The following is a 70,377-nucleotide window of genomic DNA, read 5'->3' on the forward strand; positions in this document are numbered from 1 at the left end:
AGCAGCTAGGAGTCGTCAGGGCTGCCGGGGAAGAGGCCTTCCACTGTGGGCCTCTCCAGAGGCGCTGTGGGAAGCACCCTCTCTGCCCCTGTAATTCCAGCCATCTGTCCACCATGCAACCAGTCTCCAGAGCCCAACTCTCCAGAAAGCCTTTGGGGCCTAATCAAACCCAGGCCTCTCCTTGGCTTCCTCTTCCACTTGTGTTCGATGAGGAGCCTGAGCCTTCTGTCTTCTAGGCTCTGGTCTGCCTTAACCCTTGCTCTCCCAGCTTCTCTCCCTCCTCAGGATCTTCCCTAGGGTCTCATGGAGAAGGCAGTTCTGAAGCCAAATGTGATTTCTTGGAAGTATTACTCACTTGGGGTTGGGGTCTATGTTCTGCTCCTGGGGCGGCCACTCATTTGCCTGTGGCTTTGGAAAGCCATATAACCTAGCAGGGCCTCTGTTTCCCTGTCTTTGACAAAGAACATTTATATTGCAATAAAGAGCTTACAATGTTTTCGCCCACAGAGTCTCATTGGATCTTCCCAAAGGAGCCAGCTGTACTTTTTCTCATGACTGTCCTAGGGGGAAGTTCCAGAGTTTGGCTGTGACCTGGGACCATGGAGGGACCTGCAGTTAGCATACCAGGTTGAGGAGAGGCAGCCCAGGGTGTTCCCAGGAGCTTACTTTATTTGTTGGTGCTGGTACTAGGTCTTGAACTCAGAGCCTCGTGCTTACGCTTAGCTTTTTCACTCGATCCTAATGCTCTACCACTTGAGCCATATCTCCCCTCCTCCCTCCTCCTCCTCCTCCTCCTCCTCCTCCTCCTCCTCCTCCTCCTCCTCCTCCTCCTTCTTCTTCTTCTTCTTCTTCTTCTTCTTCTTCTTCTTTTCCTAGTTAATTGAAGATAAAATTCTCACCGACTTTTCTGCCCAGACAGGCTTTGAACCAGATCTCAACCTCCTGAGTAGCTGAGATTACTAGCGTGAGCCATTGGCCCTGGCTCCTTAGGAAACCTTTCACATGACTCTCTGAGCTCCCCAACCAGGAGGTGTGGATGGGGGGACTTGAAGGAGGTCAGAGAAGAGACTTCCCAGCTGTGCCTGAGAGGAGCCTCACCCCTGTTCCAGGCCCTTCTGGACCCCAGGTGGCAGGGCACATGTGGGGTGGTGACAGCCCTGGGAAGTCTCCTGGCTGCAGGGTCTACCCAGGCTAGAGCAGCAGCTGCCGTCAGTCAGACCTAGGGCTGAGTTGGGGGGGGGGGAGGGCATCCACCCTGGGTACTGTTGAGCAGGGGCCTGGAGACACCCTGTGGAAAGAGCGGGAAGCACAGTTTGGTTCCCTGACCAGAGCCATGGACTGACTAACCAATGGGAAGAAACCAGAGGAGCCTGCTCTGGGCAGGCAGGGGCTGGGGGTCGGGAGAGTGGACGACCCACAGTACAGGGAGGAAAGAAAGGGGTGGAGGTAGCTGTGAAGTAGAGCTGGAAGTGGGCAGGGGCTGGGACCTGGCTGCCCTGTGGCACACAGAGGCGGGTCGGTGGTTGTCCTCTTCCACCTGCCCACTGCCCCTGCCCCATGCTGGCCCCTGCTTGGCTCAACAGAGACACACATGGCTCCCAAGGCTTGGTTTGGTTTGTTCCTGCACAGTTCTGGCCATTGCACTCCACTTCCACAGCTACCCTGGTGCCCCTGGCATGGCTCTGGAACTGTGGGCCGGCAGCCCTGACTGTCAGTCGGCCTGGGCCCTGGAGCTAGCTCTACTGCCAGCCAACACGACCAACAGCCCGGCCAGGACATACAGAGTCTGTCTCCCGGGAGGCCCAGGGCTACCCGAGGCCTGGCCGGCTGCTGCATTGGAGAGCTCTTCAGGGTACTCTGGTGTGATCATAAAGCGGGCAGGGAAGGGGCTGGCACAATCATCAAAGCCCCATCAGTGAGCCCCAGCTGGCCTGGTGCTGGGAGCCAGGGTGCCTGAGGCTTCCCACCGCTGGCACAGCCTTGCGGTGTGGGGGCGCACGCTGCCCCGCCCAGCCCACCTTTGCAACACTTTCAGCTTGCATCCTTCCTGCACCCTGCTTTGAGGCTTGGAGTAGGACTCATTTTTCTACTACGTGAAAACAGCTAACAAAGTTCCAGCGCCCCGCAGTTGACAGCCACCAATGGCAGCTAGCCATGATAAAACCTACAGTACGTGTATATTATACACAGTCTATATATTGAGTTTGAGCTCAGGGCCTCGCCTGATCTCGCTACATAGGCACGTAGCATTTAAGCTATGACCCTAGTCCTAAAATAGCTTTTTGAAAAGTTTTTTTTTTAAGATTTTGAAGAGTGAGCAATTCCATATTCAACAAAACTGATTGGAAGATAAAAATAAAGAGACTTTATTATCAGCACAGCTAGCCTTAAGACATGCTAAAGGAAACCTAGCAGGCTGAAGGGAAACGAAACAACTGATAACTCAGAGATACAGGAAAAGCAGTCATTAGACACGCTAAATATGTGGGCAAATATAAAAGACTATATACTTCAGCTTCTCTTACGACGTTGTTAAAAACTATATGATTATCTACATGGGATGGATCACAAAAACTAATGAAGCATTCTCTAAATGGAAACAAAATAGCTACATGACCTGGACATTGATGGCCCATGCTCATAATCCAGCAGCATGACATCTGGGATTGTGGCTTGAAGTTATCTCTTATCTCCAGAGAACCAGCAAAACGCTGGAAGTAGAAACATGGCTCAGGCGGTAGAGTGCTAGCCTTGAGAAACACACACGCACACACACACACACACACACACACACACACACACCAGAGCGAGTATGTGAAGCCCTGAGTTGAAGCCCTAGTGCCAGCACACACGCACCATGACTATTTAAGGCAGAATTAGTGGAGGGTTTGTTACCACCATAGATTTACATTATAACCATTCAAACCCAACTCATTAAGAAAACTACAGCTAACTCTGCTCATCTCCCAGAAAATAGACTTCAAAACAGAGTACTATCAAAAATGAAACAGATATTTTGTGATGATAAAAGAGCCAATACCTTAAGAAAGGCTAATGATTATGAAAATGTTCCACAACCTCGTGATACTAATCACGAGATTAGTACTCAAAATTACTTGAAGCAAAAGCTGACAGAACAAAAGGGAAAAGCAGAGAGATTCCATCACAGCTGCTGGTTTGGCCACTTCTCAGTAATTGATCGGGGGCGAGGGGACTGGATGAATATGTATTTGAATTTGAAAGATATGGATGACAATTCTGGCTTTCTTAAATGCATCCACTGACATTTCTAGAGTCCTGCTTCTTTGTACCATGAGTCATGTGTTAGATAAAATATGAAGTCTCAGGAAATTTCAAAAGATTGAAGAACAATAGAATACATTTTCTGACCAGAATGGAATTAAGTTAGAAATCAATAAGACATTTACAAAATATTCAAATACTGCTAATTAAATAAAAGTTGATGTCATATAATCATTATTATGTAGTTATAATGCTTATTGTGTTCTGTTTTGTTCCAGTACTGGGGTCTGGGCTCTGTCTGTGAGCTTTTCAGCTGAAGGATAGAAGCCTGCCATTTGAGTTACATCTCCACTTCCAGCTCTTAGGTAGTTAATTGGTGATATAAGTCTCATGGACTTAGTTTCTACCTGGACTGGCTTCAACCTGTGATCCTCAGAATGTAGCCTCTTGACCAGCGAGGATTACAGACAGGAAACACTGGCACCTGGCTCAGTTTATGGTTTATACCCCATCAATGCCATCATAAGCTGAAAATGTCCTAAGTCAAAAATACACTTGAGGACATTCATCTTTACATGACTTATGTAGCTGTAACCCCTCTGTATATCACCTTTATTTTTTATTATTATTATTTTTTTGCCAGTCCTGGGCTTGAGCTCAGGGCCTGAGCACTGTCCTTGGACTTTCTCAAGGCTAGAGCTCTACCACTTGAGCCTCAGCACCACTTCCGGCTTTTTTCTATGTATGTGGTACCGAGGAATAGAACCCGGGTCTTCATGCATGCTAGGCAAGCACTTTAACCTCTAGGCCAAACTCCCGGCCCCTGTATATCACCTTTATAATACAAAGTAAAAACGTTAAAAACAAGAGAAAGAGATACACTTGAGGCAGGAGGCACAGCTCAAGTGGCACAGTGGCTACCTAGCAAGCAGCGGGCCCTGAGTTCAAATCCTAGAACACAAAAACAAAAAGCCCTCTTGATTCCCCACGCAACTGATCATCCCAGCTTAGTATAATTGTCCATAACTTCATTCCCCTTGCCGTCCTGGGCTGACCACGAACCCATCATGTAGGAGCACCAGAGTATAATGTTCACCCAGGGAAAAGGCAAAACGGACAGTGTGAAGTACACTTCCTACTGCATAGAAAAAGTCCCGCCAATGACACACATAAATAAAGAAATGAACGAACAAAATGCAAGTCGAGCCCGTGTGAGTTGGGGAATCATACATACAAAGAACATCTGACCGGATGCAGCTTACCCATATTATATTTGTAAATCACTTATTTTAACCTGCCTGTCTTGCTGAATGAAGGGGGGAAAAGATACAGAGTATTTGTTTCAGAAAAACCCAGTATGTGAGAACCAGACAGGAAAGATGGCGCACGAAGACTGAAGAAAGAGGTGGAAAATTCAGGGGTTGCACAAAGCACAATGTGGTCAGGGACCAGAGCCTTGTGGACACACTGCCAGGAGGGTGTCTTGGGCGGCAGCGAGGTGGACGGACCCCTGCTCCCCACACAGGAGAGGAAGGGTTTTGGATGCTATGCCCCAGAAACTTGAGTCTCATCAACTGCAATGCGCCTGGGCTTTCTTAAAGACTATAAACTTGCCAGGTGCTGGTGGCTCATATCTGTAATCCTAGTTAATCAGGAGGCTGAAATCTGAGGATCATGGTTCAAAGCCAGACCGGGCAGGAAAATCCATGGGACACCTACCACCAATTAACCATTCAGAGTGAGCCAGAAGTGGTGCTGTGGCTCAAGTGGTAGAGGCGCTAGTCTTGAGCGAAGAAGTCCAGGAGCTGAGATCAAGCCCGAGGACTGGCAACAAAACAAAACACACACACACACACACACACACACACACACAAAACCCCAACCATGTGTCACATATCAGTTGAGAATCAAAGAAGGTGGGGCCGGGAGCCAAGCCTAGTGGGAGAGTGCTTGCTTAGCAGGCATAAAGCCCTGGATTCGATTCCCCAGAACCACGTACTTGAAAAAGGCAAAAGTGGTGCTGTGGCTGAAGTGGCAGAGTGCTAGCCTTGAGCAAACAGTGTCCAAGGACAGTGTCCAGGCCCTGAGTTCAAGCCCTAGGATTGGCAGAGAGAAAAAAAGGGTGAAGGTACAACTTAAGTGGCAGAAAACCTGCTTAGCAAGCATAACACCCTGAGTTCAAACCCTGAGTTCAACAAAGAAGCCCTTTCTTCATCAGTTGTAAATATATTAATAAAACTCATTTGTACAATTAATTTATGGTATTAAAGTAATTTAAACATGAAAGGGAAAAAAGAAATGCATAAGAAATAAAATAGTATGTGTTCACACATATATGATAGTTTATATGTCTAAAGCCTTTTTGTGGCTAAAAATTTTACTTGAATTAATGAACTTAGCAAGGTTGCAAGAAACAAATCAGTGCTTATAAATTTTGCTTGAACATGCAAGCAATTGAAAAAGATATTTGGGAAGGAAATAATGTCCATTTCAATAAAACCACAAGCAACAAAATGCTTGGGAATGTATTGAAGAAATGATTCCAGAACTGTATGTTGGAAATTATAAAACTTTGCTGAGTAAATTAAAGAAAACCTAAGGATATGGAGAGATATACCATATTTATGAATGAGATGGCTCATCAGGATCACATTCATATTTTACCCAATTGATCTACTAGCATTAATATAATTCCAGCCATAATCTAAGAAGGCTTTTCAGGTAGAATGGATGGGCTCATTCTGAACAAGTATTGAAGTATAAGGAACAAAATAATACTGAACAAGAAAAAGCTGAAGAGTGTGTAGCAGATTTTGCCACAAAGCTCCATCAATGAAGACAGCGTGGCTATTGGCATCTAGACAGGCCAGCTCATCAATGAAGCACAGTACAGATTGTAGAAACAAACTTGCATTCACACAGTTCATTGACTTGGGGCAGAGGTACGAAAAACAACCACACAGAGAAAAGAAAATCGTTCAACAAGTAGTGCAGAAATAATTAGACCCCTGAACCCTGCTGTGGTCATATAGTTCATTGCAGCTGGATTGTCACTCTAACTATAGCAACAAAAACTGTTAAAGTGTTTTTTTAGTAGTCTTAAAACACTTTGTTGTTGTTGTTGTTGCTTCAGTGCTAGAGTTTGAACTCAGGGCTTCATGCTTCCTTACATTGCTTGCTCAAGGGTTGGTTCTACCATTTGAATCATGCCTCCAGCCTGACTTTTTCCGCTTGTTATTTTGGAGATTGACTCTTGTTGGACTGGCTTGGAGCCATGACCTTCCAAATTCCAGCCTTTCAAGTAGCTAGAATGACAGACAGCAGAGTGGGGAGAGAGTTGAAGAGAGCCCAGCAGGCGTCTGGAGAGGAAGGAAGGTGTCCTAGCCTCCAGGCTGGCACATGTTCCTTGTGGCGGGATACAGGTTCAACATATAGAAGTTGACTGTATTTCTACATACCTAAAACCAACAATTTAAAAAAATAACAATTTAAAAACTAATAAGTTAAATTGAAAATAACATTTATGATAGCATACGATATGAAAGGCTTACAGGGAAAAGGGGTGAAATTTATATAGTGTTGACATCAGAAAACACTTCTGGAGAAATTAGAGAAAGACAATTTCAACAAATACTCATATCATGTTTATGAACAAGAAGGCTGAATATTGCCAAGCCGTCAGTTCTCCCCAAACTTATGTGCAAACTTACTGAAAATCATTTAAAATCAGTCAAAGTCATGGCAATGATTTTGAGAGATTGGCAAGCTGATTCTAAGATTCATATAGAAATGTCAAAGGCCCTAACAGCTGCAAATTTTTGAAAATATATGTAAAAGGAAACACACTCTGGGCACTTATTATAAAGTGACAGCAATAAAGACACTGTATGGTGCATAGAATTGACATTTAGATCCCTGGGGCGGTGTACAGAGTCTGGAAGCATAGATGTGATGTATTATTATATATGAAAATAACTGCAGACATAATCAATTAACCAGATATGTATACAAAAATACATGTATAAACTCTATGTAATCTCTTTTTCTGTAAATATAGTTAATTCATTTTTCAAAAAATGCAAAGGGAATTCAATGGGGGCAAATGGAAATCTATTGAAAAATGGTTCTAAAACAATTAGATGCCTGTATGTAAGGAAAATGCTTTTTAGTCTTTTACTACGAACAAGAATTAACTTAACATGATGAGTCAAAGGCCTGACATTGCTGGGCGTGGTGGCACATGCCTGTAATCCTAGGTACTCAGGAGACAGATCTGAAGATCGTGGGTCAAAGCCAGCCTGGGTACTAAAGACTTTTATCTCCAATTAACCACCAGAAACCAGAAGCGGTGCTGTGGCTCCAGGGGTAGGGTGGTAGCCTTGAGCTGAATAGTTCAGGGATAACACCCAGGCCCATGGGTAAGGTGGTAGCCGTCAGCTGAAGAGCTCCAGGACAGTGTCTAGGCCAGAGTCCAGGTCCCAGGACTGACCAAAAAAAAAAAAGGACCTGAAATCTCTGAAACCTAAGGTTAAACAACATTTTCTTTTTATGTAGGGTATTGAAAGGACAATATAAGGAAAAAGAAGTTAATATTTAGGACTTTATCAAAATGGAAACAATTTGCTTTTTATTTATTTTAAATTTAAAAATTTTAAAATTATTATAAAGGTGGTATACAGTGGGGTACAGTTGTACAAGTCAAGTAAAGAGCATGTTTCTTTTTTCTTTTTTTTTTTTTTTTTTTTGCCAGTCCTGGGCTTGAGCTCAGGGCCTGAGCACTGTTCTTGGACTTTCTCAAGGCTAGAGCTCTACCACTTGAGCCTCAGCACCACTTCTAGCTTTTTTTCTATGTATGTGGTACCAAGAAATTGAACCCGGGTCTTCGTGCATGCTAGGCAAGCACTCTACAGAAGCCAGGCAGAAAGGGTTGCAGATTGAAGGTTTCTACGAATGAGATCCTAGGAAAGTTAAAACCCTGGTGTCAGAAGGTAGGTCAGTAATTTCCATGGCTGGAGGCGGAGGTTTTCTAACAAGAGAGCACTGCCATCTTGCTGGCGTGCTGGAAACGTGTAGTCTCGCGGTGACTTCCTGACTGAGCGCACACTGCAAACTCACTGATGGAGCCAGCTAGGGTGGCGTATGTCCATATTCCCAGCTCTGGGGAGTCACAGGCAGGAGAATTAGGACTTGGAGGCTAGCCTAGGCTAAGGGACACCCATATTCAAACCAAGAGAGAGAACTCCCACGTGGAAACCAAAGGATAAACAGCGAGGTGCAGTGATTCATGCCTGCAGCCCCAGAGACTCAGGAGTTAGAGAGCCAGGCCAGGCCAAACAGTTAGTGAGCTTTCATCTCAACCAATAAAATCAGGGTACAGTGGCGGGTACCCCTCAGTCCAGCTACACAGTAAGTATCAGCAGGAGACTTTATTAGGACAATCAGGGCAGGGGTGTGGTCAAGTGGTAGAGCATTTGCCTACCAAGCATAAGGCTTTGAGTCCTAACTCACCACCCCCAACACCAAACACAAAATCAAAGTTTTAACTAACTGGGTTTTACATTTAAAATTGGTTTATGCATGTCATACTTTACAGAATGCTATTTTATATAAAGTATCATTTATATAAACTACACCAGAATAAGTCTGGTATCATCAAGGAAATTGACAGGTAAGCCGCAGGTTCAAGGGCATATCCAGCACACATGTATCTGATAAAGACTTCACTGGCATTAAAAGATACACAAAAGATTCCTGTGAGTCCATTATGGAAGTTGGGGGGGTGTAATTCAGTGGCAGAGTTTAGTTTGTGTGAGAACCTGGGTTCAATCTCAAGCACAAACTATCATCATCATCATCATCATCATCATCATCACCATCATCATCATCACCAACAAAACCATCCAACCTTGTTTAAAACAGGCAGGACACTCGAACAGAAACTTCACAAAAGAAAATGTACAAGTGTTTACACACACAGGAAACACAGTTTGATGTCACTAGCTACTGGGCAAGGGCAATGAGATGCCAGCCCACTTGGCAAGGTGACTAAATTAACACAATCCAATAAATAACCAATCGTTGGTGAGACCATGGTACAGCTGGAATGTGTTTACATGGCAGTGGTGATGCAGGTGCTTTGGAAAAACGCTCCGTGGCTTCTTACAACATTAAACACACACCTATGCCGACGTGGAGATTCTACCTCTAGGTGCCTGTCTGGGAGAAATGAAAACAAGCTCACAAAGACAGATGTTCCCGGAGGCCTTGTTCCTGTCCCACACAGGAAGGTTCCAGATGCTAACCCACAGACCCACGCTGGCATACTCCCAGAGGGGAGGGCCGAGACACGGATGGTGATTCCCGCAGCAGGAGCCAGGTGATGGGTGCACAGGGCTGAACTGGCACATTTACTTTGTGCCTAGTTGAAGCTTTGCAGAATAAGAAGTGGAATGGAACAAAGAACTTTGTCTCCCAGGACCCTTGTGTTTTCTATGAGGTGGCGTTGGAGCCGCGGCTGCTCCTGCTGGGAAGGGCTTTTCTGTCAGCTTCACTGCTCAACTCCTGTCCCCTTTCCTGCCACTCATTTTATACCTCTCTCCCACCGACTCATCCCCGGCCGCTGGATGTCCATTGTCCTTTATCTGTGTGGCTTTCCAGCAGTCTCAACCAGGTACCTACAACTCTGCATTCACTCTAGCTAGGGGAAAGCAATTTGAGAAACAATGCTGACCAAGGTAAGATCCAGTGTGGGCTGGGAGGCTGGGACACAGCCTGAGACACAGCCCTGGGTCCTCACTCCTTGGCAGGGCTGATTAGACATTGGGTGTGAGGGGAAGATCCAGCCAGGGGTGAGGCCTGCAGAGCCTGAAGCCTCCATGTCTCCCTCCTGTCCCAGAGCTGCCACACCCAGCCTCCTCAAGCCTTGGGTTAAGGCAGTGAGTGACTCAGGCCAAGCTGGCCCCAGCTCCTGCCAGGAGATTCCGGCCTCACCACTGTGGGCTCAGGCTGCCCCTCCCACCTCCTCTGTCCTCCAACCTCCCCATGTAAAGCCACATAGGAAGCCAGGTCTTTCTGGGGCCAGATGAGCTGTGGAGGGGAGCCTTTCCATCCCTGAGATCAGGAGGGCAGGGTGGGTGCAGGCATGGCCCTGGGTGGAGGGAGAGAGCTCACGGGACAGCTTCCCAGGATGGAGGTGGGAACAGTGCGACAGCACGGGGAGAAATGTTAGAGCCTTTACCAGGGTAGTGGCTGACTTGCTCAGCCAGGAGGAGAAAAGCCAAAACCCCAAACAAACAAACAAACAAACAAGGAAACCCCAGCATAGTTGAAGGGATTAGAGAGAAAGTCCTGGAGCCAGAATATGCGGTGTTCAAATCCCAGTTCTGCTAGCTATTAACCTTCTGACCTTGACAAATCCTTTAACCTCTCTGTGTCTGTTTCCTCATATTTAAAATGGGAAGGCTGGGCACCCGAGGCTGAGATCTGAGGATGGAAGTTCAAAATCAGCCAGGGGAGTCAAATCTGAGACTCTTATCACTCAATAAGCAGCAAAAGCAGATCTCAGTCTTTCTCACATCTGCCTCCTGGGTTAGGATTACAGATGTTCCTGCACACACTTGGCCCCATGCCGGCCCCTTCCTGCCCCCTGTCTTCCAAACTTCTGCCAAAGCTAGTTCCTAGATTTCAGACAAAGTTTGCTGAATCCAGTTCCCCCCAGAAGTCACTTCCCCTGCTAGCAGTCCCCTAGAATATCCTGCTGTCTAGCTTCCATCCCTCTGGCTGCCTGTTAGCTGGTTCCTGTTAGCTGGGGGGACATTGTCAATCCCATCCAGATGGATGAGGAAAGCTGGCCAGGCCGTAATCGAGTAACCCTCTGGAAGTTAAGGAAGGAGTGATTAAGCCACCTCTGTCCAGGATAATCTAGTCCTGGGTCTATGATGCCACTTTCACAGCTGGAAGCTACCTGGGATGGGTTGAGGAAGGGAGCCAGGAGCCTCAGTGGCCTTCCCAGCAGGTGCAGTAAGAAGGAATCCCTGCAGTTTCCCTTCACGTTGCCCCTCTCCACCCGCCCCGCCCATCTCCTCCACCAGCAGAGAGAAACCCTGCTTCATGCTTACGAAATCCCAGTGAAACCTTGCCTAATCTGGACCTTCCTAAATCCCTCAGCTGTCCTGCTCGGAAGCTGGGGTGAACCTCACTTTGTAGGCAAGGGAACTGGCTCAGAGAGATTAAGTAATTTGCCCAGATTCCCGCATCTGGAAAGTCCTGGACCCCTCCTCTGCCCTAGCTACCCACACCTGCCGCTCTCCCCTGGCCACAGCCAGCCTAGGAGGAGCCTGGCCAAGCCCCCCTGTGCAGGCCCAGGGAGAAACTGCAGGCCCAGGGAGCCAGCAGGGCTGCGGTAGGAAGCAGGCAGGACCCCACAGAGAAATAGGAACCCAAGATCCTCATGATACCTTTACACAATGAGGTTTGTCTCCACAGACTGGACACTGCAGGAGCCAAGGTGCCTGAAACTCAGAGGAAAGTTAGCCAGGTGGGCAGGAACAGTGGCAACCTGGAGGCAGAATTTCTCCTTCAAGAAACTCGTATTTCTCAGGAAGGCAGGATACCCACATGCAAAATAAACTCAAGAAATGGAAACAAGAGGTTTGTGTGGGTTTTTTTTTTTTTTGCCATTTTCATTTCTTTTTGTACATCACATTTATAAGAACAATTAAAAGTAAAAAATACTGGGCGGGGAGTTTGGCCTAGTGGTTAAAGTGCTTGCCTAGCATGCATGAAGACCCGGGTTCGATTCCTTGGTACCACATACATAGATAAAAACCGGAAGTGGTGCTGAGGCTCAAGTGGTAGAGCTCTAGCCTTCAGAAAGTCCAAGGACAGTGCTCAGCCCCTGAGCTCAAGCCCAGGACTGGCAAAAAAAAAAAAAAAAAAGTAAAAATACTAAGAAAAAAAGAAACCTGTTTGTAATTCTCTTTTTGATGGTCTGTGGGTTTGAACTCAGCTCCTCTCCTCCACCCACGGCTGCCTGGAGGCGGATGGTTTCAAGTTGTCTGGTAAAGAAAACTGGAGGAGGCTGGGGCTGGCGGTCAGTGAGTGAGAACTTGGTGGGTAACTCTCCTGGCCTGAGAGACCCAAAGTGAAGAGCTGGGTCACCTGCGCTGGAAGCTACACCTGCTGGCTCTTCTCTCCTAATGCTTGCCAGAGATGACATAGGGGAGGGCAACCAAATTCTGCTGGGTTGTAGCTAGGAAGTTTGAAGCTAGATCAGAGGTAGGACAGGTTAAGATGGGAGATCAGTGACTAGGAAGGTGATGGAATCCTTTTCTTTGCTTCAAGTCTTTTAAAATTGAGAGCGGCGCCTTTGTGTCACACGTCTCGTTCAGCCACAGTGGAGGACGCAGTGAGTTTGAGGGTCACCAGGAAATGCCACTGGACCTGGGCTGAAGAGGGAAGGGCACAACAAATGGATGAATTGGGGAGAGGGGACTTTGGGGAAAGGCTGCCTTCCCTCGAACTCTCCTCTGGCCCCACTCCAGACCTGGGAACTGGAGGTGGGGAAGCGTCCAGCTCTGGTTCAGCTCGGCTGGGGAGCTGGGGGTAGGTGGCTCAGACCAGGCCTCCCTGAAGGTCAGCTGATCTGTGAGTTCTTCATGAGGTCTTTTCAGCCCTCGGGTCCTGAGAAGTCCAGGAGATTTGCCTTTGTGGGGGAGCAGTCCCCCAAAAGGAAGGCAGCCTGGGTCCTGATTCTGGAAGGACCAGAATCTGAGCATGAAGCCCTGCTCAGCCTGTCTAGATATTTCTCTCTCTCTCTCTCTCTCTCTCTCTCTCTCTCTCTCTCTCTCTCTCTCTCTCTCTCCTCCCTCCCTCCCCTCCCTCCCTCTCTCTCTCTCTCTCTCTCTCTCTCTCTCTCTCTCTCCTTCTCTCTCTCTCTCATCCTTCTCTCTCTCTCTCTCCCTCCCTCCCTCCCTCCCTCTCTCTCTCTCTCCTCCCTCCCTCCCTCCCTCTCTCCTTCTCTCTCTCTCTCTCCTTCTCTCTCTCTCCTTCTCTCTCTCTCTCCTTTTCTCTCTCTCTCCCTCCCTCTCTCTCTCTCTCTCTCTCTCTCTCTCTCTCTCTCTCTCTCTCTCTCTCCCTCTCTCTCTCTCTCTCTCATGTCATAGACTCTTCCTGCTCTGGCTAGTCCAAACCCTTGGCACATATTTCTCCTACTCACTGATTACCCCAAATTCAAACACATTAGTTATCATCTCCTTTCCCATTAGACAAGTCCCCCAAGGCGTGTAAGAGCTCACCCCGGCCTTTGTGACCAGTCCCTGCCTGGATGTGTCACACAGCAGGAAGCTCACTAAATCTGTGTGCATGAATGCTCCATGAACACGGATGGATTGAGCTGAGCACCTCCTCAGAAGGAAGGTCAAGGAGCTTGTGGAGTTGAGATGAGAGGTGGGGCTATCCCTACGGCCTGGATTGGCAGGAAAGTGAGAAAGGCCTCTCTTCTTCCCATGCACCTTAAACCACTGGAGCTTGCTTTTGTCCATCAGGACAGCTGGGCATTCCCCCGGGGACACAGCTCCATGACCCCTGTTGACTCCAGTCTTCCCTCCCTGGAGGTTGCACGCTGGCTCTGATCAAGCTAGGACTCTGTGCTTCTCCTCCCAGCATGCCTGATGTGGTAGCCTGATCACTATACAGAGAGATGTCAGCGATCGCTGTAAACCAGTGGCTTCTCACCTGGGAAGACAGAGTTGCTAAGCTTCCACTAGCACAGCTTTGTAATCTACCCACCTACCTATCTACTATTTGTATACCTCCTTTTTCCTCCATCTCTCCTTCTCTCAATGTCTCCCTTTCCCCAATTATATTGACCCATCTACCCATCCACCTGTCCATCCATCCATCCATCCATCCATCCGTCCATCCACTATTTATCATTCCATTTCTGTTCACCCGTGTATTGATCAGCAGAACAACTATCCATCCCTTCATCCATTTCCATTCATATCTATCTGACTTTTATTTCTTCCTTCTGTCCATGCACTCACCCACAAAAGCTTTCTGGGTATCTTCTCGGTGTTAATTCATTTCTAAGGCTCACAGTGGTCCCCCAGATTTCTGGATGCAGATGAATAAACTCTAAGAACTGAAAGAGGCCTGCCAGACTCAGTGAGTACTGATGTTGAAGTTGACTCTAATAGCCGCCCTTTCTTTTGTCCCTTCCTTTTTTTCTCTGCTTTTTCTCTCCTAGTTTAGGCTTCCAGAGGGGAAGAAGAAGGGAAATGTCTCCAGCAGCCTGCGTACCAGAACACTAGAATACCAGAACAGCCTCTCTCTCTCTCCCTCTCTCCTTCCCCCGCTCCCCTCAGGCAAGAGCCCCCTGGAGCTGAGCTTGGCTCTCTGAGAAAAGGTTCCCCATCCTAGAAATCCCCATAAGCTTGTGGGCAAGTTACTAGCAAGTCCAAACAAGAGGGGCGGGGGCGGGGCCTGAAGACAGAGCCCTCAGGAAGGAGGGGAACACTGGTCCTGCAACCAGCGCTCCCCACGCCCCAAACACACACCTCCTCTTAAAACCCAGCTATTTTGTGAGCCAAGCTCATTTCTCCTCTCATTCCCAGGGGCTGTGATGGCAAAAGATTAGTTCTCCGGGAGCCTGCCCAACACTCCAGGGGAAGGATGGAGGCCCACTCCCCTCTACATAACCCAGAACTAGAACCAGCCTCTCCAGCCAGACCCACCAACTGCCTAACCTACCCTGTCCAGCCTGTCCCATATATTTTTTTTGCCAGTTCTGAGCTTGAGCTCAGGGCCTGAGCACTGTCCTTGGACTTTCTCAAGGCTAAAGCTCTACCATTTGAGCCTCAGCACCACTTCCAGCTTTTCTGTATATATGTGGTACCAAGGACTCGAACCCGGGTCTTTGTGCATGCTAGGCAAGTACTCTAGTGCTAGGCCAAACTCCCAGCACTGTCCTATACATAAAAGGGGTGGGGCTGCTTATTTTGCAAGAGCTGAGGGTCCCAGAGTTGCTGCAGGAGATGAGGGTGAGGGAGAGAGGGAGGGGGAATGGCTCTTATTTTTCTTAGAATGTCCAGGTTTATCTGTGCTCCGGGCTGCTCTGGCATCTCTTTTGGAGATTGATTACTTGTGGTCTGATGTGGAGAATATGGGCAGATTATTTTTTTAGTCACATGACAAATAAATATTGAACATGGGGAGTATTGAGTGTTTGAACCTGTGGCCCTAGCTCCTTGGCTGGCATTGCACAGATTTCCCACCCCGTGTGCTGTCTCTGGCTTTGGGAAGGAAGCAGGCTTGGACCTGCTCTGTGAGACACGGAAGGCCTGGCTGAACCTCACCAGGGACACTGCCACCTGGACAGCCATCTTCCGGTGAGATATTCAGATGGCTTCAGGACTCCTCAGCTGAAAACAGGATGTTAGATACCAAGGCCTTGGGTTCAAATCCTGGCCTTGGTGCTGGATGGAAGCCAATGAGCTGTCTTCCTAGCGCTTTGGTGGCCTCACCTATTAAAGAACACGATTGAAGATGGCATTAAAGCAGTCAGGCAGTGCCTGCAAGTTGGATGTGACCAATGGCCCTGTCACTCTGCCTCCTAAAATCTCTATTCAAGAGAGCCCACGACTCCCTTTCCTGCAAGAAACAACCCCTCTGTGTCAGAGATCCTCTCCTCTGAAATCAGACCCGCTAATTACAAGGCTATTTGGCTTGTGTGACCCAGTTAAGGGCTCTCTGTGCTCTGGGCCTCTCTTCAGACACCTCATGTTCTGCCCCAGGGCCTTGGGGCTCTGCTTGCCTGTGAGGACAGAGGTCCCGCTTCCCTTGGTGAGAAGCGAATGCGTCAGAGGCAAGCGGCCGGGCTGGTTGTGGCGTGGTGAAAAATGATTAAACTGAAGGAGGGGGGGAAAAAGTCTCGTCTTAACAAAACCAGGTTAGGGATGAGTGTGCGGGCGTGGCCGGGCCGCGGCGGCTCCTCCTCCGCGCAGGTGTGTCTCAGGTGGGTCTGCGGGCCCCGTGGCCGCCGGCCCCACTCCCTGCCCAGACACCCACCGCGCCACCCACCCGCAGCCACCAGCCACTTCGCCATGGAAGGTGCGGACGCCTCCAGGAGCAACGGCTCGAGCCCCGACGCCAGGGACGCTCGTAGCCCCCCGGGCCCCAACGGCACCTTGGAGAACGGCACCACCAAAGCCGAGGGCAGGGAGGCCAAGCCGGGCAGCGCGCAGGCCGGGGAGGCGGCGGAGGGCAAGGGCCCGGGCGGCGCGCTGCGGGCCGGCGAGGGCAAGGGCGCGCTCTTCGCGGGCTCCGAGTGGCGGCGGCCCATCATCCAGTTCGTGGAGTCGGGGGAAGACAAGGGCCCCAACTACTTCAGCATGGACTCCGCCGAGGGCAGGAGGTCGCCCTACGCCGGCCTCCAGCTGGGCGCCGCCAAGAAGGCCCCGGGCGCCCTGGCCGACAAGGGCGAGCTGCGCAAGTCCATCTTCTCGGAGCCCCGCAAGCCCTCCGTGTCCATCGTGGAGCCCGCGGAGGTCCGCAGGAACAGCTGCCCGCGCGCCAAGCTGGGCTGCGCCTCGGAGGAGGTGCTGTGCGACTCCTGCATCGGCAACAAGCAGCGGGCCGTCAAGTCCTGCCTGGTGTGCCAGGCCTCCTTCTGCGAGCTGCACCTCAAGCCCCACCTGGAGGGCGCCGCCTTCCGGGACCACCCGCTGCTGGAGCCCATCCGGGACTTCGAGGCGCGCAAGTGCCCCTTCCACGGCAAGACCATGGAGCTCTTCTGCCAGACGGACCAGACCTGCATCTGCTACCTGTGCATGTTCCAGGAGCACAAGAACCACAGCACGGTGACCGTGGAGGAGGCCAAGGCCGAGAAGGAGGTGACTCCCCCCCCCACCCCGCGCGCCCCTTCCCCTGCTGGGCCTCTGCCTGCCTCGCTCTCCCCTGCGTCCCAGCGCCTGTCTCAGTTGTTGGGCTCTTCCTGTATTCTATTCCCTTTTGTTATTTTGCTTGAACTCAGGGCTCAGGGGCTCTTACTTAGTCTGTCTCCCCCGCCAGCACCAAGGCTAGTTAGTGCTCTCTACAAGTGGAGCCACTTCTGGCTTGTTTGATGGTTAATTGGAGATAAGAGCCTCATGGGCTTTCCTGCCCTGGATGGCTTTGAACCGTCACCCTCGGATTCCAGCCTCTTTAGCCGTTAGAATTACAGGTCTGAGCTACCAGCACCCAGCATGACTGGCTTAACTTTTTTTCTTTCTTCTTTTCTACACCCAGGATGTGGGGGGTTCAAGGTGAACCCACCTTTTATAAGACCCACGTCATAGATAATCAAATAGAGGCTCAGAAAAAGCAGGAGGCTTGACTCAGTCAAGCAAGACCCAACCATTCTCCCCGTACTCCTGAGTGTGGCTCCTGGCTGGGGTGTCTCCTTCTTGTTGTTTTAAGGGAGAGGGAATTCTCCTACCTGAGCAGAACTGGCCCCTGGGAACGGGCTGGAGGTAAGGGAGCTGGGAGCCATTGAAATGTTCTCATTGCTGGCTTGGTGATTTGTGTTTGCAGTACAGTCACTGCTTGCTTTGCTCGATCCACAGTCTGCTCCACTTCTCCCCAGGCCTCCTGCACCTCCCTCAGGAAGGGCCCGGGGTGTGTGTGGCTGCAGGTGGATGCTACTGGGGTGGGGTGCACACTGGTGAGTGTTTTGCTTGCGTGTGGGTGTCTATGAATGTGGGTGTTGGCATATGAGGTACACGAGGTGTTTGCATGAATCCAGTGTGTGTCTTGCAGAGGGGAGGTGTGGGAGAAGGCAAGTGGAGGCTTGTGGACAGAACATGCCTGGGGAAGTCCCACGGGGAGGGGCCAGCTGGGGCTGCTGTCACTCACTCCGCACAAGCTGGGCCTCCTCTTCCGCAGCTCCTTGCTAGAGGTAGCCCTCCTGGGACAAACCTGTTGGTCAATACAGGAGATGTGACTTTCCCACAGGCTTTTGTAACCCCAGAACAGGGTGGCATCGGGTCCTTACTGGTCTAGCTTTCACTGGTCTCTGTCTTTCTGTCTCTCCCTCTGTCTCTGTGTCTGTCTCCCACACCCTTGGGCAAGGAAGGATGAGTTAAAGCCATGACCAGACAAAGCTACTTTTCAGAAGTTTCATGTTCACCCTTGACCTCACCAACCTTCAAGTTTCAAACTGGGGGACAGAGGTGGGACAGAAACCATGAAGCCCATCCTGCTAGACCCTACCTGGGGAATCAGAACAGAACACAGAGCCGGACGACTGAGGCTGTGCAGGCCTCCGCCTGGGATTTAGGCAGGACCACGCTCCTGTGCTGTTTTAGCCTCTACTTAGCTGTTAGACAGTGGACAAGGCCCTTCTTCTGTTCCCTTAGTCTCAATTTCCCCCTAGGTGAAATGGAGCGGGTTGGGCTGTGGTTGGTTTTCAAGTTCCCCCATGGAATTCTAGAATTCTTAGGAAAATCTTAGAGTTCTCAAGGAAAGGAGGGAGCAAAGAAGTGGCCAGAGGGCAGAGGCTCCAGGTTTCCATCTCTCTTACAAGTCAGGCACACATATTGATCTACTTTCAAATATAGGCTTTGGGCCCAAATGTCATTGGTATACAGGGTGTCACCATTGGAAGTTCTAAGTACCCAGGGAAATGGTAGCCCCATGTGGAGGCAGCAAGAACGCTTAAGTTCATATTCTGGTTTGCAGGTTTCTGTGGGGCTTGGATAATCCTTGGCCTTGAGGGTTTGAAATATAGGTTAGGAGGCAGAGCTCAGACACACAAACAAGACTGAAGCGTCCTCCCCGGTATGCAGAAGCACTGTGAGTCAGCAAGGAGAGGACAACACCGGGCCTAGTGGTACATTAGCCACCAGGTCTCCTGCATCCCCGCAGAACAGAACAGAACACTGGCTCAGAGGAAGGACGGGACTCGGCCAAGGTGCTTGTTGGGAGAAGAAGCCCCTATGTCCTCAGGAGATGTGCGTTCTAGGAGAAAATGCTAGATCCCCTAGAGTGAGCGCAGTAGTGGGAACTCGGGGCAGCCTCTGTGGGGGTGTGTGCACGCCCTGTTGGGGGAGGCATGGAGGACTGGGGCTGAGAAGCCAGGAGACTGAATTGAAGCAGTCTGTTGAGGCCCATCCCTGTCTGAATGTCAGGTGTGGGGACATTGGCATATGGCAGGGATGGTAGGATGAAGGACAAGCATGCCAATCCTGGCATCTTGTGGAGGTGTCCCCTGCAGACCCAAACATCAGCCCCCACACAGCCCTGTGCCAGGAGTGTGGGCAGAACCCGCTCTGCAGGCTGCCGTGAGGGATGGAGGGCGGAAGCCCGGCCCTGTCTGGGTGAGTTGCACAAAGCTGATGATGACAGAATGCTGTGGGTGTTGGTTTCCCGGGTTTTTGCTCTACCTACAGACTCTGAGTAGACTGTGAGTCGAGGCGGTGCTAGGAGAAAGGTAACTTGGCCTGGTGTCATGACAATGTCCCTTCCTTTGATTAGACCCTAGGTCACCATGTTTCCCCTTCTCTAAAATATTAGAGATGCACGCTGGTGCTCCTCTCTACCTCTGTGTGTTTTCTAGGCTAGGTTAGGTGACAAGTTGAGAATGATCTGGGCATCCCTTCCTGTGTCAGAAGGCCCTTAGGAACTTACTCAGGTGGGCTGCTAACTGCTCTGGGTAGCGCTGACCTGTGGTGCTTCCAGCCTGGCCACGCAGGGCCACAGCCTGGGAGACATGGTAGAGTGTTGTGATAGCACTCGGGCTCCATGATCACCAGAGGGGCTCAGCCTTGATGCCTATCAGCTCCATATCTGGCACAGATCATCTTGCCGCGACCCCCCCCCACTCCCCCGTGACCCATGGCTTTGACTCTCATCTGATTGGCCACTTCTTCCAGGAAGGCTGTTGGCCTTGAGCAGCCATTGGTCCTTGGGTTTCTAACCACATGGGTCTGGGCAGGAAAGCATTTTGGGCAGACAGTGGGGGCTGAGATTTGGGAAGAGGAGACAAACAAAGGGCCAGGGCCAAGGTACCTAGAAGCCCCCTTCCCAGCCCCATCCAGGGAGAATTCCCATTTGCTCTAGGATAGGGTGCGAGACAGGGTGTAGGTGACCAGCCAGGGGGCTGAGATTTTGGAAATAGCCAAATAAAAGAGGTTTATAGGATTAGGAGAGTGTCTGGAGGGAGGCAGGTGGTATGCAGGTCTACTCTGGCACATGTCTGTATGCCAGGTGCTGGCCTTGGCATTTGCATAGGCACAAACGTAACAGTCCTATGGAGGAGGGCATTGTGCTTGATTAGTGGATACAGAGATGACTCAGGGAAGCCAGGAGATTCATCCAAGGTCCACTGCTTTTCTGGTAGGCCAGAAGGGTTGTCTTTGTGCTCCCTGAATCCAGGGGTTCCCAAATGGCGCCTCTCAGGATGGAGTCTCTTGATGATTTTGTTAAAATGCAGATTTCAAAGCTTTTCCTAGGGAAGATTCTGGCCCAAGGGATCTGAGCCTGGGGTCTATATTTTTTAAGTCTCCCTCAGGGGTTCTAATGTGTGCCAGGGTGGGAATCAGAGATCTAGTCTAGTTTACCACAAGGAAACCAAGGCCTAGGGAGGTAGGGTGGCTTCCATGAGGACTCTCTCTGGGCCTGGCTGGTGTGTGTCCTGTCCCAGCCAGCCCCTCCCTTGTCTGGAGGCTGGGAGAGAGCAGAGACTCTAATCAGGTAAACTGACTCTGGGCTGCTTGAAGTCTGAGTGGAAACAGGGAAATCTATCTAGCATTTCAGATTCTTATCCAGATAATTATCATGTGTCTAGGAGTACAAATTTGGCAATTAACAGGCTCATTTGGCAAATGTCACAGCCAGAGGCCCATACAATTAATTCAGGCCAGGGGATGGTGCTGGCCAGCTCACCTCCCCTTCCCTGTGGAGCCACCAGGTCCGTGTGTCCATGTGTCCAAGGAGTCCTCAGGCAGACCAGAAAGGCCTGTCCAGGCTGAGGCTACAAGGCTACCTCATCCCTCAGTTCCCAGGAGCCCGTGTTCACCGACTATAGGAAGGATTTCATGGCTGTGTGGTCCACCGAGGGCGGTCTCAGGCATCAGGAGGAGATGTACCAGACGGTGTGGGAGAAGAAACAAAGGGAACATTTAGGGGCAGGCCTGGGCAGGGTGAAGGCAATGAGGGGGGGGTGGAGAGGGGTGGGGTGGTGGGAAGCTGAGCCCTGTCAGACATCCAGGGCTCCAGCCACATTCCATGGGAAGAGAGAGAGAGAGAGAGAGAGAGAGAGAGAGAGAGAGAGAGAGAGAGAGAGAGAGAGAGAGAGAGAGAGAGAGAGAGAGAGGGAGAGAGAAAGCTAGGGCCTTAGGGGAACAGTAGAAGAGAGAGAATCTCCAGGTTGTGTATCTGAAAGAAGGGGGCCTAGGTGGGCTTAGATTAGCAGGGGTAGAGGGGAAGGTCAAGCTGCTACAGGAGATCCTGGAGCCGTTGCCCCCGGGGCTGGCTCTGAAGAGCGCTAGCTCTCTCCAGTGGAGAGAGTCTTGTGGTTGCATCGGGCCTGGCTGCTTTCTTCCCAACTGTGAGGTCTCGGCAAGTCTCAGGATCTCTCTAGATATGGGTCTTTGCGTCTGGGAAAGGCATTCTAGGCCTTCCCAGGAGTGCTTGCTGCATAAAGAAATCCCTGGCAAGTCGTAGACACTGTGACTTCCCTCCTCTTGGGTCCTCCCCCTGACGACCCAGTGTCTTCAGAATCTTCCAGCGCTAATCCGGTTCAAGGAACCTCCCTAAAGGCCTGAGCCCCGGCCCTCCCTCGCCACGGGGAGGAGGAGGGCTGTGTGAGCAGTGTGGTGCAGAGCCGAGGTGTCCTGCGAGTCTCATCCTGCCAGCTGTGGGGAGCAGGCCCCTCCCAGACCAGGTCCAACTCCTTTCGTGCCCCAGAGAAAAGGAGGGCCAGTTCTCCCCCTCCCTGACCCACTCTTCCGCCCACTGCTGCAGACAGTGCGTCTCTTCTTCTGCCCCTGCCCTTGCGCGTGTCCGAACTGGCCGCCTCTCCTCCACTCCTCCCAAGCTTCCGGCTGACATCTGTCCATACTCAAGCTGGCCCATCACTCCCTCCCATCACACACACACACACACACACACACACACACACACACACACACACACACACACAGGATGGACTCGCAGGGGGCACAGTCCCCCCTGGGTCTAGATGCTTCATGGCCTAAGCACCACTGGTTCAGACCAAATCCTCGGTGTCTTCCCCTTTCCTCCTGACCCAATGACTCTCTGCTCCCTAGGCAAGGCCTTCTCTTACCTGTGGCTGAACACACACCTTTGGATAATACAGGACACTGCTAGTCCTCGATACCTTGGCCTTCTCCTCTAAACCTTCTCCCACTCACCCTAAGCCCCCCTCAGTCTGCCTTGCCTGGGGGTCAGGAGAGTGTGCTGTGGGTAAGCAGGGGCTCACTGCCCAGGAGCTCTGTGCTCCTTTCCCTGTCCTCTGACATCAACTCCAAACATGAGGCTGCTCCATGATGGTCAGCTCCCTCCTATGGCCCTGGGTACCCCAGGCCTCCCTCTGTGCCTCAGTGGAGTGCCTAGAGGTGTGTGGAGTGGTGGTAGGTCTGGCTGCTCAGGACTCCTGGGTGATGGAGCCTAGGGTTCTGGAGGTTTGTGCATCCATCACCTCCATCCACTTCTTGAGGATACTTCAAGGAGACAGCTAGAGGAAGAGGTGGGATTCTGTGTTCAAAACCCAGCCATTGGGTGTGTCTCTGAGCACAAACCAAGACTTTCTTGGATGTGTTGCTATTACTGCTTGTCAGGTGAAGGTCAGTGCTTGCCTTCTAAGCTGATAGGGCCCTGGGAGCTCTAGAGAGGGGCCCAACTAAACTGAGGACGTGTCCTTGAATTGACTGAATGGAGTTGACTTAGCTTTACGCCTCTCTCTTTAAAAATCCCTTTATTGTTATTATAAAGGTGGTATACAGGGGGGCTACAGTTATAGAAGTCAGGTAAAGAAAATATTTCTTGGGCCAGGAGTTTGGCCTAGTGGTAGAGTGCTTGCCTAGCATGTACAAAGACCCGGGTTTGATTTCTCGGTACCACATATATAGAAAAAGCCAGAAGTGGTGCTGTGGCTCAAGTGGTAGAGCTCTAGCCTTGAGAAAGTCCAAGGACAGTGCTCAGGCCCTGAGCTCAAGCCCAGAACTGCCCCTCCCCCCCAAAAAAAGTTAAAAAAATAATACATTTCTTTTGGGACAATATCACCCCTTCCCTCACTCTCTCCCAGTTTTCCCCTCCCATCTCCCCCCCACAAATTGTCTAGTTCATTTTCAATGTAGTATCCAATGAGTGCCACTGCTGCATTTGTTTACCCCTTGTTCTTCCATTTCTGTGCCCCCACTTCCCCTCTCAAAGAGACATAGTCATGAACAAACAAGACAAAAAGAAACAAAAAACAGCAAAAAAGAAGAAAATCCTTTGTTTCTATTTCCTGGAGTTCATCTTGATAGCTGTTCTTTGGTGTGGTCAGAGGGACACAGGCATTCTGCCTTTCTGTTCCTCTCCTAAGAGCATCTCCTTTGGTCTCATGTGTTGAATGCCTAGAGACCTGTATGATTTACTGCGTCCCAGTATATTTTAGATCTAGCTTCCGCTTCTGCCTATGAGAGAAAACATACTATGCCTCTCCCTTTGCCTTGGGGACAGAAGCTCTTCAGAAAAGAGTCTCTCCCTCACAGAAGGCATGGGTGCCTGTGACCCAATGTTCTAGTGTCATCCAGAAAGAGCCCACCCCAGACCCCTACAGTGTGCATGGGCCCTGAGGGGGAGTGTAAGGCCTTTACCCTCTAAGTTCCTCTTCTTTCCCAGACATCCTGGGTGAGAGCCCTGTCTTGCCAATGCTGCGGGTGCTGTTTCCTTTCCCATAAACAGGTTTATAGCTCTGCCTGCCCAGACAGAGCCCAGGCCAGCGGCAATCCTGGCCCTGCTTTCAACACAGTCCCACGTCATGCCATAGAAACGCTGCATGCTGTAGCTGCCATGGAACACTCCCTTGGCTTGGCTGGGCTGAGGCCTCCCCTCCCCTCTTCTTCATCCCCCTCCCATCAGTCCATCAGTTGGAGCCAGAATCCCACCGTGCGCCTCCCTCCTGCTTAGGGAGGTGCAGCGTCTATCAAGATGTAGCCAGGAGGCCGACCCTAGCGGTGGGACCATGCAGAGATGTGGAGTTCGACATTGCTGGATTCTTTGTGAGCAGCATAGGGTCTGGAGATCTAACTACTGGCAGAATGGATGAGTGTTGAGCCTACCAAGAGTTTGCTCATGGCCCAAGGGTCTGGTTCTGGCCTCTGGCCTCCCCCCTGACTTCTCCCTCTTCCCTTCCTGCAGACAGAGCTGTCACTTCAGAAGGAGCAGCTGCAGCTCAAGATCATGGAGGTGGAGGATGAAGCAGAGAAGTGGCAGAAGGAGAAGGACCGTATCAAGGTGAGCCCAGGCTCCTGCTGTGCCCTCCAGTTGCCTCTGGCAAGAGGCAGACTTGGGTTCCTGCTGACTCCTCTTTGGGATTCTCTCGCCCCCTTTGAAGTTCCTGCATTTTCCCCTTTTCCATCTCAAGATGGAGGCCTCCTGGGGAGCTGACATCACAGCTAAAGAGATGCCCGTGCCTCCCACCAGCCAGATACTTGCCATTTCACCGCTGCATGTGCCAGTGTGGCTAGATGTCTGTTGGCTGTGGTTTGGATAACTGCAAACCACATGCTGGAGTTACTGTTGCCCTAGCTGCATGAATGCTAGCCAGTTTCCTTTCTGAAGGACGTGTAGTTCTGGCTGGGGTTTCAGTGAGCCTGGCCTGACTCATGGGAGATTGTCTGGGCCCACGGGGAGTCGCTCGGGCTGGGATAGTGGGACCATAGTAGACAAGGAAGGGTAGGCGGCAGCTCTCAGGGATGTCCTTGAGCAAGATTCATGGCCAGACTAGGGCACCAGAAATGCCCTCGTCCTGTGTTTGGAACCCCAAGATGGGCCCCTCCCCTGCTTCTGACCCTAGAGCTTCACCACCAATGAGAAGGCCATCTTGGAGCAGAACTTCCGGGACTTGGTGAGGGACTTGGAGAAGCAAAAGGAAGAAGTGAGAGCTGCTTTGGAGCAGCGGGAGCAGGACGCTGTGGACCAAGTGAAGGTGATCGTGGATGCACTGGAAGAGAGGGCCAAGGTGCTGCATGAAGACAAGCAGACCCGCGAGCAGCTGCACAACATCAGTGACTCGGTACTCTTTCTGCAGGTAATGCATATCACCATTCAACTTCAATCCTCCCTTGCCATCCACTTTCCTAGACATCCATCCATCCATCCATCCATTTAATCTTCCCACCCAATCTACTCTCCTACTAAAGATGGAGGCACATGGATGCCACCTGATACTAACTTTGATTGTTATATAGCAGAAGGGCCTCAGGCTCAAGTTGGAAGGAGCTCTGTGATTGATTAATATTGTCTGCTCTAGGATGATGCCCGAATGCTGCTTATTTATTATCTTTGATCTAGTCTGTGTGTCTACTCACCCATTCTTCTTTCTGTCCAGTAGAATGTGTTGTGTACTCCTGGGTGCACAGGACTTTATTAGATGCTGTGGTAAATGGAGAAGCATAAGACACGGTTTCTGCCCCCAAGCAGCTGCAATCCAGCTGCGAAGATAAGATGTGTACAATTAAAGAACAATATAGGAAAGTGTGTAATTAAATGATAAAGCATGTGGCTGGCTCAGGAGATAAATGCCTATGGAAATCGGAGAAGGGCAAGCAGGCTGGAACAAGTTAAGGACAGCCTTGTGGGAGAGATGGAGTTTCTATGGGGCCTTCCAGGCCACTCCGAGGAACAGGAGGGATTTGCTGTGGAGGGAAGGGAGTTGAAGGGCAGAGAAATGTAGAGTCAGGATTGAGAGAGACGTGGAAAGGTGGAAATACCTAGAACACCCTAGGAAGTCCTCATCTCTTTATAGCTCCACCCCAGATTCTTCCTAGCCTGTGCTGTTTGCACAAACTCCCCTGCTTCAGAGACTGGGAAGTCACCCGTCAGATATTAGCACCCACTGGACTTTAGTTGGACCATTTACCAAGTAAGGAAAAGCAAGTGTAGAACCCAGCTCCCCTGGCTCCTAGCACAGTCTTCCAGGTGAACTATGGGTGTCCCTTGCAGACAAACCTCCCCGCAGTTCGTGGAGGTTCAGGAAGTTAACAGCTTCTCTCCTTCCTTGCTAGGAGTTTGGTGCATTGATGAGCAATTACTCTCTTCCCCCACCCCTGCCCACCTACCACGTCCTGCTGGAGGGGGAGGGCCTGGGGCAGTCACTTGGCAACTTCAAGGATGACCTGCTCAATGTGTGCATGCGCCATGTGGAGAAGATGTGCAAGGCTGACCTGAGCCGGAACTTCATTGAGAGGAACCACATGGAGAATGGTGGGTGCCCTCTGTGTGGACGTCTCTCCCACTGATATATTCTCTCTCTCCCTCTCTCTCTGTCTTTGGTACTGGGGATTGAAATCGGGGCCTTATGTGCCTTGAGCTGACTCCCCAGTCCTCTTCTAACTCAACTCCTGCTGCCTGGACAGGCTGGCATGAGGCTAGCATGGCCTCTCGCTGTTCCCACAGACCCTCTACTTGGAGGTGTCTGGACTGGGATTTGGGGACTGTAGTTCAACTGCTGTGTGCTGATCCTGCTTGAATGGGCCCATCTCCACACTGGTGGCCCTGCAGTCTCCAGGAGAAGTGACCTAGAATGCCACCTGTGCCTTGGGGGAGGGCTTGTGTGTCACCATAGCTGTGCTAAGCAGTGTTGAGCCCAGAAGCTGGGCTTGGCCTGTTGGTCTGGGCTGGGGATGATGGGATGCAGTGTGTGTGTGTCTGACTCACCAGTTCTGCTGAAACCAGCCCCTCCTCTGAGCCAGGCTGTCTCTGCAGAGGTCAACTGAGTCATCTTCCACCAGAAAGCCAGGGAACCTGAGAAACTGCCCCGTTAACGCCTTGTCTATCAAGTCCCTTTAGGGCCTGAAGCCAAGCACTTTCCCCAAGGTTCCACCCATGGCCTAAGCTCAGTACCCTGATTGATTAACATGTATGGCCACCAGTGCTCAAAGGCAGGGTCCCCTCCATCTCTACGTGAAGCAGGTGGCTACGGAGACGGCGGGGAGTGTAGAAAAGGGCCAGTCCGGGCCACCTGTCTATCTTGTGATGGTGAAATCACAGAGTCCTGAGGAAATACGAGGGACCTTCACTCATCCTGAAGGGCAATCAAGCCGCTTTAGCAAGACAATCATTAGGCTTTAAATGGCGCTCAGATATGGACAGCTTCTTCCCCAGGACAATAGTGATGATTCTTATGGGGATGGTGAGCTGACAGAGACTGGGTGTTCCCTGGACACAGGGCTTTGTGCTGAGCTCTTGGCTTACTTTACCTTAGTTTCCCTGAGGGAGGCAGAACGTCTTACGGGAGAAGGCTGAGACTCAGGGAGAGAGGCGTCTTTTGAAAGGATGCCTGGCTGGGGAGGGAGGCCGTTGGGTTTCACATCCATGAGGCCTCCTGGACCTTCTCCTTCTGTGCCAAATGCAGCTTCAGGAGGAAAGAATGGCTGACTATCATCGTTAGAGGGAGGTGGCCTAGCCAGACCTGGGAGAACGGCCCTAACCAGAGTGGTAGTGAGAGACTTGTGGGGGGTGTGCACGGCTGCATTTCTAGGTCATGGTGGCGCTTGCTGGAGCCTCTGTGCACGTCAGGTGCAAGGGTGTGCTGAGGTGGCAGCCGGGGGCCGGGCTGGGCCCTGGCTCTGCTCTGTGTCAGGAACACTGGGAGGGCCTCCTTTCCCAGTGCACTGTCCTGTGTCTGTCCCTGCTGCCTGGTGGCTAGCAGCATGTCTTTTATGGGAGACAGTGGGCAGGGGGTGGGCCGGCCTTCTGACCTTGGAGTGACCTTGTGCTGCTCCCTGGTCACCTGGTCTTCTGTATTGCTGGACCTTTGTCTCTCCCTGGGTGAGGCCTAGAGTGAGGCCAGCTCATCCTTCCCCTTCCCCCCCTGCTCACCTGCCCTCTGTCCTTCCCAGGTGGTGACCATCGTTACATGAACAACTACTCCAGCTATGGGAGTGAGTGGAGCGCGCCAGACACCATGAAGAGATACTCCATGTACCTCACGCCCAAGGGTGAGGGGGAGCCCAGGCCCACACCCTGGCCCAGCCTGCCCTACCGACCCGGCCCACCTCTGCTGTGCCTGCCAGAGTCAGGACATGTCCCTGGGTCCCAGCACGGTTACCAATAGTGTCTCCTTTCACTGTTGGGTGACAAGTGTCCTGAGTTAGATGACAAACGAGTCGGTGTTCCTCTCTTCTCAGGCATAGGAGCCCTGCCTGCCCTTCCTCTGGCCCGCTGTCCTTCAAGAAGCCCCAGGGTCCCCCCTCTGCCAGGGTGGGGCTGCATGGGACATTCATTCAAGTTCTGGGCTGCCATGTCCAGGGTCCTTCTACTCCTGCTCTGGCTTTTTTTGACCTGTTACCCAGCTCCTCAGTCCTCTCCCCAGGTCTTGACAGTCCTAGCCTACTGGGGTGAATTCAGGGCCTTATGCTTCCTGGAAAGTGCTCTGCCCCTTGAGCCGTCCCCAGCCCTCTCCTAAGTCAACTCCTGCTGCCAGGGACACACTGGCTTATGACTGGTATGGCCTCTTGCTGTTCCCATAGACCCTCTACTTGAAGGTGTCTGGACTGGGGTTTGGGGACTGTGGCCCCATTTGACTTGTAGTTCAACCACTGTGTGTTGATCTGCATATATGGGCCAGTCTCCAAACTGGGGGCTCTGCATTCTCCAGAAGTGAGTGAGAATGCCATCTGTGCCTCTGGAGGACTTGGGTGTCACCAAAGCTGTGCTGGGAGGTGCCTGGACTGGGTCTAGGCTGAAGCCTCCATGTCCTTATCCTGCTACGGCTGATTCTTGGGTGCCAGCAACAAACCCCAAGTGTAAGGGCAAGCCACAGGCCAGGCACACATTCACCTGTGCTGTGGGGAGAAACAGAGGACAGGGAAAGGAAGGGGAGGGGAAGGGAGGGGACCTGCAAAGGCACAGGGCTAGGGACAGGGACAGAGGCTCTCAGCTGTCACCCACAGGACTGGATATACCCACAGTGGGAGGGGCTGGGAATCTGGAGGATGAGCTCACTGGAGAGGAACCTCTGTACCCCACATTTGAAAACAACACCTGGGCTTTCCAGGTAGTCTGAGGCCAGGATCCCAGCCCCACTTTCCTGACATTCCTGGTCTGACCAGCCCCTTTGTCAGACAGCCATTCCTTGGTGGCTGCTTGACTTTGGCATTGTCCCTTTGGGCCAGTGAGAGGGTGAACTATATTCATCAGCATGGCAGTGGTCTTCTTCCAGAACCTTCTAGCCACTGCACCCTGGGTGGGTCCCTTTGGATCTCTTAACCCCAAGAAGCTGGCAGTCGCAGGTGGCTCCTGTGGGAAAGAGGCAGAGCCAGTGTGGTCCACTGTAGGCCGCCGGGAGGCTGCCCAGAAGTCCTAGGGCCTGGGTGGCCAATCCCCGAGAAGAGGCAGCCTCCAGCTCTGCCTCTGTGAGTCATCACGTGACATCTGTAAGTAGAAGAAACAGGTTCCCCCAGTGACCCCGCCCAGCCTGTGGTAGCGGGAAGGGGGCACATGTCCTCTCCCCCTTCCAGGCTCAGGGTAGAAGAGAGGCAGGGAGGGGCTGGTGAGAAGATCAGGAAAACTGGGCCGCTAGAGGCTAGAGGCCACCAGTCCCTGCGCCCAGGAGCTTGGGGTCCCTGGCATGAGGTAATGGCTGTGACTCCCTGCTGGCAGAGGGTAGAGGCAGAAGCTCCTGAGGGAGTGCCTGGTGAGGAGACAGGCGGAGGGCAGTGTTGCCAGTGGAGGAACTGCAGACTCCGGGTTTAGAGGAAGGACCCAGGGTGCTGAGCCACACGTGGGGATGGAGTGCTGTTAGTTTAGGTGAAGGGGAAGAGCCAGTGGAGCATCCTGAGCTGCAGGAGCTTGCCTTCTGCACCCGTGAAGTGGGGTGTCCATCTTACCCCCTCTTCACCAGCTGCACGGGGGCCAGTGTGGGGGGGGCAGCCGTGTCTTGATATCCACCTTGGCAGAGGGGACATGCTCCTGGCTGGCCTCACTGGCTACGTGCAGATGACTCAGCCCTCACTGGGCCCAACGCCTCTGTCCCCACCACTGCCACTGTCTCTTCTTCCTAAGCCCCCCATTTCTAGTCTCCAGTCTCATTCACATGGGAGTTGGCTCAGGAGGAAAATGCTGGCTTGTTAGCCTTCTGGGGATCCCCAAAACATCTGAAGTAGAGCAATGATATATCTTAGTTATCCAGGGCTGGCAGTCAGGTGAGGTGAGCCCCAGTGCTCTGGGAACAGTGATTAATGGAGCACTTTCCACACACCCCAAAATGCCCTCCCCATTTGGCCGTAAGTTACATGGTCACCTTATACTTGACCAGTGCTATAGAACAGTTCCCTTGTGGGTACGTGGGTACTAAGCGCCTCCAAAACAGAGGCCATGGGTCCCTGAGTTGATGGGTTTCCTGCTCTGCCCTATAGGTGGGGCCCGGTCATCCTACCAGCCGTCCTCTCCTGGCCGCCTCTCCAAGGAAACCAACCAGAAGAATTTCAACAATCTCTATGGCACCAAAGGTAGGAGGGGCCCAGGAGGAGGGGCAGGGGGCGGGGCTAGGACTGGGGCATGGTTTGAGGGGGCACTGGACAACCCAGCAGATCAGTGTGGGCATCTGGGGCAGGAAGGGTGCTACTGAGCTCGTGGCATTCGCGTGTGTGCACAGGGCAGGGCAGCACTTGCGAGCTCTTTAGTTAGGCCAGGCTCAGCTATAGGGGGAAATCCCTGCACCCAGCTGGTCTTCTTGTCCCTGAAGGTGAGTCTGGGAGGTAGAGGGAATGGCTTCTTGGGGTGAGTTCTGGGATCCTCCCAGCCATGATCAGGACCCACAGGAAACTCTGCCGATTTGTGTGCCTCTTGGTTGAAAAGCCGTACGGTGCTTCCATTGTCCCAGCTTAGCTATGAGTGGAAAGGAAAGCCCGGCACGACATGGTGCAGCACGGAGTGTCCCAGGAAACACCTGACGACCTGGAAGAAATGCAAAGGGGTGGGATGTGCCTCCCAGGACAACGTGCCCCTCTGCCCGGGGCACCGAGGGGACCACAGTGCTTCAGGATAAACCCCGAAGGGTCATGTTTTGATGTGAGGTGGTGATGCCTGCTGTATGTAGAGAGGGAGGAAACCGGGACTCCCCGCAGAGCCCCAGTCACAGCCCTGCCACACAGAGTCACAGCCTCTTCCTCGAGGACCAAGCCCATGGAGGCTGGAGAGCTGCAGGCTCAGCTACCTGCGGCCTTCCTCTCATTGTGCAGCCTGGGGTCCAAAGCCTGACGAGAGAGAAAAGTGAGGTGGAATGCCGAGGGGGCCGAGGGGCAGCAGGGGAGTGGGCGGGAGACAGAGGGCACTCCTGTGGGACTGTGGCCTTCTTCAGGAGTGGGCTTTCTGTTTTGATGACAGCGATCTGCAGGTGCCCAGGGTCGTGCCTGTGCTTTGCAGCTCTGGTTTAGTCAGTACTGGGATTTGCACTCATTCAGGGCTGTGTTGCCCCGGCTTGTATCTTACCACTTGGCTCACACACTTCCAGCTTGGCTTTTGGCTGGTTATTATTATTATTATTATTATTTTGCCAGTCGTGGGCTTGAGCACTGTTCTTGGACTTTCTCAAGGCTAGAGCTCTACCACTTGAGCCTCAGCACCACTTCTGGCTTTTTTCTATGTATGTGGTACTGAGGAATGGAACCCGGGTCCTCGTGCATGCTAGGCAAGCACTCTACCACGAGGCCACACTCCTGGCCCCTGGCTGGTTATTTTTGAGGTGGAGTCTTATGGACTTTTCTGCCTGGATTGGCTTCACATTGTCATGCCTCTGAATCTTAGCCTCCTGACTCCAGGATGACAGGCATGATCCATGGACTTCAGAGAAGCAAGATTCTTGGTCAGCGGGAGAGCAGGAGATCAGAGAGCGCCCCAGGATGGGCTGCATGCCGGTCCCATGGTCCTACGCTCTTACGCTCTCCTCTCCCAGGCTCTCCTGGGGATCTGATGCCCTTTCTTTGCCCTGCCAGGTAACTATACCTCCCGAGTCTGGGAGTTCTCATCTAGCATCCAGAGCTCTGATGACCATCCCACTGTTCAAGGCAACTCCTCCTTCTCCCTGAAAGGTGAGCTCTCCCACTGCCCCCTGCTTCCAGGAGATGAGAGCCTGGGCAGGCCAAGGGCAGGGGTTGGGTGGTTGGGCCCTGGCATTTCTCAGGGCCCCTGGGACCACGTACTGGCCCGGTAAATTGCGCTCTAAAAACAGGGCTCCGAGGTAGGGGGGTGCACTTCTTGCCACCCAGTTGATTTAACTTTGCTCCCCTGGCAACTTCCTGCATTGGTGGACTAGAGCCCAGGCTATTAGCACTTCTCAGAGTCATGTTGTAGAAGCCCCTTTGGGGAACTGAGACCAGACAAGTTGGAAGGCCTCCTTTTCCTATACCTGTCCCCCTGTCCCTGACCTGCTGGGGCTCCCAGAAGTCTTGGAACAAGGCCAAGCGGTCAATGCCTGCTGTCACGTGGGGTCCAGGTCACCCTGAGGGAACAGACTGAACCAGAACCTCATGGCTGTGGGGTCCTGGGTCCTCAGTCCTCACATCTCTCACAGCAGATTCTAGAAACAGCATGGGTAAACCAGGGTAGAGGGACGCTATCACCCCTGGCCTCCACAATTCCTGGTTTGGAAGGAGAGATGGGAGGCTGGGTGCCTAAGGAGAAGGAAGGGGGAAGAAGCTGCAAGGGCAGACCGACCTCAGCACTGGCCTTGGAGTGGCTTTCTCACCTAGCAGGCCTTTCTGGGGCATCCTGCCCCTGTACTGGGTACTGGATTCCTTTGTGGCCAGCCAGGGAAGGAGAGGGACTAGAGGTAGGAGGTTTTGGCTGGCAGAACATCCAGGGAAAGCTCTCCCTTCCCCCACCCCCCAGTCAAGAGTGGGAAGCTGCAAGACGTGTCTAGGCCTATCTGGCTTCCAGAAGCTTCCTCTCCTGGTCCCCAGTCAATTCTGGCACAGCTCCTAGACCCTGGGGCCTTCGCTCAAACACTGTGTCTAGCAGGAGAGCCTAGAACTCTGTGGCTGTGAGTGGCTTTGGACCGGGCTCCTGTATGCAGAGACCCCAGCCTGCAGGACTGAGCCCACTCACACCCCTCCGGTGGTCCCACAGGTGAAGAGCAAGCATGCTGGGACTTCCCAGACAGCTCCAGAGGCTGAGCAGGGCGCAGAGCACAGAAACCAGGGCACAGGGCCCCCCCTGAGGTGTGCGGGCCTCAGCTAATGCCTCTCTCTCTCCCAGCAGGCACTGGGCAAACCCCCTATCAGTTCACCACCTTGGGACAGGCCACTGCTGAGTTTTCCAAGCCACTGGACCGCAGTGGGCTGTTTAAAAATAATCCCGGTACCTCCGTTTCCCACCCTCCCTCTCTCCCCTCCCACAGCAGGGCAGACATCCCGAGGGAGCTCTCTGCCACTTCTAGGGTGTCCTGGTCCCTCCCCCCAGAGCCCCCTGCCCTGCCATCCCAGCTCACTCTATCTGGACTTCTGCCTGCTACCCAGGGCTGGTCTTCTTAACCGTTCCATCCCCATCCTCCCCTCTCACAGCTCGCAGGGGCTTTTCTTTCTGGAAAGCTGGAGGCAAGGTCTCCATCTCAGCTCAGTGCTTGTGGAAGCCTTCTCCCAGGCTGTTCCCCAACCCCTGGGTGCAGGGAAGAGCCCTGGGTCCTGGGTCTGTCTTCCCACTTGCTGCTTGGCTCAGTGCTGTGGGAAGTGCTACAGGTGGCCTGGGGCCCCCTTGACCTTGTGTGGAGCAGGGAAGGACAGGGGGTCTCCAGATAGGCCACAGCCTTGCTGGACAGGGAGCTGGTCAAGGACAGACCTTGGCTATATCTCAGGCTTCTCAGCCTCCAGGTCATGGCTGATTCATTCCCAGCCTCTGCCGCCTGTGCCAGAGGGTAGATGGCTGGCACTGCCAGGGTTTTGCTGCTTGGCGGACCACAGCTCTCTGCAGATCCTTGTATGCTGAAAGAGGGATGGAGACACAGCAGCCTCCAAGCCCAGACTGTGTCCCCTGCTGAGGGCTCCGGGTTTGCTGTCCTAACCCTGGGCAGCAGCCACACTGCCAAATCACGGGTCCTCTTTGGACCCCCGTTTCTCTAGTGAGACTGGGGAGACAAGCGGAGGAACAGAAGTATGCATGTGTGTGTGTGTGTGTGTGTGTGTGTGTGTGTGTGTGTGTGTGTGTGTGTGTGTTCACACATGTATCTGTGCGTGTACTGGTGCTGGGGCTTGAACTCAGGGCCAGGGCACTGTCCCTTAGCTTTTTCACTTAAGGCTGGCACACCACCACTTGAGCCACACCTATACTTCTGGCTTTTTGGTGATTAATCTGAGATAAGGACATCTTGGACTTGCCTGCCTGGCCTGGCTTTGAACTGCGATCCTCAGATCTTAGCTTCCGGAGTAGCTGGGATTACAGGGATGAACCAGCAGTGCTTGGCAAGGGTATGAGTTTGGTGTCTGGCAAAACCTGGCTTCAGATTCTGCTAGCCACCTACTAGCTATGCAACTGAGGCAAACTGCGGATAGCCCAGAGGACAAGTGAGGCAGGCACAGCCAGGCCCTGGCACAGTGCGTGGCACAAAGCTGGGCTCAGGAATGAGGAGCAGAGTCAGGAGCACCCCTTGCTGGGGAGGAAATGCTGTTCCCGTTGTTCCCGTCAGGGAATGCTTAGAAGGCACTCTTTGGGGCTCTGGGAAAAAGGGCGAGTCGGTGGCAGGAGCCCAGAGGGTGAGCGAGGGCAAGGCCTGCATCACAGCCGCACCATGCCAGTCTGGCTCAGTCCATGTGGCTGGCTCCTCGTCCTTGCTACCTCACAGCTTCCTCCCTTTGGTTTCCAGCGGCCAGTTGTAGTCCAGCTGCTTGCATGCCTCTTCAGGCGGCTGCACTTGGTCTTGGGCTGGATGATGCTTAGGGGTGTCTTTGGGGTAGGCAGCTGTGCAGCTCCAGCCCTGGGGGTCGGGGCCCCTGGCCACCAGCCCTGGGTCCCTCTGACTCGTCCTTGTCTCTCCAGGCTACCCTTCCCTGATGCGGAGCCAGACCCCTAAGGCCCAGCCCCAGACTTGGAAATCTGGCAAGCAGACCCTACTGGTGAGTAAGCCACCTCCAGGAAGGCCGCGGGGACAGGCTACCCAGAGGCCAGAGCTCCCCGCTTTCCTTGGAATGCTCTTGCTGGTGGGAAGAATGTGACTTCTCTGGGCCACACGGAGGGAGAAGGGGATGGCTAGCAGCAGCTGGAATATCTGCATGCCGCTCTCCTGGGCAGGAGAGGCCCAGGGCTCCCTGGCGGGGACCCTGGGTGGGTGCACATTACGTTTCCAGCCTGTGAAGCAGGCAGCCCCTGGAATCGCTGCACCTGTGGCTCTTGGGTGCCTGTGGTTGGTGGCTTGGTCTTTACCAATGATGAAATTCTCAGCCATGTGCATGGCTCATGTCTATAACCCTAGCCACTCAAGAGCGATCCTCTAGATCTCAGTTTGAGGCCAGTCCAGGCAGAAAAGTTCACTAGACTCCAAAATAACCGGCAAAGGGTTAGGCTGGACCTGTGGCTCAAGTGGTAGAGCACCAGCTGAGCAAGTGCAAGGCCCCGAGTTCAAACCCCTGTACACTAAAAACATTATGAATGCTTGGATGAAGTGATTCCCATGATCCTTTAGATCTGATAAATCACTGCCTGAGACCACAGTGGTCACAACTGTCACCCTCGGTGCCTCTGACACCACAGTGCTCCTCTCCAGAGGCCTAGGCCTCAGCCAGGGGCCCCGCGGGAATCACAGAGCCCAGAGCCCTTGCCTCCACAGCCTTTGCATTTGGAGGTCAGGGCGTGAGATCATTTGCTCTGGGCCACAAAGAGGCTGGGGCTGGTTTAATTGGAAACAATCTTTAATCTGAGGGCAAGGAGAGCCATCTGACTGTGGGTAATTTGGAGGCATCGGATCGGCAGGACTGCAAGAGGCAACCATGGGAGGGAAATGGGGGCTTCTGCTGCCAACTCAGCCCTCTCTTCCCTGCCACCTGCTCCATCCCCCCTAGACCTGGGTCCCCACAGAGCAGGCCCCTCACCCCCTGGAGGCGCTGACAGGAGAGGGTGCTGGTGTCCAGCTGTGCATAGTCTTGGGAGGGCAGGGGCTGGTGCCATGTACCTTCCTCTGTGCCTCAGTTTCCCTACCCATAAAAGGAATTGGGCCCATGTTGGGCTGCACTGCACCCCTCTGTCTGGGAGAACCTGACGCAATGAAGCCACTGAGACCTACAAAATGTTGCCAAGACTGAGGTGGGGGACTAGACTCTAGAGCAGACACCTGGGGCCCCACAGGACCTTGGGCAGGTTGCCTGGCCTTAGTTTGTTCAATGGTGAAAAGGATACAGCCACATCAAATGCAGTGAGCCCATCTGCGGGAAGAGTGGAACCGTAGTTAGGGGCTGGGAGGGCCCTGCAGGAGGTCCATGCTCCAGTAACCAGGGGCAGGGAGGGACTCCAGGACTTGAACCCTAACTGGGGAATCTTAGGGATTCACCCTGCTCTCTTGATGGATAGATAGACTCTTCCAGTGTGGGGAGTGTGGCCTGGGCCCCCTGCTGCTTCAGGGAAGAAGAGGAGCTCAGGGCCAAGTCTCTAACCTGTCCCACTTTCTCCACAGTCTCACTACCGGCCATTCTACGTCAACAAGGGCAGTGGGATTGGGTCCATGGAGGCCCCGTGAACTTGGCGGGAGAGACACAGCTCTTTACCCCTGCCCTCCCTGCCGCTTCTGCCTTCTAAGCTACTGTATCCTTGGTGGGAGCAGGCAACCTATCTGGCTCCACCCTGCCCTCTGGCAGCCCCTGCCAGCCCTCTCAGGGCATCCTGGGCTCTTCCTGCTGCCCTGCCAGCCAGGCTCCATCCAGGCCCTTTCCCTGCTTGGTGACTTACAGCAGTCACCGTGATTCCTATGCTCTGAGGCTTACCTACTGCAGGGGTGAGAGACAGGTGGCTTCTCCCCACCCCCTCCGCCCTCTTCCTCTGGGGCTGGGTCATGGCTCACAGGGTACCAGCCTGCCTTTGCTGTCAGTGCCCTGCAGTGTCCCATGTCTGAAGGAGTCAGTAGATGTCTGGCCAAGGCAAGCTTCCTAGCCCCCAACCTTACAGGCCCCCCTTTTCCTCGGCAGCCTGGTGCTGTCAGGAGACTGGCTCAGGGGTCTGTGGAAGGCTTCCTTACTGAAGCCAGCCTGGTAGAAGCAGCTGCTCCTGGCCAACACAAATGGAAGCCCTCTTGGTGTCATGGTCCCATTCTGCCCCGGACATGGCTGCCCCATCCACTTGAATGGTCCCTGGCGCGTGGACTCTCCCGCCTGGCAGGAACACCTCAGCCCAGGGATTTCCCTTTTCCCCCTGCCAGGATTAAGTCACAACCACCCATATAAATGGCCACCAGCCTGGCAATCCTGAAGGAGACACCAATTACTTGTAGAATTTCCATGGTTCTCACTGATGATGGAGAGCAAGTAGGCAGGTGGCAGGGGTGTCACACGCTGCCTGGGCGGGAAGCTGCCTCTCCCTTCTGCTCACCCTCCGTGTCACCTATCATGGCACCTTGGGTCTGGAGAGATCCTTCCAGAGGCAGCACATGGGGTGAAGCTGGCTGGGCTGAGCAGGGGGCCAGTGTACAGGGGTGGGGACAGGGACTTTCTGCTCAGCTTCCCTCCTGAATAAACCTCTCATTCCTTCCTCCTCTGGTGCTGTGTGGTGTGTTTCTGAGGTCCTGGGGGCTGGCATCCATGTGAACCCTCTTTCCCTCTGGCCAGTGGCCCGTCCCTTTTCATCTTTCATTATACCTGGAGTCTCCCTCCATCTCCTCCCTGTACCAGAATGAGTCTCTGAGGTTTAGAAGACTAGAACTTTCCGAGTAGGGCCTTGGTGAACACTGAACACAGAGGGTGGGGAAAATTTCAAGTATTTTGAGGGCCACCACAGTGAGTAGTTCCCCTGGTCAACCTGTCCAACAGCCAGCAAAGGGTGTGGCTGTGACCCACCACGGTGACTGGTGGAGCTGCAGAGCCTGCAGGTCTGACAGTCATCTAAGAGCACGTGTGTGTGTGTGTGTGTGTGTGTGTGTGTGTGTGTGTGTGTGTGTGCGCCTTAATGAAGGAAAAGTCTTCCCATCCAGAAGGAAAGAAGGATGGGCCCCCCAGATGTCTGTGGGGCTGAACTCTGAGCCTTCTGGACCCCTGACCTAGAGGGAAGCATCCGCAGGCCTTGCAGGCCAGGAAGCAGTGATCAGAGAAGAGGCAATGGCCAAGGAGGGGCAGAAGGGGAGCTGGAGGATTTCCAGAGAGCGGTATCTGGAGGGCCCTTACTGGGGACAGGGGCCTCTGAGCAGGGGCCACACCTCACCTGCTGCCAGACTACCTGGGTGGGGATCCTGGCTACCCCACTTGCCAGCTGCATAGACCTTGGGCGAGCTTCCCAGACTGCCTGAGCATCCACTGGATAAAACCCAAAAGGATTATTGTGAGCAACAAAAACAAATACTTGCTATGCAGGTATTTGTGTGGTGCAAATACCCACATACAAAGCACTGAGTAATTGAGAGATTGAATCACGATCATCGCTGAAATAACAACAACAAAGCAACAACAGTAATAATGACGGCATCTGGACCTGGGGTGAAGCTTGATTGTCCTGTGCTTTCTAACCTTCTGCACCTGGCGAAGGCAGGGAGGCTGGAAGGGGCCAGGTAAAATTCTGACCCAGGTGGCAGAGCCATGGCATATGCAGTTCTAAGATACACCAGCAGGGGGCAGAAGGTTACCGTGGTTAATGAGCACTAAGCCTCCCTCCTCAGCCCTTCCACTAAAGTGAGCCCCATTTTCTCCTTCCACATCAGCTAAGCAGGCCTCTCCACACCGAGATTATTGACTGCATAACCACAGGACAGCATACCCCCAGTCTAAACAGGAGTGAGATGCTTCCTATTCATTTTACCGGTCCCCGCAGGGCTGGGCTCGAGATCAGAGGCTGGACAGGGAAGGGTCCTCTCCCTGTGGGTGGCCCCCTTAGGTACTGCACATGAAGTTACTGAAGCCCCATAACCAACCCTTACTTTCCATCAGACCCTCAAATCATCTCTCCAGTGTGACCCAGGCAGTTTTGATCTTTATGAGTATTGACTATTGCTCAGCCACATAAATGAAGAGAGAGAAACGCTAATTGCTTAGACCATGTGCCAACTTCTGCTTCCGAATTCATCACCTCGCCAGGGCTGGAGCTACAAAGGGGCAAAGGGAGAGGAGAGGACAGTGGTGGGGGTGGTGGCCCTGGGCGGGTGAGCCAGGCTGAGAATGGTTCCTGGGTCCCCAAGGCTCACCAGGGCATTAAGTGAGGGAGAGAGGGCGGCCTGAGGCTGAGCTCACAGTATGAAGTTTGCTGGGTGCTGGTGGGTTCATGGCCTGTACTCCTAGCTCTTCAGGAAGCTGAGGTCTGAGGATGCCAGCTTGGGCAGGTACATTTGTGAAGATTCCCATCTCCAATTCACTGTCAAAAAGCTGTAACTGGAGCTGTGGCTCAAGTGGTAGAGCGCCAGCCTGGAGTATGAGAGCTCAGAGACAGTGCTCAGATCCTGAGTTCAAGCTTCCGGATGGACAGCCTAGCTTGTTCCCTTGCTGGTCTGTGATTGGCCTTTGTACCCTCCCCTACCTTGCTCTGGCTAAGGTGGAGCCAGTCACTGGGTCAAGGGAAGATTGACGGGTTGCAAACCTCACTGAGGATTGACTGCCCGGGCAGCAGAGGGACCCTGCACTGGGGACTCTGACAGCTCTGAAGGGGTGGTGGATCTTTGCTGGATTAGGGTTGCAATCTGGACCCGATGTCCCAAAACCCACTTTGGGTCCCTTGCTCAGGCCCAGGCAGAGGAACATGGGGTGGGTCCTGGGAGAAGACATTCAGTCAGTCAGTGGGTCTTGCCCATCCCCCACAGCTGAGGTTTCCGAATCTTTAGATTCAACCAGAGGTGAACTGAAAAATAAAAAAATAAAAATAAAAAAGAAATGCATCTACACAGAACATGTAGACTTCTTTCTTGTCATTATTCCCCAAACAATACAATGTAGCAATGATTTACATAGCATTTACATTGTATTAGATGTAAGTAATTGGAGAGGTGATTTAAACCATGGGGGGTGCGGGGGACAAGCATAGGTTATGTGCAAATTGACAGCATTCTATGCACATGGTTTTGGTATTCTTGTCCAGGGTGGGAGGGAGAATGGCCTCCCCCTTGAACCCCTGTGTGCAGACTTGGGCAGCAGCCGTGCAGGGACTCAGTTGCTCCCTTAAGGAGCTTCACTGAGTGAAGCCAGAGCCAGGTGAAGAGAGGAAGGGCTGCTGTATGTGTGCTAAGCTGAGTGCATGCATGACCCAGGCTGGGTGAACCCTGGGGGACCAGACAGCTGGACTTGGGGCTGAGTTCCGTGCACCAGCTGGCAGTTCCCAGAGATGGCTGGATGCACGATTCTATCCCCCCTCCCCGAGGAAGACGTGAGTGAGGATGGAGGTTCCCCACAAGGAGGCCACCCATACTGCAGGTGGGCAGCCGCAGTGGGCAGGCAGAGGGGATGCAGAGAGGAAGGGGCTGGGCAGGGGCTGGTGGGCAGAGGAGATGCGTGGAGCCCACGCGGGCGGGATGGGGAAGCGGAGACAGCGGCATGCGGTCCCCACTTCAGGGATAAGCTGAGTCAACAGAACAGGGGCCTCTTCTTCCTGATCCTCAGTTTCCGCATCTGACAAATGCGGCATCAATGTGACCCCGGAGGTTCCGTGGGGGTGAGATGAAAAGAGGCAAGCAGACCCAGACCCATGGACCTGCGCAGGGAAGGAGACAGGGCTGGCCTTCCCCTCCCTTTGCCTTCTTCCCCCTCCTTCCCCTCGAGCCTCCCCTCCCCTCCCCTCTTTTCTTTGCTGGCCTCTGCTTTCGCAGTGGTGGCTGCCGGCCCAGCCCTGTCCTGCAGGGGGAGCTTGCACATCTGTGGGACTGAGTCTGGGCCTCCGGTCCCCAGTGGGTAATGCTGCCCCGGGTCCCCTGGGCTGCACAGGTGATCCAACGTGCAGGGGAGAAGGCCAAACGACTCCTTCTTCTCAGGGCCCACCACTACATGCACGGGTGGCCGGGGTAATTAATTTACACATTTCATCCTGCTTAGACTAATAAGCTTCTCTCTCTGCCTGTGCTGACCCCAAGTCCTCCTGCTAGGCTTGCCCAGGACATCTCCTGGACCCCAGAGGAAAAATACCTAGGGAAGGCTCGTGTTCCTTTCTTGCCTGTCCCATCCCAGGGATTCGAGGCCCTGAGCCCCTGAACCCCCCCCTCCCGGTTCCTGACACTATGGGTGTTGGCTTGTCCCCAGCCTGCTGGGCCAGAAATCGTAGAGGTCATCTGAGATGTCAGTCAACAGGACAGTCACCCCTCTGTGTGCACCCCTAACCCACGGGACATAGGGAAGACTGAAAGAAAACTGAGCATGTGCAGATTTTATTGTCCTTGTAATGATCCCCTAAACTGTCCAGCATAACAAGAATCCTCTAGACATGACTCTTAAGAACTGCTCAGGAAGCTAGTGAGAACAGCGACTCCAGCCCCCTTGACCCATCTCTGCCACCCCCACCCCCATGCCAGTCCTAGGACCTGAACTCAGCGTTTTTGTTCAAGGCCAGCACTCTACCACTTGAGCCACAGCTCCACTTCTGACTTTTTTTAGAGGTTCACTGGGGATACGTGTCCCGTGGACTTTCATGCCTGGACTGGCTTTGAACTGCTATCCTCAGATCTTAGTCTCCCGAATAGCTGGGGTTTCAGGTACGAGCCACCAGTGCCCAGGTCACCGTGCTCTCTTTAGATGCTGGTGGGCACTTCAGGACCCAGTTCTCGGTGCCAGCTGCTTGGTCACAACGTCTCTCCTACGCAGAGGACGGCCTGCCAGCTCCTCTTGGTGCTTCCCCTACTTATGGATTCCACTTGTACACTCCCATTCCGAATCCTGCAGGATTTAATATCCACCCTGTAATCTACTGGCACCAATAGGCATTATCTAACTAAACCTTAAATTGAAAATGCTGGGCTTCCATTTTCCATGTGCTGTGCACGGGAGAAGTCAGGGCTCTCTTGGTCCGCTGTAATTTACTCTTGCACTAATTAAAGCTCGTTATTTCCCTGTCCTCCGGGCTCAGCTGGCCGCCAGTGCAGGGCAGATGGGGCAGGCCAGCCTAGGCTGGGAGCATGCTCCCCATCTATCCGAATTCCTCCAGCACTAAGTCCACTTCACTTCCTGAGGATTGAGAGACCACTCGCTGCAGTGCTCATTCACTCATTCACTTGGCTTCACAGCCTTGGACTGGAGTCTCAGGTCAGGATTGGACTGGAGTTGGTCAGGTGACTCTCAAGGCCACAGCAGGTCAGCTGAGAAGCGATGTCACTCACAGAGCTAACCAAGCATGAAATTTGCTGGATGGCTGCAGCGATCGAGGGACCCTCATGGGCTCAGCTTGCCCTCCCACCCTCCCTCCCATTCACCGCTCCTGGCTCTCACCTGGGGCCTTTGCGTGATGGGGCAGCTGCCAGGACCACGAAGCTATTTCCCCAGGCGTCACCTCGCTGCTGACCTCAGTGCCTGGCCACTGGGGAGATGTTCCCGCTCCTGGCGGAGGAGACAGAGTGGGTCTGAGAGGGTCGGTGGTGCTCCCTAGAATCAGGCTGAGCTTTGAGGGGGGCCACTTGGAGACACTGCAGGTGTTCTCTAGAAGGCAGACCTGGGCAATGGCAGGGGGTAGTGATGGGGGAAACTTTGGCTCAATGACAGAAAGAGTTCTGTGGTCTCTGGAAGAATCCAGCAGGAGAGCAGACTGCCGTGCGACATGGCAGCATCTAGGTCAGCGAGCACGCTGCCTTCATAGGCATTGGGAAAGCAACGTGATTCTTCAATCTGGAGTTCTGCAGATGCAAGTTCAAATCCCAGCTCTACTGCTCACTTGGCCATGAACTTGGCAGGTTCTCTGAGCCTGTTCCCTCATCTGCAAAACAGGGGTAATGAGGCTCCTGACTTACTTTGGGGCAAGGTTGAAACCCCTAGGCCTGTGTCCCTCCACGGAAGCACACCAGCCAGTAGGTGCCATTTGTGGGTGAGCCGCCAAGCCACCTGACTCTGTCCAGGGAAACTTGAATCAACCGTGGAGCTCAGGCGGCAGGGCCTGGAGTCCTTCCCTTGAACCACAGGGCTACGCTCAGCTCGGCAACCAGGCTGATGGAAGGACTTGCACCTACAATATTTTCAAATGCACTAATAAAAACACAAGGGGGCCCAATTACAAGTGGGGACAGAGTCTGAATATACATTTCCCCAAGGAAGATACACAAATGGCCAGAAACAAAAGCCAAGGTGTTCCACATCCTTGAGCCAACAATCCAAGTCACAATAAAATTCCTCTGTACAACCTGAGGGCTTCTACCAATGAGACTGGTGATACAGCAAGCACCGGTGAGGAGTGGGGATCAAAGGTTGTGTAGCCCTTTTTGGAAAACAGCCTGGCAGTTCATCAAGAGGTTAAACTTGGCGTGATCTCATGGCCCGGCAACTCCACCCCTCGGTATAGGCTCAGCAGAATTGAGAAACAAGCAGTATATACATCGGTCACTTGTACAAAGATGGCCACAGAAGCATAGTTCAGAATGGCCCCAGAATTAAACAACTCAAAGGTTTCCTCCACCGATGAATGAATGAATGAATGAATGATGAATGGATGAGTGAATGAATGTGGTCCATCTGTACTGAAAGTCTTGCGTGTACAATATAGCTGGAGTTTGAGTGACATAAACCAGCCACAGACTCTACCCAGTGCATGATCAGTTGGGGTAGAGCCAATCCAGAGCCAGGAAGAGTGGTGGGAAGGGACAAAAAAGTGCGGTGACAGCCAGATAATATGGGGACCATCCCTCTTTTTTTTTCCCTGTGAGAATAATGGGGCTTGAACTTCGGGTCAGGGTTCTGTCCCTCAGCATTTTTTTTTCCTTAAAGGCTAAGCAAAAAACTCTACCAGTTGATCTACCTCTGAATTTTTGCTGGCCAATTGGAGGTAAGAATCTCCTCAGATCTCAGCCCCACAAGTAGCTAGGAGTACAGGCGATTACAGGTGACGGCCACAGGCGCGACGTAGGAAGTCACCATTTGACATGATGAGAATTGTTTTACATACAATTTTATTGTTATCATTAAGGTGTTGTGCAGGGGGTTACTATTTCACATTCAGGGAATGCGTGCATCTGTCTTTTGGGCAGTATCACCCCTTCCTTCTCTTTCCCCCAGTTTTCCCCCTCCCATCCCTGTCCACGAGACACGCAGTTCATTTTCCACAGAGGATCTACTGAATACTATGATAATGTAAATGTTTTCCCCTAAATTGATGGGGGCAGTGGCACAGGCTGGGCTGGGTCCACTGGTAACACTATGACCTATGCAGGGGAGGGTTTGGATGGGGTGGGGTGCTCTGGGGCCTCTACACGGGGCAGTTTCCTTGACTCCTGTAGCTTTGGGGGAAGGGGCAGTGTACCCTGTCTTCTCTGGCCACCTCTGCACAGAGGCCATCACAGACAGACAGAAATGGCTGGCTCAGTATCCCCTGGGGTGGAATGCTTGTGCCTGGATGCAGGCCTGGAGGCAGAGGGCCGGGTCTGCTAAGGCAGTCATCAACTCTCTGGCCTCAGTTTCCCTGTCAGGCACCTGAGGGTGGCAAGCTTCCCTGTTTTCTGAGTATGAAGCAGGTGGTAAGAATGTCACTGGTGGAGCTGAGTGGCTGGTGGCTCTTGCCTATAACCCAAACTACTCAGGAGGCTGAGATCTGAAGATCCAGGTTCAAAACCCGCAGGGACAAGCAAGTCCATAAGACTCTTATTTCTAATTAATCAGTAAAAAAGCAAATCTGGAGTTGTGGCTCAAGTGGTAGAGCACCAGCCTTGAGCAAAAAAGCTCAGGGACAGTGACCAGGTCCTGAGTTCAAGCCCCAGGATCTGACCCCCCAAAGAATGCAACTGATGGACAAGAATTGACCTTGGTTGTCCTTGGGGTTCAAGTGAACCTTTGGCAGCTGAGGGCTGAGTGTCCCCATTTGCAGAGGCACCCGAGGGGACAGAGGCCTCAGGGGGGACTGGTGAGCACATACATTGCCTAGGAGGGGTGGGCCCTGCTCCACAAGTGTCCTTCATACCATCCTCACCATTCTGAGGCCCCACAGGCCTGGACTCCTCTACGCCCACCACCAACCACAGCTAAGCTCCTGTAGGCACGTCCCCTAAGCAAGACGTATGCCCGGGTCATCCTGTGAGGGAGACAACAGGGGGTTCACCTGAGGTGTGCCAGGTCCAGGCGAGGACTGGGCCTTCCCTTCCCTCCACCCTGGCATCCACAAGAACTCAGGGAGGGGAAGAACCCAGGTCACCACCACTGGCTTCATAGCAGCCCCTCCTGTGTTCATGGCAACTTCTAGAGGAAACCGGGGCCTGGGCTGCCGCGGTGGTGAAGAAGCCACCTTCCTCAAGGGCTGCTGCGAGGGAATTGCAGGAGCACACTCTTGATAACCAGCAGGCAGCCCGAGCCCCACCGGCTAACGGGATTAATCTAACTGCACACAGACGCAGCTGGGCTACATCAAAACATGGGACCAGAGCTAAATGACACCACTTAGCGGTGGAACTCGGGAGCCCTTGAGTGTCACCTGATCTGCAGAGACAGTGACAGAGGCCACAGAGGAGGCCACTGTGATCTGATGTTAGCGTCTCAGAGCTAGGTGATGCTTGTGATGCCCAGATGGGGCCAGAGAGGGCCCGGGACGGGGCAAGAGCCATCAGGGTGGCATCTAAAGACTCTTAGCTATAGGCGGGGGGGGGGCACCTGCTCAGGAGAGGTAGGACATATGCCAAGTGCTCCTGGGACCACCCCTCCCATCTGCCACTCCTGTCTACTGCCAAGGTCTCACCCCAGGGACGTCCACAGCCTTCCCATGGCTGGCGAAGCAATAGGCCAAGGGTTTCTGGGAGGTAAATTGCTCTATGAGTCGGTGCTGCCCAGGTAAACAGACACACCGCCCAAGCACTCAACACAAACAGTCCACCATTCTGTTTGCCAAAGCCAAGGCTTTACTGTGTTCGCTCAGTTCTGGAAGTTCAGATGGATGCTTTTGCTCAACCAAGGCCCCACGGCTTACCCTCCAAGCACAGGAGCCGGGCTCCTGCGCTTCCCCTCTGCCAGTTCCACTCTCTGCGCTGCCCCCTCACACCTAAGGCGGGGGCCCGCTCTGCCCTGCGCTGCCCAGCCAGGCTGGGTACCAAGCGCACACACGCTCTGGCCATGACCCGCTTTTTCCTCGAGTGCAGGTCCCAGTGGGCTTGGAACTGCCACAGCTGTCATTTTGGAAATCTGGTGGGAAGAGAAGGAACGTGGGGAGCCAGATGGAAACTCCGAGGCTTAAAGGGAGGAGGAGGGTGTCCCTGGGGCAGCAGGGACTCCACAGATGGGTGGCTGAGATCTGTGGGATCACAGAGGTGGATGCAGTCCCCACCTCTCAACCCTTCTCCTGGCCTTCTAGTGAATTCTAGATCCATGAATCCTCACACATGGGTCAACAGGACCCAGAGATTCCCCTGACTTCCTGTGAGGAGCCCCGCTGAGGCAGCTGGCACTGAGGCTGGCACCGGGGCCGACCCTGGCAGCTCTCCTATGCTGTGGACAAACTTGTTATTTACATTGATTGGCGTGTGATTTGCAGCTAATTCATTAATCAGTCACAGCTATGCAACTTGGGCAAGGCTGTCTCTCCGTGAAGGCAATGAGAGGTGTGGGCAGGGCCGGGGGCAGGGGCGGGGGGCGATGGGGGCCTGTGATGGTCCCCACTCCCAGGGGCCTCTTCCACCCTCCCCATGCTCTCTGGCCCTCTCAGAGTGCCCCACTGCCCTTGCTTTTGCAGTAAAATGACACCACACAGCATCCCCTTGTATCGCTCATCTCTTCCTCTCCCTATGAGCCTCATTTTCCCCATGTAGTAGCAGGAGCTTCCTCACCTCTGAGCTGGGAGGCAGAGAGAATTCTGTGACTATGATACAGCAGGGTGCTTGGAGCTGGCTGTTCATAAGTCTAACTTGTAAGCTGGGCACTGGTGGCTCATACCTGTAAGCTTAGCTACATGGCAGGCTGAGATCTGAGAATCCTGCTTTGAAACCAGCCCCGGCAGAAAAATCTGTGAGGCTCTTATTTCCAATTAACCAGAAGTGGAGCTGTGGCTCAAGTGGTTGAGCCTCAACCTTTAGCATAAAAGTTAAGGGACTGCACCTAGGCCCTGAGTTCAAGCCCCAGTACCTGCGTGCATGTATGTGCATACACACACACACACACACACACACACACACACACACACACACACACAGAGTTGTAATTTTTCCAAGCTGGTTGATGAACACAGCTATTACTAAAAATCAAATTATATAAACTAAACAAGCAATATTAAACACAAAGGTAATAAATACTCAAAACTCATTGCTTCCTAGTTATTTGACTCTGTTTTACTAAGATCTATGCTCAAGAGGTAATTTGCATCTCCTGTGTCTGGTGAAGATTCTCTGTAAGGAGAAACTATTATGTGTCAGGTCCCAATTCCACACCTCACAATGGCATCCTGGTGGCTGGGAATTGACCAGGCTGGGGGGAGTCACACCACTAGAATAAACAAATGTAGGAAAGCAGGACTTCACTGTTACCCATCTAGACCTTTACAAATGATAGCAGACCAATCTGAATAATAACCTGAAAAGTGTACTGGATCTGCAGCTATGACACTGTCAAACCTAGAAAGGATTCTTACAGCAAATGAAAGCTCTTATCTGGTACTGAAAGAAAAGATGTTCCAACAAATATTTTCATTATTTCACTTTCTTGTCCCCCCCAATAATATAAATGAAAATACCAACCCGTGTTTACATGGGAATGACACTCATTTGTCAGTTGGCAACTATTGCCTACCAGTATGGGAGCTCCTTAAAATGCATCTAGAACATTCTGTGAGAATCTATTATTTGTATAGACTTTCCAATAAAGGCTATTCTATATATTATTGCTTGTATAATATAACCATATATCTTTTATATTAATAAAACTACACACACACCACACACACACACACACACACACACACACACACACACAATTTTCCTGGAGAATTGGTTGTTAACTGCTTGCCAGGACATATCCATACCTCTGGCTGCACACACAGGAAAAGCTGTTATCCCCTCCCTTCCTGTCCTCCGCTTCAGCTCTAAACTTGTGTCATGGGGCCAGGAGTTTGGCCCCATGAGTGGTACAGTGCTTGCCTAGCATGCATGAAGACCCGGGTTCAATTCCTCTGTGCCACACACATAGAAAGAGCAGGAAGTGGTGCTGCGGCTCGAGTGGTAGAGTGCTAGCCTTGAGTGTTCAGGCCCTGAGTTCAAGCCCCAGTCCTGGCAAAAAAGCAAACTTGTGTGACCCCAACAGCCTTTAATAATTCCTCCAGCTGTGCCTGGTGCCATATGTGCCCCATTCTAGCATTCAGGAGGCTGAAGGAGGAAGATTGAGAGTTCAAGGCCAACCTGGGCTACATAGGGAGACTGTCTCAAAAAAAAAAAAAGGTAAACAAACAACTCTCCTGCTGCCCCCCTCCTATCTGTCATAAGTCTTCAGCTGCTGGGGGAGGGGGGATTGTCTTTGTCACCCTCTCTCAGCATCCACAAGCCAAGTCGTGTGCCAGGCCCACTCTGGGGGCGACGGGGTTGTCACAGCCTTTCGTGACTTCATCCCAATCCCAATATTGTTAGCACCTTGGCCCAGGTTCCCAAGGCTGTTTTTCTTCCGTCTTTGTCCCCTGCACCTGTGGCCACACGCAGCCTTTCAAATCAGATGATGCCACTTCTCTGTGGGGCCCCACAGTGGTTCTCCTTGCCAGGGCCCATGAGACCCTGTGTGGCAGAGCCTTGGGCCACCTCATCCCCAGCACACAGCTGGCCTTTAGGTGACACCGTAAGACCTCCAGGCCAGCAGTGTGCCTGTCCCCTCTCTCTGAGGTGGTCTTCTCCCCAATCCCTGCCTGACTCACTCCCTTACCAGCTCCAAATCTAGACACTAGTCCCCTTATGGGGACCACACAAAAGCCCAGCGGTCACCCCAACACGCCTGCGTCCCTGGCCCTGCTGAGTGTCCCACCTCAGAATCCACAGCTTCCGTGAAATTCAAAGGAGAACAGGAGCTCCATGAGGCCCGGGGCAGTTGTTGGTAGACTCGCTCGATGGGCTCCGCTGGCACGAGCGTCACATCAACACATATTTTTGAAGGGATGTTTGTTGGAAGACGGGGCAGTTGCTGAAGAGGAGTCTTTGTGGGAGAGCAGCACTTCCTTTCTCTATGGCTGTGAGGGTTTGGGGGGACCCGCCTGTCCTTCTGCTGGCCTGCCACACAGAGCCTGTCAGGGGCCCTGCAGAGAAATGAACCCACAGGCCGTGTGTATGCGCATGTGCACAGAAAGAGATCCATGAACTTCCCAGATCTGCAGTCAGAAAGCTGGAGACCCAGCAGAGCTGATGGTGCAGTTCCTGGCTCAAGGCTGATAGGCTTGAGACCCAGGAAGAACGAAGGTTTTGTGCAAATCAGGAAAATAAGGATGTCCCAGCTCAAAGGCTGCCAGTTAGAAGGAACTGTCACCCTGTCTTGGGGTGGGGGGGGGAGCAGGCTTTGCTTTCTGCATAAGCTTTCAACTATTCAGATGAGGCCCACCCACAATGGAGCGGCTACTTTCCTGAGTCTATCTATTCAAAAGCTAATCTCAGCCAGAAACACACACACACACACACACACACACACACACACACACACACACACACACACACACACCCCAAATAAACATCTGAGTACCTACCTCATGTCCCTTTAAGTGGACATACAAATGGACATACAGGCTCCCAGCCCTCCCAGAGCAAGACAGCAGTATGCCACAGGCTGATTGATGTATGGTTTTTCACCACTCAGTCAATTTTGCTGCCAATAAGGTATGATAGCACCACTATTTCCCCCCTAGGACCCGGGCTTGAATCAGGGCCTGAATTCTGTTAAAGCTTTTTTCTTTTTTTCTTTTTTTTTTTTTTAACTTAAGGCTAATGCTCTACCTCTTGAGTTTCACATCTGGCTCTTTGGTAGTTAACTGGAGCTAAGAATGTTAAAGACTTTCTTGCCCAGAAGAACTTTGAACTGTGATCTTCAAATCACAGCCTCACGAGAACCTAGGCACCCAGCAACATCCCTATTTTTCTTCTCTCACTTGCTAGGGACCCAGCATTTGGGTACAGAGGAGAGGAAAGATGGCTCGGAAGGACTTGTGACCTCTGGTCCTGCCCTCCTTTTCTTTATCTGTAACAGGAATTTAGAGCAATATTCCTTATCTCACAGTCAGAAGGGCAAATAGAAGTACTTTGCCAAGCTCAAATGTTCACCTCTTCTCATTTCTAGTGAGTTCCTGGCCGTAGCCAGGGAAAGGATGGAGCCTGCTTTCTTGTCAGATGGCAGAGCCACACCTTGGGGCTGCATCTTTGAAAGCAGCAGCCTTGCAGCACACAGGCTCTGGAGGCAAGGCTGAGAGCTGGCACTTGTGTGCCCTGAGCTCTGAGAGAACCCTGGCATTGTTGGATCTCCATTTCACACACTTCCCAGCAGGGGTCACTGTTCTGTATGTGTTGATTATTTGGCAGAGTCACAGGCGGTCCAGAAGATCGCATCTGGCTGGGGTGGGTGGGTAAGTGCAGTGTGCAGGTGTGTCTGAATAGACCTGAGCAGAGAAAGAGCAGACCCAGAGAATGGCCTTCCCCTCAATGTTCCCCTCCCATCCGTGGGCCATCCCTCTCTTCTGGCCCTGTGTGGTTGGGAGTCAGGCACCAGAAGGTGCCATCTGTGACCATGGCCTGTGTTCTGCTTTACCCAGACACTGACAGAACCCATGTTCAGGTAGAAACTTGTCTGACTGGATTGTCAAGACATCAAGCCATAAGCCGCCCAGTCCAACAGCTGTTTGGCAAAAGGAAGCTTGGATGCCTATGCTGGGGATGCTTTAAGCCAGAGGCCTGGGTGCTCCCAGAACAGACATCAGCATGGTGGCTGGCTGGTAGGAAGCCCAGGTGGCTGGAGCAAGGGGAGGTCCCGGCCCCACTGTTTGTGCCAACAGCTGAGTGTGGGCATGGGCACGCCTTAGCCTTGTCCTCTGGGAGTGCCACACCCTGATACCCATCCTTGGCTATTGTCTGTGCTGGGGCTTCAGCTCTGGGGGTGGCCTCGTTTCAGGACCCAGTGAGCTGGGCCTGATTCATTCTTTCAATCATTTGTTTTATTGGAAATCGACTCTGGGTTCCTGGACTGGTTGTGTTCAACATGAGAATTTGGGAAGGAGCAAGAGGGACAGGATAGGGAGTGAATTTGAGTAGAGGAGACATGGGGGCATAGGTAAAAAGGAGAAAAGTGAGAGAGACTCGAGTCTGTGCCTGGAACATTCTAGAAATGTCACATACAGGACAAGTTACATACGACCAAGGACAAGTTATTGAAATGATCAGGATGATAAGGCTTAGACCACCTCAAGAATCATATGAAAGAAAGTTCATGAAATTCCCAATGGAGTGTGTGGTTCCTGGTAGATCACACCCCCACACTCCACACCCCCACACCATCCCATCTATCATCGTTACGAACAATACCGTTCAGACAGGGAAGAGGGCAGGTTGAAATGCTACACCCTTTCTTTTAGCGGAGTGAGGCTTGGGGGAGGTGGAGTCCAGAGCTGTGATCTCTACAGCCACACAAGCTTTCGTTGGGCCAACTTGTTGAGTGTTTGGTCAACAAAGACTCTAATGACTGACTACCCCCCTTCACAGTGGTGGGACCAGGTGGTTGTTTGAATTGGATGAACCAATTGATTGTTCTAATTGAATGAATCAATTCTTTGTTCTGGTATCATGGTGACCCAGTGTTGGATTGGCTAGGATTTTATGCAAGGCTCAGGATGCTTCTTGTTTTCCAATGAGCCTTCTGGCCCAATTCCATCTTAATTTCAGAACCGTTAAGAATAAGTGACGGAGTGTGAGGACTCGTGTGTGTGCCTGCACCCACATCTACACACGCACACAAGACATGCCAGGATCTGGGCCAAAAAGAACCCAAACTTCCTAATTTGCCAACAGCTTTTACCTCTTCTCAACCAGTTTTTTTTCTTTAAATATTCAGTGCCAAAGCCAAAGAGCCAAATGGCACTGTGAGTGTGGTCACTTTCCTGCCAGCCACTGAGCGAGCTGCAGCAGTTGGCACACTGCTCAGATGCTCATGGTGAAAAGCACCAGCTCTGCCTGGCATGGAGAAGGACACCTGGCACTGCCAGCCTGAAGGTGTTCATGGGCTGGGAAGTTACTGGTGGGTAAGCCTGTTGCTACTCAACTTTCCTGTCCAGGTGGAAGACAGACATGGGAGAATCCCCTCTGTGGGAGTCTGGTTTGCTGGTTCGATCCTGAGTCTTGCTTGCCTGGATTAGGAGACAGGACCTTCTTTTCCACCTGCTACCACAATGAAAAGCACCGTGTCCCCGGAAGCAGTACCTCCTGCCTGTAATCCTAGCTAGGGGGAGGCTGAAGTTTCAGGAACTCAGTTTGAAATAAAGCCAGTCTCCCAGGCAGACAAATCCAGGAGACTCTTAGCTTCAATTAACCACAAAAAAACCCTGAATAGAAGCATGGTTCAAGCAGTAGAATATAAGCATTGAGTGCAAAGCATGAGGCTCTGAATTCAAGACAGACAGATGCACACACACACACACACACACACACACACACACACCCATTGTGTATGGAACCAGGAACTCCAAGGCCCAGGGTCAACACTGTCTTTTCCCATTCCTATAGAATGTGGAAAGTGTTCTGATTCCCTAGACCTCAGTTTCCTGCTGCCCTATCTATTTCCTTGAGGATTAAATGAGGTGATGCAGGTAGAAACCAACTGTAAACTTATGGATCTTATAACCCAGTAATGTGGCCCTGCCCCTCCTCAGAGGCCAACCCCTCCTGGCATTGGTCTGACTCCTGGATTTCTTTCCATCCCTCTCTGAAAGTCAGTCCTCAGGCAGGCACAGACTTGAAGGGCGGAGGGCGTGTGAGAACAGCTACAGAAACAAAAGATTAGAGATTCTCTTTCTGTTTCCTTCTTGGTTTTTCCATTCTGAGTAGTCTGATTTATCTTTGACGAACGTATCTGCATTATGAGTTATATTGAGGTTGAAACGGTTACATGAAATCAAAGTTAATTTTCGACTTCTGTTCAGGGTGCCATAAATAATCAATTCTGGGGATAAGGTTATGGACTGAGGTTGCCCAAATTATGCTAATGAGGATGATTAAACTTTTGAATTCTAAGTTTCTGAAAGAATAACAATCAGCTGGCATTTACATTTCTGCTATGCCCTAGGATCTGTGGCTTTTTCGGAAGCTGCTATTAAATATAAATAACAAAAGCATTTTGAAAGCCGACTGGAGCCCTTTGGGGGCATGCTCTGTTCTTCTTCCTGGCGTTCAGGCTCTGCAGGGATGCCAGCCAGCCTACCTGGGTGGAAGGCAGGATCCCAGGCTGCCGGAAACGTTGCATTTGAATTTGCCTTTGCCTCAAAACTGCACAGGGATCTTCCCGTTCCAACAGGGGCAGTAATTAAATTTCGTCTTGGTCCATTTGCTAAGGAATTCCGAGGAGCCCTGATGAGCTTTAGAAGTGTTACCCCTAGCTGGTGAGTAGTGATTTCCAAGAAGTTTTGGAGTTATACTGGGGTAGTGGGTTTTGGCCTTTTGCACTGGTCTGCCCTGTGCCTGTAAGTCCATCCCTGCCCAGGCTGTGGGGACCTGACAGAGGCTGTTTCACACCTTGGTCTAGCTTAAGAAGGAGCCAAGATACTCTGCTGATCCTAGCTGTCTGGCCACCTGCATCAGAGCTCACTCTCCTGACTCTGCCGGTGGCCGGGGAAGCTGCTATGGAAATGACAGGTCAGCCCAGAGGTTAGGCTGCCAGCCAAGTGGCTATTGTTTATCCCAGTTTCAATTCCATTGTCATGACAACCCACAGGCATCATGGTCCTGGCCCCTGCCTCCGAACAGAGAGGTGTGAGGAGTGAGCTGTGTCCGGGCACATGCCACCTCTCTCACAGCTGAGGACTCATCTCTGCACTTGGGTGGCAGTCCCTTTCTTTTCTCTGCGTGTCCAGAGTGTTCTTATTTTCTCCACCACTTACCCAGAAATTGTTTTTGAAAAGCGTCTCATTTCAGCTGAATTTGGTTCAGTGTGATTGGAGCGACTGCTCAGCCAGGCTTTGCTCTTTTCTCCTTAGCATCCTGGCAGGGCTACTGCCAGGCTAAGGTGGGTGAGAATCTGCCTGCTTAACCCTCCCCGTGCCCAGTGCTCTGCTCCCACAAACCTGTTACTGTGAGATCAACCTTCGGGCTCTCCAGGCTGTGGGGGGAGAGAGATGGTTGGCTGGCATTTCTGTTTTGTTTTGCTGCTCTGAGAAGTGCACACGAGGCCCGTGGAGACATCAGTTCCAGAGGGTCATGTGTTGAATCTTGAAGGAATCGACTTCGAATGCAGGGCACAGTGCTCCAGCTAGGAACCCCAGCTACTCAGAACACCGAGACTGGGATTCTTGTATTTCAAGATCAGCATGACGTAGGGTTGGTGTGATCTCGACAAGAGGTTGAGTTCAGAAACCAGTGCTGAGGCAGGGAAGGGGGGCTGCTTTGGAAGAGCAGACTGCTGGTGGCTCACTCTTGCAATCCTAGCTACTCAGAAGGCTGAGATTTGGGGTGTTCAAAAGCAGCCTGGGCAGAAAAGTCTGTGAAGCTCTTATCTCCAGTGAACCACCAGCAACCAAAACAGAATGGAGCTTGTCATAACCTGGCAGGCTTAGCTGTCAAATTGTTTTTGTCAAAAATGTTTAACCTGCTCGACCTCTTGTGTATGGTTTCATCCTTTTGGTGACTGACTGTGGACATAAGGTGACATCATACCTGCCTGTAGTTGTGATTGCATGCATGTGGTGTTTAAAAGCTCAGCCCCACTGAAGCCTGGGGCTGCTCTCTGTCAGCCTGAAGGTAGAGAGTAGTTGCCATGTGGGTATTAAAATGACCCCTAGCTCAGTTCACTGATGGGGAGTTCAGGGTCCCCCAGGTGGCTGGGATATTACAGAGCTGTGGTTCAAATGGTAAAGCACTAGCCTTGAAAGGAAAGAAGTTAAGCAAAATTGTGAGACCCTAAATCGAAGCCCCAGTACAAGCAACAACAAAAACAAGGAAGATGAGCTGTGGGAGAGGGCAGTGTCTGAGTGTCCACAGAGCTTCTCCTTGGCCCTCACCTCAGCAATACCAGTGCCATTGTTTAGGACAAAGGGCCAAAGCGGCTTTTCGTGGGTTCTGGCCAAGTGCTGGATCTGTCTGGAGAAGGCTCTGGACCACCATTGCCCATGGCTGAGACTTCTAGGTAGGACTAGCTCTAAGAGGACGCTAACCTGTCCCCAGCAGCCCTCCCCCTCCCCCAGATCACACGCTGAAGCTGTATAACCACACAGGATATTTTGCCTGAAAGAAGGGTTATGGGGGCCGGGAGACCTGATAAAGAATCTCCAGGTAGAGGAATCTTGTCCTAGAACGGGGCACAAAGCAGGTCTGGAAGTCAGAGTCCAGTATGGGCCAAGCACTTCTGGAAGAGGAGCCCTGTGAACCATCATCCAGAAATCTCTGCCCCTAGCTAGCCTCGAGGCTGTTCATGTCACCAGAGGAGCTTAGCCTGGTGGCCTAAGTGGCCCTTCTCCTCTTGCCTGGCAGGGTTGCGTCTGAGGTATCTTTGGGGAGGCTTCAAGTGCAATTCCTTCCACTCTGAGGACAGCAAGGCTTTGTGCTTGGGACTGCGGAGATACGTGAGTTGGCAGCATCGGAGGGAGAGGGACAGGCCGGCGCTGTTCCAAGCAGTCAGACTTCCCTTTTGATGGAATGGGCTTGTTATTAAAAATGCATAAAAATGAAATTGAAAACAAATCCCTCCAAATAAGATTTTGTCCTTGCCCCAAATCCAGGGGTTTACTGGGAACTTCCATCTTCCCATACTGCCCAGTGCCCATGTGCTCAGGGATCCAAGCCCTCTGGCTGGCCAGGATGCTGAAATGTGCAAGGAGATGGGCAGTAGGCTTTCTTTCCTTTTTGTCTGAGACAAGGACTTGAACTAGGTAGCATGCTTTTGTTCACGTTACCACTGGATCCTTGCCTCTAACCCCTCGATTTATTTATTTATTTTTTTTGCCAGTCCTGGGCTTGAGCTCAGGACCTGAGCACTGTCCTTGGACTTTCTCAAGGCTAGAGCTCTACCACTTGAGCCTCAGCACCACTTCCGGCTTTTTTCTACATATGTGGTACCGAGAAATCGAACCCGGGTCTTCATGCATGCTAGGCAAGCACTTTAACCACTAGGCCAAACTCCCGGCCCCACCCCTCGATTTTTTTTAAAAAGGACTTTTCTAGACTGCTCACTTGGAGAAGCTGATCTTCCCACGCTATCACTCCACAAAAACTCCCACATCCCTTCAGTACTGTCCGTGGACCTGGTAGGGGGTCTGTAGCTTCTTGTAAACCTCCTCAGGCTTCTTCTCCAGGTCCCTCACACTGGCCGGGCTTGTGGCTTCCTATGTGTGCAATTGTCACTCTGTGTTCCAAAGGTGCTTCTCAGGCTCAGGCATTAGAAACCATCAGAGCCGCTCCCCTGTCAGCACAGGAAGACGCCACAACCACTTCACCCAGCAGAATCCCAGCCCCACAATGAGAGGCTCACCTGGAGGCTTGATGGAGGTGAGTTTGGATGAAATGAGAGAAGGTTTCCATCAGACTCATCTGCTCACCAGCCTTCATAGGGCTGCAGATGTGGCCAGGGCACAGTCCTTGGCATACAGAAACAAAGCAGGAGGGACTGTAATGTATGGAATCAGTTCCTGCGTGAGAGGAGGTTGGCAGTGGGGGCGGAGATACTGGACCCCTGGGGGAGGTGACCCAGACCTGAGGGGAGGCATGGGAAAGAAGGAATGCACTGCATCCTGGAGAGACAGCATGGATGCTGCCAATGGACCCTGGCAGGGGCTAGGTGTAGGGTTGGGGTTGAGGTTGTGTATCCTGTAGATTCAGGTCCCAGCTCCATCTCTAGGGTGTGATCCTGGGCCTTGGGCCTTCACTTCCTCATCTGTCAAGTGAGGCATCAATGCCTCTGTTGACATAGAGGTTCTAAAGGGTCTGTAGCGAGCATGGCAATTCACGCCTGTAATCCTAGCCACTCAGCAGGCTGAGATCTGAGGGCTGAGGTCCAAAGCCACTCTACACTGACAGTTGGTCATCTCTAATTAACCAGACAAAAAAGCCTGGATGTGGACTGTGTCTGAAGTGGTACAGCACCAGCCTTGAGTGAAAAAGCCAAAGGACAGGGCCCAAGCCCTGAGTTCAAGCCCCAGTACTGCCACAAATAGGAAAGAAGAAAAGGAAGAAAGAGACAAGGCCAAGCTGTGACACTGGCTTTGAACTTGAGACCTTCCTGCCTTTGCTTACTTCATGCTGTGATTACAGGCATGCACTGTCAAATCTTCCCGCAGCTTTCAAATAGCACGATTTGCCTTTTGTGTTTGTCTGCTGTTTCTTCACGAATGGACTGAATCCTGAGCAAAAAAATGCCAGATTGTATTTGCAAAGACAAAACAAAACCCTAAAGTATGAAGTGTGGGGGGCGGAGGAGGAAGTGGAAGCTCGAATGACAGTGTTAGGAAGCTTGAGGTCCTGAGTTCAAAACCGTCTGCCATGTGGCCTCTCAGAAGCTTACCTGTGCCGTGTGGCATCCTTGAGAGGAAGGACACGTCTCCATGTTGGTGGGCTTTGCTGACATTGTTGCCCTCACCCGACTGGTTTCAGGACACTGAAGTCTGTAGGGTTTTAACTCCCTTGTGGGCACTGGTGTGGAATTTCCATCAGCCATGCAGATCCTCCTGTGTGCCCAAGATGGAACACCTAATACAATGGGCATGAAATGTCAACAGTGCTTTTTTGTTTAATATTTTATTTTTGATTCAGCGTACATTTGTAGTATTTGGGGATTTCGTTGTGATATTTACACACACACACACACACACACACACACACACACACACACACACACACACACCATGCACTGCACCCAGGTGAGCCGGCCGCAGGCTCTCCACGCGTGTGACAAGTGAATGAAATGTAGTCCCTGAGCCTTTCAAGCACTCTCAGCAGAAACAAAGGCTCCCTGGCACTTGGCTTCAGCCCTCAGAAGTCGGCCTCAGTGCTCCACAGTTCAGAATGGATCTAGAAGAGTGCTGGCTTCTGTCCTTGCTCAGTCACAGTTGTCTACAGGAGGAGCTCTGCCAGGGGTATGCAGTGGCCAGGCCCGCGGCTCAACCTGGCACTGTGGGTTCTAGAACACCAGGGCTCTTAAAAAAAAAAAGACAAAAGCTCTAGAGCTTAAGAAAAGGAACAAATCAGTAACATTTTTATCTGATATATTTTCCCCACGTTTACTGAATGTTTTACAGGGGTTTTGTTTTGACATGCCCTTCTGTGCCTTCGATGTAGCTAGGTCATTCAACTTCACCCCTCCGTCACTGTCTCTCCACCCTCCTCCCCTTCCCAGCCAGTCCCAGCAAGCTCACTGGCCCATTTTCACACAGAGAGGTAAAGTCTCACAATCACCTGCTTCATCCTGTCCGCTCACCCTTCCCGCTCCTAACCCCATCCCAGCATTCCTGTCCCTCCTTTTTAGCATATGCGAATCGTTCACAGCCTTTTCCAGCGGTATTTCACACAGGCATGCATGACCGCTTCTCTAACCAGCCTGACCCTCAATTCTCTCACCCTCCCCGTCTTTGCCAGTCGTTGGTTTCCAGTGACTTTTGTGTTTTGCCATCTCCATTCACAGGTGGCCGGCATTTCCCTTCGCTCACCCTCTAACACACCCTGTCCCAGTTCTCTGGAGTGTCCTGTAATATCTCAGCCATTTGAGGGGACATGAACCCCCCAGTAATAAAGTCACCAGCACTCAGTGAAGGGAGCCAGGAGTCATTTTAATAGCAGCGCAGTGGCTACTCTGCACCTTCAGCCTGAGAGAGCAGCCCGACTTCAGGGGGCTGAGCTTTCAAAGGTAAACCCCACACGCAGGTGATCATAACTACACACAGGTGGCTGTCACTGTGCTATGTCACCCTACGATGTCCACAGCCACTAACCACAAGGATGGAACCACATGCAGGTGGTCAGGCAGGTTAAACCTGCCAGATTATTACACAATAACACGTTGGTTACATACATGTGCATGCACGTGTATACACCATTACATGTATAATATGATCCCATGTTGCTGGCTTTTAGATCTAGCACTCACATATATAAGAAAACATTTTGCCTTTGTCCTTATCAACCGGACTTGCTTTGTTTAACACGTTTATAGCCAGTTCCGTTTCCCTTGCACACACCCTAATTTTATTCTTGTTTATGGCTGAATAATATTGCATTGTGTACATTAAAAAAATCCCACACATTTTCTCCATCCATTTGTCCGTGGTGGGGTATCTGTGCCGTTGGCATCGCTTGGTTAATGCGAACAGTGCTGCTTTTAAAGACGGGTGTGCAGGGGCCTTTGTTGTGTGCTGACTTGCATTCTGTCTGGCACACATCTGACTGTGTTGCTAGATCGGTAGTCCTACCTGTAGTTTTTTGAGTGGGAGTCCTACTTTACCTCCTCACCAGCAGCGTGGAGGGCGGCTTCCTATTGTCTATCGAGGCCCCTGTAACTGCAGGGAAGACCGAGGCAGGAGGACTGGGAGTCACAGGCCAGGTTAGTCTATGGAGTGAGATCTTATCTCCCCCTAAATCCTAGGACTTGACCCATGGCTCAATGATAGAGTATCTTGCTAGGATATACAAGGCTCAAGGTCTGAGCCATACAACCAGCAAAAATTTAAAATAAAAAAAAGGGTTTGTTTGTTTTTTTGAAGAAAATGCCATGTCTTAAGTTAGTTCAGGCCCTTCATTCTGTCTTCCTGTAGGGCCACTAGGAATTTTGTCTGTGTTTTGAAACAATGCAACAATGAAAAATGCAAACCATGAAGTATAATGCTTTGGTTTTTAAGTGCAAATTTTAGTTCCTAGGCAAAATTTTAGCTTAATTTAAATATTTAAAAATACCTTGATTATTTATATTATCTTTATCAGCTCCCCAAAATAATATCTTTACAATTAAAATTTATTATTCTTTTGAAAATATTAGTTATTTCTTTTTGGTGTGGTATGGGGAATTGAACTCAGGTCTTCATACTTCCTAGACAAGTGGAAAAGTATTAATTGTTAATTGTAGAAAGCTAACAAATTTAAAAGGAAGATAAAATATAACATCATTGGAACAATTCAGTATTTGCCTAAGGAAATGCCATCTGCAAATATTTGTTTTTTTATTAAAATTCACTTATTAATTACTAGATAATTAGTTACCTAAAATATCATGCTTTTAAATTCCTTTATTGGGATGATTATATATATGAGATTAATAAAAGTAATTTTTTCATGGTTTATGTTTGTTTTCTAGCCATTACTAGTATTTTTCATGATTATTATTGAAAATAATTTTGCTGACTAAAGAGTTAAAACAATCTGCTTGGCCAGGTACCAGTAGCTCATAGCTGTAATGCTAGTTACCCAGGAGGCTTGAGGTCCAGGGTTCACAGTTCAAAGCCAGCCCCGAAAGACAAATGGAAGAGAATCTTATCTCCCACTAAAAACTGGAAGTGGAGGTGTGGTTCAGATGGTAGAACACCAGCCTTGAGAGGAAACAACTAAGAGTGCAGGGTGCTGAGCTCAAGCCCTAGAACTGGCACACAAATCAAACACCCATGTGCTGAGTGTGGAGAAAGTGTAATAATCTGGCAGGCTTAGCTGCCAGATTGCTGTTTTGTTTTGTTTTTGTAAAAATGCTTAACCTGCCTGACCACCTGACCTGGGAGTGGTTACGAGCACCTGCGGGTGGTTACGAGCACCCGTGGGCATCGTAAGGGGACGTCACACAGCGCCTTCCACTGTGGGTGGTGGTCTCTTTAAAAGCCCAGCCCCTGAGGGTCAGGGCCGCCCTCTATCAGCTCGAAGGTGGGGAGTGTCCCCTGAGCTGCTATCACACTGACGCCTAGCTTGGTTCACGGAGTGCTGGTGACTCTATTCTGGGGGGTTCGGGCCCCTCAAAATGGCTGGGCGTCCCAAAGAGGGGAGGGCACTGTGGACCCTGGGAATACAGGACACCCTGGCTTCTAGTGGGCCCCCATTAGGGACAAGGACCATGAAGCGATTTCTGCTCAGATGGTGGGGAGGGGTTGAGGAAACTTTCTGGAGAGTTGAATCCTGCCATGAAGTGGGGTGGCTGAGTTGAGTACAGGGGTTTACCCCGGGCCCCCTGTGAGGGACCCCCGTGATGCATGCCTGCCTGGAGGCTGCAGCCCTCCCGCCTCCCGGGAGAGACCCTGGTTCGCGTGGCTGAGGTGTGTCAGCAACCCAGGGGCCTGCCTGCCTTTTTCCTTTACCTTCCCAAGTTGTCTTCTTCGTTGTAGTCACATGGCCACATTTGACTGCAGCAGTGGTTGCTGTGTCCCATGGGCAGAGAGGGAAATGAATATTGGGCGCCAACACTGGACCGTGACTCAGTGGTTTTCTCCAGCCTCGGAGTTGGGTACGGTAGGACCTGATGCCCATCTGGTGGCTATCAGTGGGGGACACTGCCCTTGCCTGGGGCTGAAAGGCGGAAGGGGTAAGACAAACGAACACCTCCTCTTCTTTAGCCTGGCCCACCCCCAGTGCGGCCATTTTCTATTTAAGTAGCAGTGTTGCCCAATCAATCCAGCTGACTCTAGCGGCTGATTTAAGGGAACCAGGAATAAAACAAGTTTGTTGTGAGCCCCAGCCTGGCTGTTGGATGAAAGCACATTTCCTGGAGCTTCCGACTGGGGGTTCTGGGAGGAGACCCAGAAGTCTTGCAGACTTAGCAAACCCCCGCAGCTCTGTGGGTTTATTTTTTTCCAGTGCTGGGTGCTGAACCTCGTGCTCTGAGCATGCTCGGCCAGCGAGCTAACCACTGAGCCCTTTCCCTGCCACCCCCAGCCTCAGCTTGGCCAAGGTGAGTTTTAAGCAGGTGAATGAGTGAAACCTGGGTGTATCTAGGCACTTTCAGAACATGGAGACCCATTGCAGGGACATTCCTGATGATACCCCAGGGCTTGTGCTGTAGAATGGGGGGCACCTAGAGGTTGGACTGGGAGAGCAGGGGGCGGGCTGAGGAGTTCTTGGAACATGGTCCTCCAGAGCCCCTCAATAGCCCCATACTTGGCCACCAGCAGGGTCCCTGGCTCCCAGGGGGCCTGGGGTTGCCTCCATCTTCCCACTGCATCCCCCACCCCCTCTCCCTCCCTCCCTCCCTCTTTCCCTTTTCCTCAGGGTGAGTTGATGGTTAAGCTAATTGATGTTGAGATCATTTATTTCTGCACCTGGCATTTCACAGGCCTGGGGTCAGCCTGGCTATTGGCTGCCCATATCCAATCAGATTCTAAACCAACCCCCAGCCCGTGCTCCTACCTCAGTTAATAAAACCTCTCCCACCCCAAGGATAGCATAATGCAGCCTGGCAGGTGGAAAGTCAGGAGACTGCAAACAGCGTAGTCCACAGAGGTGCCAGCAAAGGGCAGGCTCCGTGCCCCAGGACTGTGACAAGTGTCCTCAGCAGGCCACCTCTTCTCCCTCACCACACAGTAAGTGACCTGGGGATCCATGGGAAGACAGCAGGGCTAATCAGACCAAAGGATGGTCCTATGCCTCTTGTCCCAGCTACTCAGGAGACTGAGAGCTAAGGGTCAGGGTTTGAAGCCAGCCTGGGCAGGAAAGTCTGTGAGACCCAAATCTTCAGTTAATCAGCAAAAAGCCAGAAGAGAGATGTCTCAAGTGGTAGAGTCCCAACCTTGAGCACAAAGCTAAGAGGACAGGGTGTAGGCCCCGAGATTAAGCCCCAGGACTGGCGTGCGCGTGCACACACTAGTATCTCAGGTCCTTCCACCACACTTGGGCAGTATACATTACTGAGTCCCTAGCTGTTGGGGAAAGTGAACTTGAGGACTTTTACTACCAGGTCTGCCAGCTTTCCCACGTCTACAGCAGACCTCAGGCCCTACCTGGGCCCTGAGCCTCCCCACCCAGCACCTATGCCCACTCTGAGGCTGGCTGACAAGTGACAGCCCCCTTTATTCTGTAGGCAAGAGGGGCTGTGGGCACTTCCCAGCCCATTAACACAGCACACACACAACGAGGTTAATGGGATCGAGGTGGAACTGGCAGGAGAGAAAGCCCAGAGGAGCCACCCAGCCCACCTCCTGTCCCTCAGCCTCTCTGGTTTTTCTGACTGTGGGCACCTCTGCCTAAAAACACAGAGAGGAGGAGGGGCAGAGAGGTGTGGGGTCTTCCATCTCCTTCGAGAGGGCAGCCATCAGCTCAGTTAAGGGAGTCATTAAGACAGAAAATCATTTTTAATGCTCATGGATGGGGTTATGAAGAGTGCATTATGGTTCAGGGGAGGCAGCCTGCAAATCGCAGCACAGCACTACTGTGGGCTAGCACAGGTCCCTAGGGGCCAGGGAGGAGGAGAGGCCCCCACCTGCTGTGGGTGGGGTCCCTGCCAGCCCAGCTCTCAGGAAACACGGCTTACTCCTGAGTGGGCAGAGAGGGCTCTACGAGCTGCAGGTGGGCTGAGATGCTCCTGCAGATGGGCTCAGAAGTGAGAAGTCCTCCATCTTCAGGAGAAGGGGAGTTGAGAGACGCCATCCATTTCCTAACCAGAGTTCCCAGGAGTCTTGCACACTGGTTGAACTTGAGACACAGGGTCCCCCTCCCCAGACTACAGACACCCAGCAATCCGACTCTACTATGTCACCCAGGGACTTACTGGGCAATATGGGCTGACTGAGGGAGAAAGCTCTGGAACCCTGTCTTCCCCTCCACCAGCTTGTGTCCCACAGTAGGAGCACTTTGGGTTACATGTCAGAAAGGACTTCCCAAATAGATGTGGACGGATGGCATCTCTTACCAGTGCCCCAGGTCCTGGGCACCGTAGCTGGCATGGGGGGTGAAGGGTGGCCTACTACAGTGGGTAAAAAAACAGACTTTCCTGTCCTTGTCTTTTGCTTCTCTGTGTGCATGCTCGTGCACACGCGAGTGCACGTGGCATACGTGGTCTGCAGGAGGTGGTTGGTTCACCCCACATGGTGGACAGTCTCTACTTTCAGGGTTAGCAAAGTGGCCACAACTCAGCAACTATATTGATATCCTGTGGCCCCCTGCGCTCACACCTGCATGGCGTCTCATCTGTTGACTTGGGGTTTGATGAGCTTTAACCCTGTTCCCCCCCCATATGCTTCTCAAGCCTATGCAAAGTGGAACAAGGTAAGAAGCAGAGATGAGTTCCATAGCTTGCCAGGGCCTGTGGTCTCCCATCTGTCTGATATCTCGTTACCTTGACCTTTGCTGAGGCTTCCAGAAATGTTTGGGACCTGAAAAAAGAATGTATTGGTCCCAAGAGGCAAAAAGGAAATTGCAAAATCAAAATTAATAAGAATTTGATGTCTTGTCTACAAAACATGTCAACTAGTCAACGGCCACTTAACTCCTGTTTATATCTAAATTAGAATTAATGCCAACCGTGTATGGGGCTGAGGATGATTTATGTGTCACAGGGCTGCAGAGCTCCTTGGATTGCATGTGGATGGTGGGAAATGGCCTTTACCTCCCCATGGTGGAGCCCACAGGGAGGGGCCGAGCTCTGCTCCATCCCCCTGAATCACCTCCCATCTTTTTCTTTCCAGAACTCCAGAGCTGTGGCTGACGTTCAATGAAAACCCACCCGAATGTCACATTGACTCTGGGACAGTCACCTGCGTGCCCTTAGTGGGAGCCCAGGAAGGTGGAGGGTAGCTATGTGTGGAGGGCTGGGGGAGTAACTCCCCTCCTGACTCAACAGCATTTATTAACCAGTCATTGGGCCAGATATTTAGTTCTACTTAAGGGGTGCAGAGTGAGATCTTGTTGCCTTAGGAATCTAGTGCCCACAGTAATGCTGTCATGAGCTTTTCTCCTTTGGTTCCCTGGAAACAGTCTTGCTCTGTAGCCAAGCCAGCCTTGCACTCGCCACCCTCTTGCCTTGACTTCCTAAATGCTAGGAAGACAGGAGTGCCGCCATGCTCTGTCTACTAGTTTAGTTTTATCTCATTGTTGAGAAAGCAAGAGCTGAAGAAGCTAGTCAAGGTGTATGGAGGCAGCCCCAGAACGGGCCAGAACCCTGGCCTTGCCTTAGGGTAGTAGCCTCTTCCTGGTTCCAACACAGGCTGGCCAGGCACGGGTGGGCAGGCTGTTGCTGTCCCAGGCCGCTGGCTTTGGGAGGCCTCCTGGACTGGGCTTAGGGTCCTGATGTCTGTCAGGCCTGGAAGGGGAGTACAGCTTGCCAGTGTGCTCCATAACTTCTTAGGCAGATTTCTGAAGCTATGTGGAACTAATTAGCCATTTATTTCAGCCAATTCATTATGTTCTCTTTGAACCATGCTTCCCTTTCCTGGAGAAAAGCTGCCCTGGAATTTGTTGTAGGCGAAATGTGCTCGCAGGCTGCACCGGGGATCCAGCTTTGTGCCTTTCCTCGCTGGCTGGGCTGAGCCTCTCTCCTCTGCCTCCGGCAGGGGGATGGATGGAAGCAGCTCTGGGCTCTGTCCCCTCTGCGCAGGCCCTGCCTTTCCTGTCTGGCCAGGGACTCAATCGATCACCCCTTACCCCCACCCCTGCCTCCTAGCTGCTGCAGCTATCTAAAGCATCAGCCTTCAATTGTCCCCTGCTCCTTTTAGGGCTCAGGGCTCTGCAGCAAATCCTCTGTCTCTCTCGCTCCAATCCCTCCTGAGCTGCCATTCCATCATGCCCTGGCACCCGGCTTAGCATGGCTCCAGCCCGCCGTGTTGGCTCTGTCACCCTGATCGCCCTGCTCATCCTGCCATCTGCTTCTGTGTCACCCCCCACCATACCCCCAGCCTCTCAGAGGAAAACCTGCTACTTCCTGAGGTTCCTGTGCCATCTCTCTCCTCACTCACGCTCACAACTCATGTCACCACCCACGTGCACGGTAAAGCCCATCATGCCACTCCAGGAGAAGACAGGACATAAAAGGAATGGGAAGTCGCCAAGGGCCTGTAGCTCTTGCTCATAATCCTAGTGATTCCTGAGGCTGAGATCTGAGGATCGTGGTTAGGGAAAGTCTATGAGACTCTCTTCTCCAGTTAACCACCCAAAAGCCACCACACCCTGCACATGGTGGCTGATCTCAACAAAGCAAGCTGCAAATCCCTGAGAACTTAGGCCACCACGGCCCATCACTCTTCTCAACCTCTTTCCAGCCCTACAGAGTCAACATACCCCTAAATGTAGTTTTACCACAGGACTCCTCCCTCTAACTCCGCTTCCATCTCGGGCTGTACCACTGGGCCTTGGGAACAATGCTATGAAGGATGCCTGCCAACAACTGCCTTTCCAATATGGCAGCTGGGTCCCACATGGCGCTGGCCTTGGCACTGGGAAAGCACTGTGTTGTGTCACTGCCTGAGGACTGAAGACTTCTGTCTCCTTACCCCAGCTCCAGAGAGGCTGGCTGGCCCAGAGCGTGTGTGGGCAGGTGGGCTGTGGGAGGGAGGGCAGCTCGGGGCTGACCTTCTACAGAAATAGCAAGGGAGCTAGAGAGACATGACTATCATTGTGTGGATTTAGGGACCAGTGGGGTGTAGAGCACAGATCTAGAATTATCCTTCCCTTCCATCCTGTGATAGATCTGTCTGGCCTGAGCTTACCCACGGCCGTGTTTCTGAGAGACTACCAGAGAAGCGAGGATCTTGTAGTCAGGATTCTGCACTTTCTTCAGCACCTGCTCCTCCTGTCAGTCCCTGGCACCCTCCACTCCCCAGGCCTGTGAACTCCTGGAGTTGAGGATCGGCTGCCCAGAGGAGCTAGGATCAATCTCTCCACCATCTCACACAGGTGTTCAAGGAATCTCCTGGTGTGGGGTGTTTTGGGATGTGGCAAACTACTCTTCACTTTTGAGGCATGACTTAAATTTTATCCCAGTATTGGAGCTTGAACTCAAGGCCTGGGTGTTGTCTTTTAGCTTTTCCCACTCAAGACTGGTGCTCTGTCACTCGAACCACACTTCCATTTTTGGCTTTCTGCTGGTTCATTGTAGATAAGAATGGCAAGGGCTTTCCTGTTGGCTTCACATCACAATCCTTAGATCTCAGCCTCCTGTTGGAAGGGTTACAGGTGTGGGCCACTAGTGTCCGGTTAATTTTAAAGATGAGCATTTCAGAATGCCTGCAGGGTCCAGGCAGCCCTAACACGGGACCATAGTCAGTCCTTCTGTAACTGCCAGGCGCAGCTACAAATCTTGTTTCAAGACGCGGGAACCAGTTCAGGGAAGAGGACAGACTTCCCCATCCAAATGGCACAGTGCAGAGCTGGGATTCGAACCCTGTTCTGAGGATTGCCCAGTGTGTCCCCACGGGCGAGTCCGCTACTTCTAGCCTAGGCGCCTGTTTGTTTTGTGGTAGTGGGGTTTGAACTTGGGGCCTTTGTACCATTTCCCTATCTGAAAGCCTTCAAGGTTCAGGTCACAGCTTGGGACTGTTGCTGACCCTCTGGCTGTCAAATTGCCCACTTGATGAGGCTTTCACTTGGCGTGCCTTAGCTCACCTGTCCCCTGCCCCCCCCCCCCAGTCTGGAATGCCTCCTCTTCTGCCCCCACCTGGGAAGGCAGACATAGCTTTTCTTCCAGGGCCCACCCTGAACACCCTGGGCACCTCTTACAGGAAGCCCTCACCCTACAACCTTCACTGAACTTCCTGCCCAGGGGTGTAGTGTGGCCTCTTCAACAGCCTGTCCTCTGAGGACCTGACCCATATCACCCTTTACACCAGCCCCCCACCCCAGACTCTGCCAGGCCCAGAGTCCTATCTGGTTGCTCTGATTCATTTTCAGGCATGAGGGAGTCTTGGTGATGGGCTTCCTGTCTCGGGTCTTGAGCTGAGGAAGAGGGTTTCCCAAAGGGGAGGAGCTGGGAGGGCCCCCATCCGCCTTCTCTGTTGTATGGGGGTCACTGACCCTTTCTCAGCTAATCAGCAGGTGGAAATGTAGCTGTCCGACTGGGCCACCCAGACACCAGGCCTTTGTGCTCTCCTTCTCTCTCCAGAGTAATAAACAGAGTCGTTACCAGGTGCCTCTTGCAGTCCCCGGTGCTGGCAGGTTATTTATATGCAAATTTGCCTGTCTGTGGCTGTGGAGGCTCATAAACATGATAAGAGCGGCTTCCATAGGGGTTGGAAGAGATGGAGGGTGGGGAGAGCCCTCTAGCTTCTGCCGAGAAGTTAATATGGGATTAGCCACAACCAATTAGATGGTATCAAACCCAAAGGGATCCAGCAGCTTAGCTAAACTGAAGATGGGGTGGAGGGAGGGGGTGGAGGTACAGGCTGGGGGCGGGGAGCCATCTCCAGGACCAGTTCTAGGAAGGGGCGGGGCTAAGGCTGATGGGATGGGCCGGAGAGTAGCAGGTGTAATAGAACTGGTTGGGTGATGGTGTACAGGCCCACTTGTCCTTCCATCCCTTTCTCTGCCTGACAACTGCCACTAGTCGTCTGGGACATCCCACGTGTCCCCTGTCCCTGGCCTGAGCTCCCACAGGATTCTCTCTGTACAAGCCTCCAGTGTGCTGCTTGTCGCACTGTTGGTATCTTCTGAGCAGCTTTAAAGGATTCAATCTTGTGTCATTTTTGCTGTGAATTTTTGGAGCCTACAGATTGGCAAAAAGAATTGATCACAGCAGGAGACCAGGAGAAACAAAGGTTTGTGAGGACTCCACTAAAGGTGAATGGCAGACAGCTGGGCACAGTAGCCCATGTGGGGTTGGACCCCATTGACTGGCCGTCTCGTGCAGAATCGTGGTTTGAATTCTGTAGGCGAGGGATCATTGTCGGCCTAGCTTCCCCAAATGCATCCCATCTGGCCCATTTCCTGAGCAGAACTCATTTCTACATTCCCTTTGGCCTGGTTCTGGCACATCGCTCACCTCCAGATTCCATCTTGGTATTTCTCTCCACCATTGTCTTGGACTCTCTGCTGCATGGTGAAGTGTTTAAGATAAAGTAGGTCAATGCATGGTGTTTCAGAGAATGGAAGGGAAGCCCAAAGCCAAAATGGTATTTGGGCTAAGACTCCACTTTTATAATATTGGGGAAAAGGTTTCATGCTTTGAGACTCTGTCTCTCAATTTGTCAAATGGGGATTCGCCCCTCCCCTCCACTGTCCAGTGTGATGCAGTAGTAAAGCCTGACCCTTAGCATTTGCTCAGTTAAGTTGGTTATCTGCTCTTGCCATTGAAGCCAGCTAAGGCCTGGGCATGAAGACGTAATTCCTTAAATAACCAAGCGTCTTCAAGTTGTCTTGGAAGGACATCCTTCAGGAGATACGTAAGACTGACATCCATGGGCTTTTCGCCCAAAAGAATCTGTAAAGCCAGGCATAGCCACCTGCGATTTTACCTTTTTATTCAGGAGGCTGAGGTCGAGAGGGTTGTGGTTCAAGGTTGGCCTGGGAGGGGGGTGGGGGCTGATTTCAAGACACCAACTCAACCATAAAGAACACGTGTGATGGCATGTAGCTGT

General features: G+C 52.1%; 1 protein-coding gene across 3 annotated transcripts; it reads left to right on the forward strand.

The window, feature by feature from the left end:
* The first annotated feature begins 16,346 nt into the window (after positions 1-16,346).
* Trim29 (tripartite motif containing 29) lies at positions 16,347-37,755 on the forward strand. Of its 3 annotated transcripts, XM_090319790.1 has the most exons (10): positions 16,347-17,135; positions 24,649-24,744; positions 25,307-25,540; positions 26,517-26,715; positions 28,353-28,451; positions 30,870-30,962; positions 32,448-32,543; positions 33,709-33,810; positions 35,482-35,558; positions 37,109-37,755. In XM_090319790.1, exons 1-10 carry the CDS (start codon positions 16,347-16,349, stop codon positions 37,169-37,171), a joined length of 1,848 nt encoding a protein of 615 aa, XP_090175916.1. In that variant the 3' UTR covers positions 37,172-37,755. The 3 variants fall into 3 exon arrangements, with proteins under 3 accessions (XP_090175916.1, XP_090175917.1, XP_090175918.1); XM_090319791.1 differs by lacking the exon at positions 33,709-33,810; XM_090319792.1 differs by lacking the exons at positions 16,347-17,135; positions 33,709-33,810 and adding an exon at positions 22,463-22,487 and having other exon boundaries at positions 24,653-24,744.
* The last annotated feature ends 32,622 nt before the right edge of the window (positions 37,756-70,377 follow it).

This window comes from Megascapheus bottae, chromosome 27 (genome assembly GCF_031878675.1).
Source record: "Megascapheus bottae isolate mThoBot1 chromosome 27, mThoBot2.hap1, whole genome shotgun sequence".
Taxonomy (NCBI): Eukaryota; Metazoa; Chordata; class Mammalia; order Rodentia; family Geomyidae; genus Megascapheus; species Megascapheus bottae.

Bases quoted from the DNA above. Each gene is read 5' to 3' on its own strand.
- Trim29 (XM_090319790.1), top strand. From the start codon at position 16,347: ATGGAAGGTGCGGACGCCTCCAGGAGCAACGGCTCGAGCCCCGACGCC. The intron at 26,716-28,352 runs GTGGGTGCCCTC...TGTCCTTCCCAG, and splicing joins GAGGAACCACATGGAGAATG to GTGGTGACCATCGTTACATG. The intron at 32,544-33,708 runs GTGAGCTCTCCC...TCTCTCTCCCAG, and splicing joins CTCCTCCTTCTCCCTGAAAG to CAGGCACTGGGCAAACCCCC.